The following is a 72089-nucleotide window of genomic DNA, read 5'->3' on the forward strand; positions in this document are numbered from 1 at the left end:
TAGAAATTCTAAAAATATTCGAAAAGTTGTTCCTTGACTGCCTAAAATGAGAAAAACCCCATACAAATGGTCCAATTTTTAAACAGCCATAACTCCTATAATAGTGAATATATTTCAATGAAACTTTCTTCTGAAGTAGAGCTCATTTGTACCTTCAAAAAAGTATTACTCAACTTTTCTGTAGGGCGTCAAATAAAATTACTAAAAATTAAAATGTGCTTTTTAAGAGAAATCGACAGGGAGTAAAATTTGTCGGCGATAAGATTTTTAATTAATTCTGAAAAAATTTTTTTCGGTTGCGGGGGTCAATTACAATCATTTTTGGTCTTTATACATACTTCTGAAATCCTACCCACTTTCGAGAAAAAAATTCGAGAAGGTGTGAAATTTATCGACAAAATTAAAATTTTTCAAATCGTTTTAGATAAATTATTTTCGGTTGCAAGAGTCGATTGCAATCATTTTTAGTCATTACACATACTCACGAAATCCTAACCACTTTCGAGAAAAAAATTCCTTACCGAAAATATAATTTTAGGCCAGAAATTCTCCCCACAAATTTCATGCGAATTTTTAAAACACCATAACTTCTGATCGGATTGGACGATTTTAATGTTTCAAAAAGCAATCGACGCGTATTTTAGTGACGAATATATAGAAATTCTAAAAATATTGGAAAAGTTGCTCCCTGACCCCGTAAAATTAGAAAACCCCCATAAAAATGGTCCAATTTTCAAACAGCCATAACTCTCACAATAGTGAATATATTTCAATGAAACTTTTTTCTGAAGTAGAACTCATAGGTTTCTACTAAAAAGTATTACACAACTTTTCTGTAGGGCGTCAAATAAAATTACTAAAAATTAAAATGTGCTTTTTAAGAGAAATCGACAGGGAGTAAAATTTGTCGGCGATAAGATTTTTAATTAATTCTGAAAAAATTATTTTCGGTTGCGGGGGTCAATTACAATCATTTTTGGTCTTTATACATACTTCCGAAATCCTACCCACTTTCGAGAAAAAAATTCGAGAAGGTGTGAAATTTTTCGACAAAATTAAAATTTTTCAAATCGTTTTAGAAAAATTATTTTCGGTTGCAAGAGTCGATTGCAATCATTTTTAGTCATTACACATACTCACGAAATCCTAACCACTTTCGAGAAAAAAATTCCTTTCCGAAAATATAATTTTAGGCCAGAAATTCTCCCCACAAATTTCATGCGAATTTTTAAAACACCATAACTTCTGATCGGATTGGACGATTTTAATGTTTCAAAAAGCAATCGACGCGTATTTTAGTGACGAATATATAGAAATTCTAAAAATATTGGAAAAGTTGCTCCCTGACCCCGTAAAATTAGAAAACCCCCATAAAAATGGTCCAATTTTCAAACAGCCATAACTCTCACAATAGTGAATATATTTCAATGAAACTTTTTTCTGAAGTAGAACTCATAGGTATCTACTAACAAGTATTAGACAACTTTTCTGTAGGCCGTCAAATAAAATTACTAAAAATTAAAATGTAATTTCTAAGAGAAATCGACCGTTAGTAGGTGCCTATATTTTAGGACGAAATTGAAAAATTTCGAATCGTTCTAAAAAAATTATTTTTAGTTGCAGGGGTCAATTATAAACATTTTTTATGAACACACATACCCCCGAATTCCTGCGCGTTTTTGAGAAAAAAATTCCTAATCAAAAATATAATTTATGGCTCCAGAAATGTTGCTCGAAAAAATGCGAATCTTTAAAATGTCATAACTTTGGAACGGATTGGCGGATTTTAAAGTTTGAAAAAGCAAACGACGCGTATTTTAATGAAGAATATGTAGAAATTTTAAAAACTTTGGAAAACCTCGTCCTTAACCCCGTAAACTGAAAAAAAAAACCATAAAAGTGGTCCAATTTTCTAACGACCATAGCTCCTACAATAGTGAATATATTTCAATGAAACTTTTTTCTGAAGTAGAACTCATAGGTATCTACTAACAAGTATTAGACAACTTTTCTGTAGGGCGTCAAATAAAATTACTAAAAATTAAAATACTTTTGTCCCAGCGATTTCTGACCGTCGTGTGAATGTCAATTCATATTAAGTTACTAAATGATGTTATTGCCTTTATTTCTTTACTCATTTGTTGTTACAAGTGTTATGTATGATACACAGTAACATATGTTTGAATATAATTAACAATATAGAAAATATTGTTGTTTTTACTTCTATATTCCAAGTGTACGAATACTTTAGCCCCCCACTGTATATCGTGGCCCGTACTATACCTTCTCTCTTGCGGATCGAGATGTCGGAACTTTAGCCCCCTGAGAGGCTCGTCGGACGAATTGCGTTAATAGATTGTAGATCTCTCCGCAAATATGGCGGGCAGGAAAGTAGCAACTCTTACCGAGGAGGTCCGTGGTGGATGTCCAGAAAATGACCGTCGGGTCCGGCGTTTCTCATTGTAGCACACGCGAGTCGATCTCTGGGAGGACGGGAGAACGGGAAAGACGGCCACGGCGAGGAGACGACGGCGAGGAGCAGCAGCGGTAGCACGAAGCAGACATCGAAAGGGGCTCGAATGGTCGTCGACAGGCCTGCTTGGTATTCCGTTCCCGTCCGGAGGCATAATTGGCCGCCAACTGGCGACGCTCCTCCGGGTATCGCGAAGACAAGAAATTATTCTTTAATTAATTGTCAGCGCTCAATGTGGCCGCATGCGTAGGATCGGTCGGCCTCGTACATAAATTTCATCTATATGGGAGCGCCGACTGAGCGCGTGTAACAGGCCTCTCGCATAGAAACCGCCCGGAGAAACACCGCGAGAGGAATAAAGAGAACCCGGGTAGAGGTTTCGATCGCCCGGAGGTAGCAAATACCTGGCGCCTGTTTGTAAACCCTTTAACGGTAAATCGTCCATCGCCAAGGGTCTCTTTTACTCTGCTCTTGTCTACGGGTTTCTATAATGCTCGCGTAGGCGATCCGCGGGTAACAAGGAGTTCCGTATAAAGGGGGGAAAGTCGGTTCACCCACCGGGCCAGGATCGCGGTTTGTGGCCTGTAGTCACGCCATCGTCTGCAAACTCTCGTAGGTGTCTCTGAAATCGACGATATCGACGTCCTACTCGTATCTTCGTTGCGACTTCCGGTACGTTCTAATAACCGGTGTATCGCAGCTACGAACAATTAGGCTACCGAGACGAACGACAGTTACGAGCGACGCGAGGGATTCAAAGAAGGCGGCGAAGCTCTTTGATCGGACGTGCCACTGGAACGGATCTCCGACCTTCTCGTTTTAGCCCAACAAGGTGGCTGGGGCTCCTCCGGCTACCTCGTTCTTGCAGATAGGGAAGGTGGACCCAGCGCAAGCACACGAGAATCCGACGCATTGGCGTCGACCATCCTCCTCGATTCGTAGAAATAACGCGGACCTCGTAATTAGGGAGTTTTATTTCGTAGAAGATATCCGTTCCGCGCTCACGGGGATATTATTCGGGACAGGTGCGCGTAGACAGGCCCCGAATTCACGAGTAGGTACTGCGTTCCGTGTCCGTGGGTCTCGGGGTACGTGTATATTTTATAATTAGTCGGTGGGGCACGGCGTTCGATAAATCAGCGCGCCGCCCGGGCTTAAGACTTAATTAAAAATTTAGTCAAAAACCAATTAGCGGCTACGCCGGATTAACATATTTCTAATTATCTGCCGGACACTTTCGGCCGCCCTATACCGTTGCCTCGACTACTTGGCATGCACGAGGGGGCCGGCACCTCTCCTCGCCGATGACTTTGCGATACATTTCGTTGCGCCCAAACGGAATTCCCCGGTTTTCTTTTTTCCCGCCGCTCCCTGGGACATAATACTCGCTCAGAGAGGCGAACGCCGTCCACCGATCGAACGGATTATTGTTTTCCAATCTTCTTTTTTACGTTTTGGTACGATCGATCGTAACGACGATCTCTCGTCGACGATCCGGGTTCGATGACTTCGGACTTACCTTTAAACGGGTTTATTGGGTACACCTTGCAGGGAAAACGACCTTTTCTCACGAATTTCTCCTTCGAAAACCCCTTATACAGGGTGTTTGGCTACCCCTGGGAAAAATTATAATGGGAGATTCTAGAGGCCACAATAAGACGATGATCAAGAATACCGATTTGTTGATTGAGGCTTCGTTAAAGAGTTATTAACAGTTAAATTCAAAATATTCAAATTGTTCGGGGAAAATTATTTTTGGTTGTGGGAGTCAATTACAATCGTTTTTGGTGAATACACATACCTCCGAAATCCTATCCACTTTCGAGAAAAAAATTCGAGAAGGTGCTTAAATTTTTCGATAAAATTAAAAAATTTCAAATCATTGTGAAAAAATTGTTTTCAGTTACAGGGGGCAATAAAAATCATTTTTTATGAATACACATATCCGCGAATTTTTGTGCGTTTTCGAGAAAACAATTCCTAATCGAAAATGTAATTTATGGCCCCAGAAATGCGAATCTTTAAAATTTCATAACTTTGGAACGGATTGGACGATTTTAATGTTTCAAAATTCAAATAACGCGTATTTTAGTGCAGAATATGTAGAAATTCTAACAATATTCGAAAAGTTGCTCCGTGACCCCGTAAACTGAGAAAAATCCCATAAAAGTGGTCCAATTTTCAAACGACCATAACTCCTACAATAGTGAATATATTTCAATGAAACTTCTTTTTGAACTAGAGCTCGTGGGTACCTAGAAAAAAGTATTAAACAAAATTTCCGTACAACGTCAAACATATTTATTAAAAATGAAAATCTAGTTTTGAAGAAAATCGACAGAAGGTAGGTGTCTAATTTTTTCCGCAAAAATAGAAAATTTCAAATTGTTCTGGAAAAATTATTTTTAGTTGCAGGGGTCGATTACAATCATTTTTGGTCATTACACATACCACCGAAATCCTGCGCGTTTTCGAGAAAAAAATTCCTAATCGAAAATGTAATTTATGGCCCCAGAAATGTTGCTTGCAAAAATGCGAATCTTTAAAATATCATAACTTTGGAACGGATTGGACGATTTTAATGTTTCAAAATTCAAACAACGCGTATTTTAGTGCAGAATATGTAGAAATTCTAACAATATTCGAAAAGTTGCTCCGTGACCCCGTAAACTGAGAAAAACCCCCTAAAAGTGGTCCAATTTTCAAACGACCATAACTCCTGCAATAGTGAATATATTTCAATGAAACTTCTTTTTGAACTAGAGCTCGTGGGTACCTACAAAAAAGTATTAAACAAAATTTCCATACAGCATCAAACAAATTTATTAAAAATGAAAAACTAGTTTTGAAAAAATTCAAGGGGAAGGTGCTGAAATTTTTCGACGAAAGAAAAAGGATTTCAAATTGTTCTAGAAAAATTATTTTCGTTTGCGGGGTTCAATTACAATCATTTTTGGTCATTACACATACCACCGAAATCCTGCGCGTTTTCGAGAAAAAAATTCCTAATCGAAAATGTAATTTATGGCCCCAGAAATGTTGATTGCAAAAATGCGAATCTTTAAAATGTCATAACTTTGGAACGGATGGGCGGATTTTAAAGTTCAAAAACGCAAACGACGCGTATTTTAATGAAGAATATGTAGAAATTCTAAAAACTTTGGAAAAGTTCGTTCTTAACCCCGTAAACTAAGAAAAACCCCATAAAAGTGGTCCAATTTTCAAATGACCATAACTCCTGCAATAGTGAATATATTTCAGTGAAACTTTTTTCTGAACTAGAGCTCGTAGGTACCTACAATAAAGTATTAAACAAAATTTCCGTACAGCGTCAAACAAATTTATTAAAAATGAAAAACTAGTTTTGAAAAAATTCAACAGGGGGAAGGTGCTGAAATTTTTCGACGAAAGAAAAAGAATTTCAAATTGTTCTAGAAAAATTATTTTCGTTTGCGGGGTTCAATTACAATCATTTTTGGTCATTACACATACCACCGAAATCCTGCGCGTTTTCGAGAAAAAAATTCCTAATCGAAAATGTAATTTATGGCCCCAGAAATGTTGCTCGCAAAAATGCGAATCTTTAAAATGTCATAACTTTGGAACGGATTGGACGATTTTAATGTTTCAAAATTCAAACAACGCGTATTTTAGTGCAGAATATGTAGAAATTCTAACAATATTCGAAAAGTTGCTCCGTGACCCTGTAAACTGAGAAAAACCCCATAAAAGTGGTCCAATTTTCAAACGACCATAACTCCTGCAATAGTGAATATATTTCAGTGAATCTTCTTTTTGAACTAGAGCTTGTGGGTACCTAGAAAAAAGTATTAAACAAAATTTCCATACAGCATCAAACAAATTTATTAAAAATGAAAAACTAGTTTTGAAAAAATTCAACAGGGGGAAGGTGCTGAAATTTTTCGACGAAAGAAAAAGGATTTCAAATTGTTCTAGAAAAATTATTTTCGTTTGTGGGGTTCAATTACAATTATTTTTGGTCATTACACATACCACCGAAATCCTGCGCGTTTTCGAGAAAAAAATTCCTAATCGAAAATGTAATTTATGGCCCCAGAAATGTTGCTCGCAAAAATGCGAATCTTTAAAATGTCATAACTTTGGAACGGATGGGCGGATTTTAAAGTTCAAAAACGCAAACGACGCGTATTTTAATGAAGAATATGTAGAAATTCTAAAAACTTTGGAAAAGTTCGTTCTTAACCCCGTAAACTAAGAAAAACCCCATAAAAGTGGTCCAATTTTCAAATGACCATAACTCCTGCAATAGTGAATATATTTCAGTGAAACTTTTTTCTGAACTAGAGCTCGTAGGTACCTACAATAAAGTATTAAACAAAATTTCCGTACAGCGTCAAACAAATTTATTAAAAATGAAAAACTAGTTTTGAAAAAATTCAACAGGGGGAAGGTGCTGAAATTTTTCGACGAAAGAAAAAGAATTTCAAATTGTTCTAGAAAAATTATTTTCGTTTGCAGGGTTCAATTACAATCATTTTTGGTCATTACACATACCACCGAAATCCTGCGCGTTTTCGAGAAAAAAATTCCTAATCGAAAATGTAATTTATGGCCCCAGAAATGTTGCTCGCAAAAATGCGAATCTTTAAAATGTCATAACTTTGAAACGGATTGAGGGATTTTAATGTTTAAAAAAGCAAATGACGCGTATTTTAATGAAGAATATGTAGAAATTCTAAAAACTTTGGAAAAGTTCGTTCTTAACCCCGTAAACTAAGAAAAACCCCATAAAAGTGGTTCAATTTTCAAACGACCATAACTCCTGCAATAGTGAATATATTTCAGTGAAACTTTTTTCTGAACTAGAGCTCGTAGGTACCTACAAAAAAGTATTAAACAAAATTTCCATACAGCGTGAAACAAATTTATTAAAAATGTAAATTTAGTTTTGAAGAAAATCGACAGAAGGTAGGTGTCTAATTTTTTCCGCAAAAATAGAAAATTTCAAATTGTTCTGGAAAAATTATTTTTAGTTGCAGGTGTTGATTACAATCATTTTTGGTCAATAGACATACCCCCGAAATCTTACTCAGTTTCGAGAAAAAAATTCCTTACTGAAAATGTAATGTGAGGCCAGAAATGTTTTTCTGAAATTTCATACGAATCTTTAAAATGCTATAACTCTTGAACGGATTGACGAATTTTAACGTTTAAAAAAGCAAACGACGCGTATTTTACTGTAGAATATGTAGAAATTCTAAAAAATTTGGAAATGGTTGTCCTAAACCCCGTAAACTGAGTAAAACCCCATAAAAGTGGTCCAATTTTCAAACGACCATAACTCCTAGCATAGTGAATCGATTTCATTGAAACTTTTTTCTAAATTAGAGCTCATAGGTACCTACTAAAAGGTATTAGACAACGTTTCTATAGGGCGTCAAACAAAATTACTAAAAATGAAAAACGAATTTTTAAGAGAAATCGACAAAGGGTAGGGTGTGAAATTTTTCGAGAAAATTAAAAAATTTCAAATCATTATAAAAAAATTATTTTTAGCTATATGGGTAAATTATAATCATTTTTGGTCATTAGACATAATCCCGAAATTCTAACCATTTTGGAGAAAAAAAATTGCGTAAATGGACAAATTTTTCGACAAAATTAAAAAATTTCACATCATTATAAAAAAATTATTGTTAGCTATAGGGGTAAATTATAATCATTTTGGGTCATTAGACATACCCTCGAAATCCTACCCATTTTCTAGAAAAAAATTCGAGAAGGTGTGAAAAATTTTTCGATGGAATTCAAAAATTTCAAATCGTTCTGGAAAAATTATTTTCGTTTGCTGAGGTCAATTACAATAATTTTTGTCATTACACATACCCCCGAAATTCTATGCAGTTTCGAGAAAAAAATTCGAGAAGGTGCCTAAATTTTTCGACAAAATTAAAAAATTTCAAATCGTTCTGGAAAAATTATTTTCGTTTGCTGGGGTCAATTACAATAATTTTTGGTGAATAGACCTACCCCCGAAATCCTACCCATTTTCTAGAAAAAAATTCAGTACGCGCGGAAATTCAAACGTTAATAACTTTTTAACGAAGCCTCAATCAACAAATTAGTATTCTTGATTTTCGTCTTATTTTGGCCTCTAGAATCCTCCATTTTCCCAGTTTTTCCCAAAGTTGGCCGAACACCCTGTATTCTCGTACCTTCGTAGCTGTTTAAAAAAAAAAAAATCATACGGAGATCCTCCCTGGATGGAATAACGTGTACAATCGGTCGTAAATACTGAAATCACTTTTATTTTGCTATGGTATACTTCCATGGATAAATTATATCATGTTACATTTATACAGGGTCGCTTAGGTACATCCGGGACCTCGTCGCGTTTCCAGCATTAGCTTCACTCTCGTGGCGGTACCACCGTTTCCCTCGATCGATCGCGGGCACACATAAGTACAGAATTTACATTTCTCTTCACCCGGGGCACACGCACACTTATATACAGATTCCTTTGACTTTCATATTCGTACACTTAAAATAAGACTGTCCGACATAGCTGTTGCCCGGAGACGCGCGGATTTCCGGCAATCGAATCAAAGGCGAAACTTCGAGCGGCGAACGAACGACTTCGACGCAGAATTCTGGCCGTCGTGCAGCGGATAATCCTCGCTCGTCGATTTTCCCGAAGATAAACGCGCCGAAGGGACGCGTTAATTAAGATGCCACGATTCGATCCTATCGTGGTTTAATTTTTTTATTCGTCTCCCGTCGATCGTCGCGGATCAGATATTTCCCCGCGCGGAAATCGAACGTCCTGTACACGCGTATATACATAGGTACATTTACGATCTACTCGCGTTAAGGCGTCTATTTACAATATGTACATCGGTTTCGCCGGTTTCCCTTGAGATCAACGCCTTGAAATGCCTTCTAAATGCTGTCGCGTTTCGTCGCGGACAAATAAAGAGACTCTTTCAGTCATCGTCGTACAGCGGAGAAGTTTCTGTCCGTTCTGGGATCCCAGACGACGATGGTTCCGAGTGCACAGTGCGTCGTTCGACGATCCTTTTCTACGATTAAATCAGCACGATAATCTGCGACACTGGGGGGAATTTAATCGTGAAATGTTAACGATTCGATAGGAAGTAATTTTTTCGACGGATCGCGACACACTGTGCGACCATTCCGTAGTTTCGAGTCTTAGATCCTACTGTTCATTGACACTTGGTTGAACTTTCTTTTCACTGTCCATGCGGTGAGCCTCGAAGCCATCATCGTCGTCTCGCCTCGAATGGAAAATGGCTCCAAGAAGTCGTCTTTGGTCGGTTGTCCAACATCCGGTGGATTATTGTTTGGATCCGAATTGGACATAGGGATCACAACGACGCGTTTGTCCGGGCTGAAGAGATAGGCTAGCCAGGATGCGAGCGACTCGAGCTCGCGCGGCTCGAGTCTGCCTTATTAAGGCCTGTGTCCAGGGGGCCCCATGAACATGGCTGCCGCGGTGTGCCTAGCCATGGCCGCCGCGATGAAGGGAGGCACTCCAGGTGTTCCAGGGGGCCCCACTCCGGAGAACATGAGGCCCGAGCCGAAACTCGGGTGCAACAGCGGCCTCGCGGACAACCTGAGCTTCTCGATTTCCGCCTCCTGCAACCGCTTCGCCTTCGCCCTCCTGTTCTGGAACCAGATTTTCACCTGAAACACGACAAACGGGACCGTTTCTTTAGATCTTTCCAAAGAATCTTAACGAGGTATTGCTGCCTAGACTCTCAATTTCACGGCCCTTTTTGTGATTTTTTTTCTTTAATGATAGATAGGCTGTTTTGTATCGAGACTTTGTTGATGTATTTATTCATCTTATAAGCATGTACGATATTTTTTTCGTGGAAAAATATTAAAAATTGTGGAAATTATAACTTCTTATTTAGTGGCTCAAGTATCTTCATAGAGAAGGTTTCGAAGGTTTCGAATTTCTATTTTTTAATCGTTCCCTTGTCTCTAGCGTATTAAAGAAAATAGTAAAACTCAATATTTTTTTAAATCTCTAGTTTCAGCTATAGATGGCGTGTCTGCTGAATATTCTCTCCAAATTTGAAGTCAATCGGTTTGCTAGATCTTGATCTATCATATAAGCCAGTTTAAATGCGTTTTTTTAAACAAAAAGCTATAACTCTCGCAATTTTTAATAGTTTTTGATGGAAAAAATACTGAACATACCTATAAGACGAATGAATATTTCTGCAAAATGTCAGTACAAAACAACCTACCTGTCGTTAAAAAAAAAATTACAAAGAAAGGCCAAAGAAATGACAGTCTAGATAGCAATACTCCCTTAAACGCGTTTTTCTCGAAACGCAAAATTCGATCTTCATGAAACTTGGCACAAATATTCTATGAATAATTGGCCACAGAATGCCGAGTCCCGATTTTTTATTTTTTTATTTAAAACACTGATATTAACAATTGTTCATAAAAAAAAATCCTTTTCTTCAAAACTTTGCCATTTTTGCAATTTTGCAAATTTTAATAAAAGAAGACCGTCATGCTGAGCGTTCTTCCATACACTAAAGAATCGATTTTAATTTTTTGGGTTTCGGATCATTTTTGAAACCTTGTCGGCGTATTTACAAAATGCCATTTTCAAGCCGTCATTTTACCGTTCTTATTAACAATTATAGTTCAAAAAAAATACTCATGCTACATTGTAATATTATTAAATGATACCTCAAATTTTGAATCAATTTATGCATTACATTTTTCACAAAAAATTCTTGAAAAACAGGCCTTTTTCAGTTTCCCTCCTTAAATGCGGTTTTCACGAAACACAAAATTTCAACGCCGTGCAACGAAGCTCAAAAACTAATGTTTTTAAACTCGATCTTCATGAAACTTGGCACAAATATTCTATAAATAATTGGCCTCAGCTTGACGAGCCTCTATTTTTTATTTTTTTATTTAAAACACTGATATTAATAATTGTTCTTTTCTTCAAGACTTCGCCATTTTTGCAATTTTGCAAATTTTAATAAAATGAGCGTTCTTCCATAAACTAAACAATCGATTTTAATTTTTTGGTTTCGGACGATTGTTGAAACCTGTACGGCGCATTTACAAAATGCCATTTTCAAGCCGTCATTTTACCGTTCTTATTAACAATTATAGTTCAAAAAAAATACTCATGCTACATTGTAATATTATTAAATGATACCTCAAATTTTGAATCAATTTATGCATTACATTTTTCACAAAAAATTCTTGAAAAACAGGCCTTTTTCAGGTTCCCTCCTTAAATGCGGTTTTCTCGAAACGCAAAATTTCGCACGCCGTGCAACAAAGCTCAAAAACTAATCACTCGATTTTCATGAAACTTGGCACAAATATTCTATAAATAATTGGCCTCAGCATGACGAGCCCCGATTTTTCATTTTTTTATTCAAAACACTGATATTAACAATTGTTCTTTTCTTCAAGACTTCGCCATTTTTGCAATTTTGCAAATTTTAATAAAATGAGCATTCTTCATTAAACTAAACAATCGATTTTAATTTTTTGGGTTTCAGATCATTTTTGAAACCTGTACGCTGCACGGTGCATTTACAAAATGTCATTTTCGAGCCGCCATTGTACCGTTCTTATTAACAATTACAGTTCAAAAAAAAAATACTCATGTTACGTTATAATATTAATAATTGATAGCTGTAATTTTAAATCAATTTATGCATTACATTTTTAAGAAAAAATTCTTGAAAAACAGGCCATTTACAGGTTCCTCCCTTAAACCCGTTTTTCTTGAAACGCAAAATTTCGCATGCCGTGCAACAGAGCTCAAAAACTAATCACTCGATCTTCATGAAACTTGGCACAAATATTCTATGAATAATTGGCCACAGAATGACGAGCCCCGATTTTTCATTTTTTTATTCAAAACACTGATATTAACAATCTAAATTCGTAATAACAATTCTTTTCTTCGAGACTTCGTCATTTTTGCAATTTTGCAAATTTTAATAAAATGAGCATTCTTTCATAAACTAAACAATCGATTTTAATTTTTTGGGTTTCAGATCATTTTTGAAACCTGTACGCTGCACGGTGCATTTACAAAATGTCATTTTCGAGCCGCCATTGTGCCGTTCTTATTAACAATTACTTATTAAAAAAAATACTCATGTTACATTGTAATATTAATAATTGATAGCTCAAATTTTAAATCAATTTATGCATTACATTTTTCACAAAAAATTCTTGAAAAACAGGCCTTTTTCAGGTTCCCCCCTTAAACGCGTTTTTCTCGAAACGCAAAATTTCCTACGCTGTGCAACGTAGCTCAAAAACTAATTACTCGATTTTCATGAAACTTGGCACAAATATTCTATAAATAATTGGCCTCAGCTTGACGAGCCCCTATTTTTTATTTTTTTATTGAAAAAGCTGATATTAACAATCTAAATTCGTAATAACAATTCTTTTCTTCAAGACTTCGCCATTTTTGCAATTTTGCAAATTTTAATAAAATGAGCGTTCTTCCATAAACTAAACAATCGATTTTAATTTTTTGGGTTTCAGATCATTTTTGAAACCTGTACGCTGCACGGTGCATTTTTAAAATGTCATTTTCGAGCCACCATTGTACCGTTCTTATTAACAATTACAGTTCAAAAAAAAATACTCATGTTACATTATAATATTATTAAATGATACCTCAAATTTTAAATCAATTTATGCATTACATTTTTAAGAAAAAATTCTTGAAAAACAGGCCATTTTCAGGTTCCCCCCTTAAACCCGTTTTTCTTGAAACGCAAAATTTCGCATGCCGTGCAACGTAGCTCAAAAACTAATTACTCGATTTTCATGAAACTTGGCACAAATATTCTATGAATAATTGGCCACAGAATGACGAGCCCCGATTTTTCATTTTTTTATTCAAAACACTGATATTATCAATCTAAATTCGCAATAACAATTCTTTTCTTCAAGACTTCGCCATTTTTGGAATTTTGCAAATTCTAATAAAATGAGCGTTCTTCCATAAACTAAACAATCGATTTTAATTTTTTGGGTTTCAGATCATTTTTGAAACCTGTACGCTGCACGGTGCATTTACAAAATGTCATTTTCGAGCCACCATTGTACCGTTCTTATTAACAATTACAGTTCAAAATATACTCATGCTATATTATAATATTAATAATTGATAGCTCAAATTTTAAATCAATTTATGCATTACATTTTTAAGAAAAAAATTCTTGAAAAACAGGCCATTTACATGACTATCTTTGGTGGATTTCGCAACAATCCCATTGGGTGTTTAGACAAGGCTAAATAGGCTCGCGATAGGATCGCGCTTCTCAAACGCGAGGCATTGTCACGCTCTTGATCCCGAATCGACTTTCGCCGGATATCGTCACGGCGATCAGCATCGATGGAATCATTCGCGCGGATCGGAGCAGAAAACCGTCGTGCATCGTCGGCGACGGGGGGCCATCGATACGGGCAGCGTAATTAAATAATTACGCTATCGATCAGCCGTACGTAAACGGTCTAACGAGGGACGCGCGCGATCGGCGAACAGCGAGCGGAGAAAATGGCCGGTTACGGTGGGGGCAGCCGACGGGGCTATTTAGCGCGTAATTAGCCGCCTCAAATTGGTGAAAGCAACGATCCAACCGAGCCAGGAATCCGACGTCGATCGCGGAAAAATCGCTTCTGTATGCGTTACGCGTCTCGAATTTTGCTCAGCCGCGGGCAAACGGTTTCTCGCCCGGTAATTGCGTTTGCTCACTGGCCGATTTTCTGTTTGAACAGACGCGGCGATTTCCCCTTTGGAAATCGCGCGATTAATCGGCGCCTCTATGCTGGGATTTCCTGGCTAATTGCTTTTATTAATATTGATCGTCGAAAGCAAAAGCACCGAGTCTCGTAAGAGTGCTCTGCAATTATAATAGATTACATAATACGATTTACTTTCTACGTTTCACGATCAATTTTGCAAGATGCATCGCGTGTAATAACAATTCTCTTTCCGCCTTTATTCCCCCCCCCGTTTGTATACATTTGGAAAACGAGATTTGAGCGTGGATTAATACGGAATTAATTTGCTTCAAGTTCTCTGTTGCTTGTACATAGATTGTTCCCGTCGATCGTCGAAGCGTTACTATCGACAGACGTACACCGTGTACTGACATCTATTTGCCTATTGCTATCATTATCATCCTCGGTAGCGTTATTTTTATCGCGCGTAATGCCCGCTGATTACGCGGCTGCCCGTGGAATTAGCATTAAGCACCCCGTAGCACGCGTAACGAGTTCAAGGAGCCGTAATCTGATCGCTAAAATCGGCAGCAACGTACGCGGGAGTGAGGGCAAATAAAAATGTAGATGGTAAAAAACGATATAAATCGCCGGCTTCTTAATAAATCAGACGCATTGTCGGGCGCGTATGTAACGCGGACGGGAGGATACTCGTCGCTTAGAAAGTAGAAATCTCCCTTCGCGTGACAATGAGCGATCAAATTGTTGCTGGTTCTCTCGGAGGAAAGACGCTACGCGGTATTCCGTGCTGGCTTTTTCTACGCTTCCTGTTTTTCACGGTCGCAAAACTAACGCGTTACACAGCTCGCGCACAATTTTCCACACGCGCGCGAATTAAAATCTCTTATACCCCAACGAATACCCCTTTAAACAATTTTCGATCTCTGTTTGCTTAAATTTTTAGCGAACTTTAGGGAAGAAGATATTTAACTCTTTGCACTGCAAACATTATACGTACCATAGCTAGATCGGAGTGTCATTTAGAATGATAGAAATTTAATTTAGAAAATATACAGGGTGTTCACTTGTACGAAATACCAATTTGTTGATGGAGGCGTCGTTAAAAAATCGAATTTTTTTATAGAAAGTGAGTAGGATTACGAGGGTATGTTTAATGATCAAAAATTATTGTAATTGACTCTGGAAATCGACAATAATTTTTGCAGAACGATTTGAAATTTTTTTTTTCGTTGAAAAATTTAATACCTCGAATTTTTTTCTAGAAAGTGGATAGGATTTCGAGGGTATGTCTAATGACTAAAAATTATTGTAATTGACTCTGGAAACAGAAAATAATTTTTTCAGAACGATTTGAAATTTTTTTTTTTCACTGAAAAGTTTTGACACCTGTCGATTTTTCTTAAAAATTCGTTTTTTATTTTTAATAAATTTGTTTGGCGCTGTATGGAAAAGTTGTTTAGTACTTTTTTGTAGGCACCTATGAGCTCTACTTCAGAAAAAAGTTTCATTGAAATATATTGAGTATTGTAGAAGTTATGGCTATTTGAAAATTGGACCACTTTTATGGAGTTTTTCGTATTTTACGGAGTCAAGGATCAACTTTTTCAATATTTTTAGAATTTCTACATATTCTTCACTAAAATACGCGTTGATTGCTTTTTTAAACTTTAAAATCCCCCAATCCGTTCAGAAGTTATGACATTTTAAAGATTTGCATGAAATTTCGGGGGTGCATTTCTGGTCTCACATTTAGATTTTCGGTCAGGAATTTTTTTCTCGAAAATGCTTAGGATTTCGAGGTTATGTATAATGACCAAGAATGATCGTAATTGCCCTCTGTAACTAAATATAATTTTTTTAGTATGATTTGAAATTTTTTAGTTTTGTCGAAATATTTGTCCCCTACTCGAATTTTTTTCTGGAATGTGGGTAGGATTTCGAGGGTATGTCTAATGACTAAAAATTATTGTAATTGACTCTGGAAACCGAAAATAATTTTTTCAGAACGATTTACAATTTTTCTTTTTCATCGAAAAATTTGACCCATACTGAAATTTTTTTCTCGAATGTGGGTAGGATTTTGGGATTATGTCTATTCACCAAAAATGATTGTAATTGACCCCCGTAATTAGAAATAATTTTTTCAGAATGATTTGAAATTTTTTATTTTCGCGGAAAAATTTAGGCACTTACCCCCTGTCGATTTTTCTTCGAAACTAGTTTTTTATTTTTAATAAATTTGTTTGACGCTGTACGAAAATTTTGTTTAATACTTTTTTGTAGGTACCCATGAGCTCTAGTTCAGAGAAAAATTTCAATGAAATCCATTCACTATGATAGGAGTTATAGTCGTTTGAAAATTGGACCACTTTTATGGGTTTTTTTTTCAGTTTACGGGGTTAAGGACGAGGTTTTTCAAAGTTTTTGGAATATCTACATATTCTATAGTAAAATACGCGTTGATTGCTTTTTTAAACGTTAAAATTCGTCAATCCGTTCAAGAGTTATAGCATTTTAAAGATTCGTATGAAATTTCAGAAAAACATTTCTGGCCTCACATTAGATTTTCGGTAAACAATTTTTTTCTCGAAAATGCATAAGATTTCGAGGGTATGTATAATGACCAAAAATGATCGTAATTGACCCCTGTAATTAAATATAATTTTTAATTCAGGTCCGCAACCAAAAATAATTTTTCCAGAACGATTTGAAATTTTTGAATTTAATAACTTTCTAACACAGCCTCCATCAACAAATTGGTATTCTTGATTTTCGTCTTATTTTGGCCACTAGAAACCCCCATTAAAATTTTTCCCAGGGGTGGCCTCACACCCTGTATAAATAAAGTTTAAATTACAGGTATTCACGTACATGTTCGTGGAAAGAAGAATACTTGTTTATTTTTAGAAATCACATCGGAAAATTCAAGTTGGTTCATATCGATAAATATTCTCAGAGTGCAAAGGGTTGAAAAGTTTCGATTTTGGAGTATCTCGAGTAGAATAAGGGGAGTTTTCTGATTAGAACCAACATAACTTTATTTACACAACCTGAACTAACATTCAATTTGAGAACAATAACTTTTTAATGAACCTCGACATATAAACAAAATTTAAATTATAGGTATTCATGTACATGTTATTTTTAGAAATCACATCGGAAAATTTAATTTGGTTCATATCGATAAATAGTCTCAGAGTGCAAAGGGTTGAAATGTTTCGATCTTGGAGTATCTCGAGTAGAATAAGGGGAGTTTTCTGATTAGAACCAACATAACTTTATTTACACAATCTGAACTAACATTCAATTTGAGAACAAAAACTTTTCAATGAATCTCGACATATAAATAAAATTTAAATTATAGGTATTCATGTACATGTTTTTGGAAAGAAGAATAGTTGTTCATTTTTAGAAATCACATCGGAAAATTTAATTTGCTTCATATCAATAAATAGTTTCAGAGTGCAAAGGGTTGAAAATTTCGATCATGGAGTATCTCTGGTAGAATAAGGGGAATTTTCTGATTAGAACCAACATAACTTTACTTACACAACCTGAACTAACATTCAATTTGAGAACAATAACTTTTTAATGAATCTCGACATATAAACAAAATTTAAATTATAGGTATTCACGTTCATGTTTGTTATTTTTAGAAATCACATCGGAAAATTTAATTTGCTTCATATCGATAAATATTCTCCCAGTGCAAAGGGTTGAAAAGCTTCGATCTTGGAGTATCTCTGTTAGAATAAGGAGTGTTTTGTGATTAGAACCAACATAACTTTATTTACACAACCTGAACTAACATTCAACTTGGAAACAAATACTTTTTAATGAATCTCGAAATATAAATAAAATTTAAATTATAAGTATTCACGTCCATGTTTGTAGAAAGAAGAATAGTTGTTCATTTTTAGAAATCACATCGGAAAATTTAATTTGCTTCATATCGATAAATAGTCTCCCAGTGCAAAGGGGTTGAAAAGTTTCGATCTTGGAGTATCTCTGTTAGAATAAGGGGTGTTTTCTCGATGGATTGTCGATCGATGTTGGAGGTATTGCAAGGTATTTCCAGGAACGGCCCCCGGCGTGAATATCGGAGCCTAAATCGCGACATAGCTCTTGGTCGCGAGTGAATAATGAAAGGAACGCGGAGCGTGGCGGGACCAGGGTGTTTCGGGCTGGCAACGAGGACACGGGGAGATGGCTGGACGATCGTAGCTTATCTAAGCAAATGAATACGACGAAGCTTCATTTCGCCTGATGCATTGTAATGAATGCGCAAAGTGTATCTGGACACGCTAACTGCACGATAATAGCCGCATCGCGACGGTCATTTCGGCTATTACACGTGTCAGGTTAGAACGTATGTCCAGCCACGTCGTGTCCCTAACGTTCCGTTACTTTTATTGCCGCGAAACGCCCCGAGTTCGATAAATTTTTTTTATCGTCCGCGCGTTAAGCAGCCGGCAATGAACGGTACCCGTGAGAATATCTCGTTTACGCTATTAATTAAATTAGCGTCTCGCTATAAACGGCTCCGCCAGCGCGCACCAAGTAGATCCAGAATTTCAAGATCGGACACGCTCGACAGTTTATCGGTACACGTTTTTAATCGTGCACAACGAACGAATATTTAAAATAATCTTCGGAACTATTTACATATTTGTCGGGACGTTTTAGAACAATAAATAGCTACCTACGACCACGCGAGGCTCGATCCGATTGCGCGGCCATGGAATAACAGATCGCCGTGACGCCAGTCGCTCGTTAGAATCGCTGCTTTACATACTTGTGACGCATTTTAGCCGAGCATTCTCGACGGGATGTTTTTCAATAAATTAGTCTAATTTCGAATCGTTCTTCCGGTAAGCTCACGACCGGTTCGACATGCGATCGCTATCGGTAGGCCGCGCGTTTCTATCCAATTTAATCGATTCTAAATTCCGTTCGTTCGTCTTCTGCGCTTCTCGAATGGAGTTGTCGATAGAATAATTCGAGGTGGAATTGCGTTTCCGAGGAGTTTGGAGGCATTTCCTGGCGATAGCCAATTGAACGATCGTTTCGAACGATATAAAAATTTAGTACAACATTGTATCGTTCGATCATGTTAGGGCGCGTAATTAGCAGTTGCAACGCCAGAGGCAGACTAACAAGGAACTTCGATTTTGATGAAACTTCGTGCACTTATGAAGCAGCCAAAAATAATCGACGCGTATTTTTTTTTAGCTGTGGTAGCTCGAGTTTAAGGGGTGAAACCACCCCTTGAGGTTTTGGCTCGAAACGGATATCTCGAAAACGGAAAGACGTACGAAAAAATTGTTAATGGGCCAGGTTAATGGGTTCTTATGTACAATAATATGGGGGTTGAAAAATTTAACGAAATACAATTTGTTTATGAGAAGAAAAAATTTATTATCTTTATTTTTCATTTTATTGAAATTTTCATAATGACAAAAAATTACGAGCATTTTATTCCAAATCCATTGGTATGTAATATTTTAAAATTGCCTCTTATAGTTTTGCTGATTTTTATGATTTATATCTTGCACGTACATCTATTATGGAAGTAGTCATTCTAACTTTTATTTTAATGAAGCACTGTGGCCTTGTACTAAATTATACAGTAACATGTAACAAGTTTCTTAACAGTAATGAGAAGATTAATTGTTTTTATTACCCATTTTCGAGAAAAAAATTCGAGTAGGTACTGAAATTTTTAGATGAAATTAAAAAATTTTGAATCATACTAAAAAAATTATATGTAGTTACAGGGGTCAATTATAATTATTTTTGGTCATTAGACATACCCCCGAAATCCTACGCATTTTCGAGAAAAAAATTGTTAACCAAAATCTAATGTGAGACCAGAAATACTTCCCTGAAATTTTATGCATATCTTTAAAACGTCATAACTTCTGAATGGATTGAAGGATTTTAATGTCTAAAAAAGCAATCAACGCGTATTTTAGTGTAGAATAAGTAGAAATTCTAAAAATATTCGAAAACTTGTTCCTTGACCCCCTAAAATGAGAAAAACCCCATACAAATGGTCCAATTTTTAAACAGCCATAACTCCTCTAATAGTGAATATATCTGATTAAAACATTTTTCTGAAGTAGAGATCATAGGTACCTACAAAAAAGTATTAGACAATTTTTCTGTAGGGTGTCAAACAAAATGATCAAAAATTAAAAATGAATATTTAAGAAAAATCGACAGGAGGTAGGTGTCTAAATTTTTCAGCAAAAAAAAAAATTTCAAATCCCTATTAAAAAATTATTTTCGGTTGAGAGGATTAATTACAATCATTTTTAGTGAATACACACATCCTCGAAATCCTAACCATTTTTGAGAAAATAATTCCATATCGAAAATATAATTTCAGGTCAGAAATTTCGCAAGCGTATCTTTAAAATGTCATAACTTTTGAACGGATTAGCCGATTTTAATGTTTCAAAATCCAAACAACGCGTATTTTGGTGTAAAATATGTAGAAATTCTAAAATATTTGGGAAAGCTCGTTCTTAACTACGTAAATTGAGAAAAACCCCATAAAAGTGATTCAATTTTCAAACGACCATAACTCCTAGCATAGTGAATGGATTACATTGAAATTTTGGGTGGAACTAGAGTTCATAGATATCTACAAAAAAGTATTAGACAACTTTTCTGTAGGATGTCAAGCGAAATTATTAAAAATCAAAAACGAATTTTTAAGGAAAATCAACAGGGGGTAGGTGCCTAAATTTTTCAGCGAAAAAAAATATTTCAAATCGTTCTAGAAAAATTATTTTCGGTTGCGGGGGTCAATTACGATAATTTTTGGTGAATAGACATACCCTCAAATTCCTACCAACTTTGGAGAAAAAAATTCGAGAAAGTGTGAAACTTTTCGACAAAATTAAAAAATTTCTAATCATTATAAAAAAATTATTTTTAGCTATAGGGGTAAATTATAATCATTTTTGATCTTTAGACATAACCCCGAATTCCTAACCATTTCGGAGCAAAAAATTCGAGAATGTGTGAAACTTTTCGACGAAATTAAAAAATTTCAAATCATTATAAAAAAATTATTTTTAGCTATAGGGGTAAATTATAATCATTTTTGGTCATTAGACATAACCCCGAATTCCTAACCATTTTGAAGAAAAAAATTCGAGAAAGTGTGAAACTTTTCGACAAAATTAAAAAATTTCAAATCGTTCTGGAAAAATTATTTTTAGCTATAGGGGTAAATTATAATAATTTTTGGTCATTAGACATACCCTCGAATTCCTATCCACTTTGGCGAAAAAAATTCGAGAAAGTGTGAAATTTTCCAAGAAAATTAACAAATTTCAAATCGTTCTGAAAAAATTATTTTCGGTTTAAAATTTGAAATTTAAGTTAAAAATTACATTGCACAATTTAGTGCAATCCTACAGTGCTTCATTAAAATCAAAGTTAGAACTAGAAAATCATCAAAATCTGCAAAAGAGGCAATTTTAAAATATTCATACCAATGAATTTAAAATAAAATGCTCGTCATTTTCTGTCATTATGAAAATTTCAACAAAATGAAAAATTAAGTTAATAAATTTTTTCTTCTCATAAACAAATTGTATTTCGTTAAATTTTTCAACCCCCATATTATTGTACATAAGAACCCATTAACTTCGCCCATAAACAATTTTTTCGTACATCTTTCCGTTTTCGAGATAACCGTTTCGAGCCAAAACCTCAAGGGGTGGTTTCACCCCTTAAACTCGAGCTACCACAGCTAAAAAAAATACGCGTCGATTATTTTTGGCTGCTTCATAAGTGCACGAAGTTTCATCAAAATCGAAGTTCCTTGTTAGTCTGCCTCTGGCGTTGCAACTGCTAATTACACGCCCTAACATGATCGAACGATACAATGTTGTACTAAATTTTTATATCGTTCGAAACGATCGTTCAATTGGCTATCGCCAGGAAATGCCTCCAAACTCCTCGGAAACGCAATTCCACCTCGAATTATTCTATCGACAACTCCATTCGAGAAGCGCAGAAGACGAACGAACGGAATTTAGAATCGATTAAATTGGATAGAAACGCGCGGCCTACCGATAGCGATCGCATGTCGAACCGGTCGTGAGCTTACCGGAAGAACGATTCGAAATTAGACTAATTTATTGAAAAACAACTGTCGAGAATGCTCGGCTAAAACGCGTCACAGGTATGTAAAGCAGCGATTCTAACGAGCGACTGGCGTCACGGCGATCTTTTTGGCTGCTTCATAAGTGTACGAAGTTTCGTGAAAATCGAAGCCGTACCGTTCGCGAACGTTCCATGCAAGAATAGCAAAAATTGGAGGTTCCTTGGTGAAATATCTATAGAAGGCTCGCGTGAAGGGATCTTTTTAGCGGTTGTTCGTCGTTCGTTAAGTGGAGCTTAATGGCCGCTCGTGGCGAGTCTCACCTGCGTTTCCGTGAGGTGGAGGGAGGAGGAGAACTCGGCTCTTTCGGCGATGGTCAGGTACTGCTTTTCGCGAAACTTTTTCTCGAGAGAGAGCAGCTGTTGCGTGGTGAACGGTGTCCTCGGTTTGCGGTTCGGCTTGTGCTTCCTGAGGGTGCACCTGACCGGTCCTGGTCCAGGTCCCGGCAGTCTCAGATCGCCTGAAATCGGTTAGAATAATTCTAGATCAATCACTGGACACGTCTCGAATTCCTCGTTTGTTCGAACGATCGGCTTCTGGGATGGGGGATTTATAGGCAGGGAAGCGTAACGTTTGGCTAATTGTCGAAACACCGAAATAACATGAGCACGAGTGTCGGTTGGCAGCGCGAGGTCGTCAATTCCGCGGCGTGTGTTTGACAGCAACAATGTAACCGTATCGTTGGAACACGTCGCGCGAGAAAATATGTTCGCGATCGGCCGAAAAGCCTTTGGTACACGGCTAACCGAGCGTACAAGCGGAATAATTAACGCAGTCGATTACTATACGAAGGTGAATTAAGATATCGTTTCGTCGGCCCGCAGAATATTTTCCCCTCGCGGTCATAACTCGCATAATTATTGCACCGACCGTTGGCGGCTGATAAATCATCAATGTCGTTGCAGCTGCAGGTAGAAAGAGACGGGAAGAGAGAAATAGAGAGAGAGAGGAGAGACCTTTTCTTGTCGCACGGGATCCGATAAAAGTATTTACAGATTTCTTTCGGTGTACGCGTCGAATCGTTGGTCGATTTTTTCCTTTTTATTATCGTTAATTATGCCTGAAACACCGATGGAAATAAAGCGTCCACCGAATATCCGATACGAGCTTCGTAATATTAATCATGTTTGCGCAGATTTGTTCGAATGGCGCAAAATTATCGGCTCGTTATTTCCGTGCATGCATTGCATAATGATTATCTGCGAACCCGCGATAATGTCCAGCACCGAGCGTTAATTAATGCGGCGGATCGATCGAAAACCCACCCCTCTCCCTCGAATTTCCAACAGACTTTTCAACGACGATCAAAATTCGCTCCGATAGTCACCTGTTTCGCATCGTTCGACGATCAGGGGTCTCGTGTGTTACAATTTCTAATTAAGGGAGTATTGCTGCCTAGGCTGTTATATTTTCGGCCTTTTTTTGTGATTTTTTTTTAACGACATTTTGTACTGACATTTTGCAGATACAGGATGTTTGGACAAACGGGGGAAATATTGTAATGGGAGATTCTAGAGGCCAAAATAAGATGAAAATTAAGAATACTAATTTGTTGATAGAGGCTTCGTTAAAAAGTTATTAAGAATTAAATTAAAAAATTTCACGCGAATCTTTAGAACGTCATAACTTCTGAACGGATGGGACGATTTTAATGTTTAAAAAAGCAAACAACGCGTATTTTAGTGTAGAATAAGTAGAAATTCTAAAAATATTCGAAAACTTGTTCCTTAACCCCCTAAAATGAGAAAAACCCCATAAAAGTGGTCCAATTTTCAAACAGCCATAACTCCTACAATTGTGAATATATTTCAGTGAAACTTTTTTCTGAAGTAGAGCTCATGGGTACCTACAGAAAAGTATTAGGCAACTTTTCTGTACAGCACCAACCAAATTTATTAAACATGAAAAACGAATTTCTAAGAAAAATCTACAGGGGTTAGGTGTCTATATTTTTTGGCAAAATTAAAAAATTTCAAATCGTTCCGGAAAAATTTTTTTCAATTGCGGGGGTCAATTACAATCATTTTTGGTGAAGAGACATACCTTCAAAATCCTACGCGTTTTCGAGAAAAAAATTCCTTACCGAAAATCTAATCTAATGATGCCACGAAATTTTATGTGAATCTTTAAAATGGCGTAACTTCTGAACGGATGGGACGATTTTAATGTTTAAAAAAGCAAACAACGCGTAATTTTAGTGTAGAATAAGTAGAAATTCTAAAAATTTTCGAAAACTTGTTTCTTGACCCCCTAAAATGAGAAAAACCCCGTAAAAATGGGCCAATTTTCAAACAGCCATAACTCCTACAATAGTGAATATATTTTAGTGAAACTTTTTTCTGAAGTAGAACTCATGGGTACCTACGGAAAAGTATTAGACAACATTTCTGTAGGGCCTCAATCAAAATTACTAAAAATGAAAAAGTAATTTTTAAGGAAAATCGACCGGGGGTAGGTGTCTATATTTTTTGGCAAAATTAAAAAATTTCAAATCGTTCTAAAAAAATTATTTTTAACTAAGGGAGTTAATTAGAATCATTTTTGGTGAAGAGACATACCTTCGAAATCCTACGCGTTTTCGAGAAAAAAATTCCTTACCGAAAATCTAATCTAATGATGCCACGAAATTTTATGTGAATCTTTAAAATGGCGTAACTTCTGAACGGATTGGACGATTTTAATGTTTAAAAAAGCAAACAACGCGTATTTTAGTGTAGAATAAGTAGAAATTCTAAAAATATTCGAAAACTTGTTCCTTGACCCCCTAAAATGAGAAAAACCCCATAAAAATGGGCCAATTTTCAAACAGCCATAACTTCTACAATTGTGAATATATTTCAATGAAACTTTTTTCTGAAGTAGAGCTCCTGGGTATCTACAGAAAAGTATTAAACAACTTTTCTGTAGGGCGTCAAACAAAAGTACTAAAAATGAAAAAGTAATTTTTAAGAGAAATCGACAGGGGTAGGGTGCCTAAATTTTTTGACGAAAAAAAAAATTTTTAATTAATTCTAAAAAAATTATTTTCTATTGCGAGGGTCAATTACAAGCATTTTTAGTCACCAGAGATATCATCGAATCCCTACTCAGTTTTGAGAAAAAAATTCGAGAAAGTGTGAAATTTTTCGACAAAATTAAAAAATTTCAAATCGTTTTGGAAAAATTATTTTCGGTTGTGGGGGTCAATTACAATTATTTTTGGTCATTACACATATCCCCGAAATCCTACGCACTTTCGAGAAAAAAATTCGAGAAAGTGTGAAATTTTTCGACGGAAAAAAAAAATTTCAAATCATTCTGGAAAAATTATTTTCGGTTGCGAGGGTCAATTACAATCATTTTTTGTGAATAGACATACCCGAGAAATCCTACCCATTTTCGAGAAAAAAATTCGAGAAGGTGTAAAATTTTTCGACAAAATTAAAAAATTTCAAATCGTTCTAAAAAAATTATTTTCGGTTGCAAGGGTTAATTACAATCATTTTTGGTCATTACACATTCCCCCGTAATCCTGTGCATTTTCGAGAAAAAAATTCAGAAGGTGCGAAACTTTAAACGTTAATAACTTTTTAACAAAGCCTCTATTAACAAATTGGTATTCTTGATTTTCGTCTTATTTTGGCCTGTAAAATCCTTCATTAAAATTTTTATTTGTCTTATAGGTATGTACAGTATTTTTTTCATCAAAAAATATTAAAAATTTTTGTTTAAAAAAACGCATTTAAACTAGCTTACATGATATTTCAAGATCTAGCAGACCGATTGACTTCAAATTTGGAGAGAATATTCAGCAGACACGCCTTCTATAGCTGGAACTAGAGCTTTAAAAAAATATTGAGTTTTACTATTTTTTTTGATACGCCAAAAGAACGATTAACAAATAGAAATTCGAAACTTGAAGCGTCGCCATTTCTTTATTAATCAGAATTTTGACTTCTCCCTAATTCCTGCTATAACTACAACCTCCCTTATGAAGATACTTTAACCCCCTCTGTTTCAAATTATCTGGAATCCTGAAAGCCATTGGAGCATCTTTTCCAAAAGAGCCACTAAATAAGAAGTTATAATTCCCACGATTTTTAATATTTTTCCATGAAAAAAATACTGTACGTGCTTATAAGATGAATAAATACATCTACAAAGTCTCAGTACAAAACAGCCTACCTATCATTAGAAAAAAAATCACAAAAAGGGCCGTGAAATTGACAGTCTAGGCAGCAATACCTCCTTAAGGGTGCTATTCTTGCAAGGGGAGGATCGCAAAAATTTCGCGTTGCCACCGTTCACACGAATTACTCGTAAGCGTTGTTAATTCCCAATTTATACAGTTCGCGTATCGACGTCGAAGGAGCGTTCTCGTTCCGGCGACAAGCAGTGAAAAATAAATTGTCCGTTTGATTCGCGACGATAATTATCGCGTCGATGCTCGGTGATTGATTCGTACGCCCGCAATTAGCCGTGCTCCGACCACGTCAGAACCAACAGCCTTTTGTTTGGAATCAGTCAAACGTTAATTGTGCGTGACTCTTGAAAATTACACTTCAATCGACGCGAGAGGGTCTTTTCTACCACAAAGACGGGGGGCACCTGTTGTTTTAATATCTCTCCCAAGTGAATTACGATCATTTATTTATTTACAATCTATTCTTTATGATCGTGGCGATTACAAACAGCGGTAAACAAACGAACGTACGCCTTGAGAAATAATTAGGACCTGCCTCCATTCTGCGAGAAAACTTGAGTTACCGCCTGTACTCGTTTAGCGTAATTTATTCGGAAGAAAGGAATGGGAAACGGCGTTAAAAAATCTTGTACAGATCGCATCTACTCGGTAGTCAGCCCCCCCACGGATTGTAAAATATAATTGTAGCTATAAAATAAGATTAGTCGCGTTACGCGTGGGTCGACGATTTCGAGCATCACACAGGGAGATTTATAAATTGGCAAAACGCTTTGTGAGCTAATTTCAAACGAGAGAAATAAGTACAGGGTGGGGCAGTAACTATTAGCACCTCAGATATCTTGGAAACTATAAATTTCACAGAAATGTTTGCTAAAGTAAATTGTACAGTACGAAGGGCGCTATTGGGTGGCGATAATAGTTTTTTTGCAGGTGGAGGTACTTCGGACATTTGAAGGTCACATGCATTTTTTTAAATGGATCGGTATGTTTTTGCTTCCGTATCACGATAGAGGATCTTAAAACGAGTTCAACGACCTATTACACAAGGTCATCGAAGGTCATAGAAAGTAGAGAAAGGCGATAATACTTACGGTTTTGGTAGTAAATGAAACATGTTTATAGTAGGTGTTCGAAATGATGACCATCACTGTCAATGCACCGTTGGATTCTTTTTACGATTTATTGACTTGCAAGTCTTACAGCGTCAGAACTTATTGATGCACAGGCTGCAATAATTCGCTGTTGCATATCGTCAGATGTAGTTGGTACTTCTTTGTACACTTTCTTTTTCAGTGTTCCCCACAGAAAGAAATCTAAAGGTGTTATGTCTGGTGAACGAGCTGGCCACGATATTGGACCGCCGCGTCCAATCCAACGATTTCGAAATTTTTCATCGAGTTCCCTTCGCGCATTCGATGAATAATGTGCTGGGCAACCATCATGTTGATACCACATGGTTTGTCGTGTAAATAAAGGTAACTCTTCTAGAAAAAGACCCAATGTATCCTTAATAAAATTAGCATAGACGTTGCCATTCAAATTTCCATTGATAAAATAAGGTCCAATAATTTGATCACCTATGATACCGCACCATACATTCACAGACCATTGTTTTTGATGTTCAACCTGTCGTAGTCAATGTCGATTTTCCGCTGCCCATAAATGCATGTTATGCAAATTAACATTCCCGTGATTTGTGAATGTTGCTTCATCAGTAAATAAGACGGTATTAAAAAAAAGCTCATTGTTTTGAATCTGACGTATAGCCCATCGACAAAATTCAACGCGATTCATGAAGTCGTTCCCATGCAATTCTTGGTGAAGACTAACGTGATACGGATGAAATTTGTGACGGTGCAAAATGCGAAGTACGCTCCTCCTATTAATGCCAGATTCGCGTTCAATTTGTCGCGAACTGATATGAGAATTTCTAGACACACTAGCGAGCACACCGATTTCCATTTCTTCGTTAATTACTCGTTTCTGGCGTTCACTTTTACGAACATTTAAACTACCGGTTTGCCTAAGTTTATCATACACATTTTTAAATATTTGACGCGAAGGCTGAGACCGATGTGGATATCGTTCAGCATACAAGTTTTTCGCCCTTGCAGGATTTTGTTGGCATTCGCCATAAATAAGAAGCATATCAACCTGCTCTTCAAACGGATACATCGTGCCGGATTGACCGATTTATCGATACTAATCTTATGATGTTTATCTTACTCTGCAAACTATTAAAGTGTCCTTCAAGCAGTGTTTATTCTCAGTGAAGTAAACGGTAAGCATTACGCATTCCTCTACTGTTGACAATACGTATGTTTCATTTACTACCAAAACCGTAAGTATTATCGCCTTTCTCTACTTTCTATGACCTTCGATGACCTTGTGTAATAGGTCGTTGAACTCGTTTTAAGATCTTCTATCGTGATACGGAAGCAAAAACATACCGATCCATTTAAAAAAAATGGATGTGACCTTCAAATGTCCGAAGTACCTCCACCTGCGAAAAAACTATTATCGCCACCCAATAGCGCCCTTCGTACTGTACAATTTACTTTAGCAAATATTTCTGTGAAATTTATAGTTTCCAAGATATCTGAGGTGCTAATAGTTACTGCCCCACCCTGTACTTATTTCTCTCGTTTGAAATTAGCTCACAAAGCGTTTTGCCAATTTATAAATCTCCCTGTGTCTTCACCAAGAATTGCATGGGAACGACTTCATGAATCGCGTTGAATTTTGTCGATGGGCTATACGTCAGATTCAAAACAATGAGCTTTCTTTTAATACCGTCTTATTTACCGATGAAGCAACATTCACAAATCATGGGAATGTTAATTTGCATAACATGCATTTATGGGCAGCGGAAAATCCACATTGGCTGCGACAGGTTGAACGTCAAAAACAATGGTCTGTGAATGTATGGTGCGGTATCATAGGTGATCAAATTATTGGACCTTATTTTATCAATGGAAATTTGAATGGCAACGTCTATGCTAATTTTATTAAGGATACATTGGGTCTCTTTCTAGAAGAGTTACCTTTATTTACACGACAAACCATGTGGTATCAACATGATGGTTGCCCAGCACATTATTCATCGATTGCGCGAAGGGAACTCGATGAAAAATTTCGAAATCGTTGGATTGGACGCGGCGGTCCAATATCGTGGCCAGCTCGTTCACCAGACATAACACCTTTAGATTTCTTTCTATGGGGAACACTGAAAAAGAAAGTGTACAAAGAAGTACCAACTACATCTGACGATATGCAACAGCGAATTATTGCAGCCTGTGCATCAATAAGTTCTGACGCTGTAAGACTTGCAAGTCAATCAATCGTAAAAAGAATCCAACGGTGCATTGACAGTGATGGTCATCATTTCGAACACCTACTATAAACATGTTTCATTTACTACCAAAACCGTAAGTATTATCGCCTTTCTCTACTTTCTATGACCTTCGATGACCTTGTGTAATAGGACGTTGAACTCGTTTTAAGATCCTCTATCGTGATACGGAAGCAAAAACATACCGATCCATTTAAAAAAATGGATGTGACCTTCAAATGTCCGAAGTACCTCCACCTGCGAAAAAACTATTATCGCCACCCAATACCGCCCTTCGTACTGTGCAATTTACTTTAGCAAACATTTCTGTGAAACTTATAGTTTCCAAGATATCTGAGGTGCTAATAGTTACTGCCCCACTCTTACTCTTTAAAGTAATCTCAACGCTGAGATCCAGCAGAATTCGAAAATCGAGCGTGGAGGATCGGTTGGAAAGTCGATCGATGAAATTTTACGACGCAGTTTTCGGTGGTTCGTAATTGGCGTTTCCGCGAAGAGAAAAGGGGGTCGTCGTACGGATCGAGAATCGGTAGAGTACTCGCGGAGGATCTCGCGCCGGGCAAAAAACGTATCGGGGCCAGGGGGAGAAGTCGAAAGGATGACGATTTCGCGGCAATCGCGGGGCAACGTCGAATTCCGTGCGCTAATTAACGATCGGCCGGGGGGGGGGGACAAAAAAGGGAACGGGCCGGCGGCATTGTCGAGACATCGGTATTACGTCTTCCATTCTGGTCGCCGCGCGGCTGTTCCCCCCGTTTAGCTGGCAACGAGCCGGCTAGTCGGCTAGTCCGCTCACATAACCGATCAATATGTTCCTCTTAGACGCTAATTAATTTCTGCTAATTAAACGCTCGGTGGGATCCCCGAGGAAATATATCTTGCGCGGTTTACTTTCCGACGAGCGCGTGGACAAAGCACCTGCGGTACCCGCCGGACACGGAACTTTTGCTCTCTTTCGTATTCAGTCGATCGAAGCATTGTTCGAGGTGAGCCGACGGGGATACACGGAAGTCCCAGCAGAGGATAAGTGGGTGCACGGTATGCTCGCGGAGTCTGGATATGGACTATCGCGGCGGTTTGAGTACTTTAAATGGCGTTCCTCGAGCAGATACCACCGCTCGACGTTACACTGGAATTTTAGTATATAGTTTGTACGAGGATAAGTGGCTATTTAACACTCCGCCTGCCCCTACAAGGAACCCTAATGAAATGGCAATTTCGAGAATTCGATGGGACGTATATTATTAGTCGTGGTCTCAGTGAAGTAAAATCGAAGTGTCGAGCGTGGGTTTGCAGATGTCGCTGTTTTTATAATCATTTTTGATCATTAGACATAATCTTGAAATCCTGACCATTTTAGAGAAAAAAAAATTGAGTAAGTGGACAAATTTTACGACGAAATTAAAAAATTTCAAATCCCTATTAAAAAATTATTTTCGGTTGAGGGGATTAATTACAATCATTTTTAGTGAATACACACATCCTCGAAGTCCTAACCATTTTTCAGAAAAAAATTCCTTACCGAAAATATAATTTCAACCCAGAAATGTCACAAGCGTATCTTTAAAATGTCATAACTTTTGAACTGATTAGCCGATTTTAATGTTTCAAAATCCAAACAACGCGTATTTTGGTGTAAAATATGTAGAAATTCTAAAAAATATGGAAAAGTTCGTCCTTAATCACGTAAACTGAGAAAAACCCCATAAAAGTGATCCAATTTTCAAACGACCATAACTCCTAGCATAATGAACGGATTTCATTGAAACTTTTTTCTGATGTAGAGATCATAGATACCTACAAAAAAGTATTAGACAACTTTTCTGTGGGTTGTCAAACAAAATTACTAAAAATGAAAAATGAATATTTAAGAAAAATCGAAAGGGGGGTGGCTAAATTTTCCAGCGAAATTGAAAAGTTTCAAATCACTGTGGAAAAATTATTTTTAGCTATAGGGATAAATTATAATCATTTTTGATCATTAGACATAATCCTGAATTCCTGACCATTTTAGAGAAAAAAAATTGAGTAAGTGGACAAATTTTACGACGAAATTAAAAAATTTCAAATCCCTATTAAAAAATTATTTTCGGTTGAGGGGATTAATTACAATCATTTTTAGTGAATACACACATCCTCGAAGTCCTAACCATTTTTCAGAAAAAAATTCCTTACCGAAAATATAATTTCAACCCAGAAATGTCACAAGCGTATCTTTAAAATGTCATAACTTTTGAACTGATTAGCCGATTTTAATGTTTCAAAATCCAAACAACGCGTATTTTGGTGTAAAATATGTAGAAATTCTAAAAAATTTGGAAAAGCTCGTCCTTAATCACGTAAACTGAGAAAAACCCCATAAAAGTGATCCAATTTTCAAACGACCATAACTCCTAGCATAATGAACGGATTTCATTGAAACTTTTTTCTGAAGTAGAGATCATAGATACCTATAAAAAAGTATTAGACAACTTTTCTGTGGGTTGTCAAACAAAATTACTAAAAATGAAAAATGAATATTTAAGAAAAATCGAAAGGGGGGTGCCTAAATTTTCCAGCGAAATTGAAAAGTTTCAAATCACTCTGGAAAAATTATTTTTAGCTATAGGGATAAATTATAATCATTTTTGATCATTAGACATAATCCTGAAATCCTGACCATTTTAGAGAAAAAAAATTGAGTAAGTGGACAAATTTTACGACGAAATTAAAAGATTTCAAATCCCTATTAAAAAATTATTTTCGGTTGAGGGGATTAGTTACAATCATTTTTAGTGAATACACACATCCTCGAAGTCCTAACCATTTTTCAGAAAAAAATTCCTTACCGAAAATATAATTTCAACCCAGAAATGTCACAAGCGTATCTTTAAAATGTCATAACTTTTGAACTGATTAGCCGATTTTAATGTTTCAAAATCCAAACAACGCGTATTTTGGTGTAAAATATGTAGAAATTCTAAAAAATTTGGAAAAGTTCGTCCTTAATCACGTAAACTGAGAAAAACCCCATAAAAGTGATCCAATTTTTAAACGACCATAACTCCTAGCATAATGAACGGATTTCATTGAAACTTTTTTCTGAAGTAGAGATCATAGGTGCCTACAAAAACGTATTAGACAACTTTTCTGTGGGTTGTCAAACAAGATTACTAAAAATGAAAAACGAATTTTAAAGAAAAATCGACAGGGGGTAGGTGCTTAAATTTTTCGAAGAAAAAAAAAGATTTCAAATCGTTCTGGAAAAATTATTTTCAGTTGTGGGGATCAATTACGATAATTTTTGGTGAATAGACATACCCTCAAATTGCTACCCACTTTGGAGAAAAAAATTCGAGAAAGTGTGAAACTTTTCGACAAAATTAAAAAATTTCAAATCATTATAAAAAAATTATTTTTAGCTATAGTAGTAAATTATAATCATTTTTGGTCTTTTGACATAACCTCGAAATCCTAACCATTTTGAAGAAAAAAATTCGAGAAAGTGTGAAATTTTTCGACAAAATTAAAAAATTTCAAATCATTATAAAAAAATTATTTTTAGCTATAGTAGTAAATTATAATCATTTTCGGTCTTTTGACATAACCTCGAAATCCTAACCATTTTGAAGAAAAAAATTCGAGATAGTGTGAAATTTTTCGACGAAATTAAAAAATTTCAAATTGTTCTGAAAAAATTATTTTTAGCTATAGTGGTAAATTATAATCATTTTGGGTCATTAGACATACCCTCAAATTCCTACCCACTTTCAAGAAAAAAATTCGAGAAAGTGCCTAAACTTTTCGACAAAATTAAAAAATTTCAAATCATTATAAAAAAATTATTTTTAGCTATAGGGGTAAATTATAATCATTTTTGATCTTTAGACATAACCCCGAATTCCTAACCATTTTGAAGAAAAAAATTTGAGAAAGTGTGAAATTTTTCGACGAAATTAAAAAATTTCAAATTGTTCTGAAAAAATTATTTTTAGCTATAGGGGTAAATTATAATTATTTTTGGTCTTTAGACATAACCCCGAGATCTTAGTCGTGGTCTCAGTGAAGTAAAATCGAAGTGTCGAGCGTGGGTTTGCAGATGTCGCTGTTTTTTCCCGGCCCCCTTTCGGCGATAATTTCTATGAGGTCGCGTAAAAATGGTCGTTATTAATTGCTGATTTGTCGCAATTCATTTGTATCGCGAGATACCAAGTGTGTCTGCCCGGGGAAAAGCGTAATGAATTCCCGATGAAGTTGCTCCGCGGGGGCAATAAATTCCTCGCCGAGTAAAATAGTCGCTGATGAAACGGGTTTCGTCTTTTGCTCTCGCGCTATCGCGCTGACAATTCGCGTATCGCGGTCAGTCGCGTATCTTACTAATGACCCGCCCCGGTTCAATATGTTTCTTACGTACGCCAATTAATTCCTGCTAATTAAATGTTCGCATGATTTACGATCGATATGTATACACGCGTATGTATATACGTTCCCCGGGCGGATTCTGCCGCGCTCCGATGATTGACCGACCCGATCGACGTCGGGGGACAAAGATATTCCGCACTTTGTGCTTCGTTTTACGACGGGGATGAACGCGCCGTACGGCTTCATTAAAATGTTTCGACGCTTATTAAGTCGTGACTCGTTACTCGAGCAATTTCGAATTTCCGCACTTTCTACAATTAATTAACCGCCATTACGATTTATATTTCTCGGGATTCCGCGTGCTCCAGCACGGGGGACTATCCTCCAGTTTGTTATTCGATCTTCCATTATAACGCGTCAATTTTTTATTTACAAATAGTGAACACATTGTTTCTCTCGTGAACATTGAAAGATTTACCCCTGTTAGATAGTCATAATACGTCGAATTTCATATTTTATTTTTAAGTAGTCGAGCACCAGGACTATTGTGTTTATTATTCGATTTTCTATTATAACGTGTCAATTTTTAATTTACAAATAGTGAACACATTGTTTCTCTCGTGAACATTGAAAGATTTACTTCTGTTAGATAATCATAATACGTCGAATTTCATATTTTATTTTTAAGTAGTCGAGCACCAGGACTATTGTGTTTATTATTCGATTTTCTATTATAACGTGTCAATTTTTAATTTACAAATAGTGAACACATTGTTTCTCTCGTGAACATTGAAAGATTTACTTCTGTTAGATGATCATAATACGTCGTATTTCATATTTTATTTTAAACATAAGTAGTCGAGCATCAGGACTATTGTGTTTATTATTCGATCGATCTTTCACTATAATGTGGCAATTTTTAACCTACAAATAGTGAACACATTGTTTCTCTCGTGAACATTGAAAGATTTACCCCTGTTAGATAATCATAATACGTCGAATTTCATATTGTTTTTCACATATAAGTACTGGAGCACCAGGACTATTGTGTTTATTATTCGATCGATCTTTCACTATAATGTGGCAATTTTTAACCTACAAATAGTGAACACATTGTTTCTCTCGTGAACATTGAAAGATTTACCCCTGTTAGATAATCATAATACGTCGAATTTCATATTTTATTTTAAACATAAGTACTCAAGCACCAGGACTATTGCGTTTATTATTCGATCTTCCATTAGAACGTGTCAATTTTTAATTTACAAATAGTGAACACATTGTCTCTCTCATGAACACTGGAAGATGCAGAATTTACGCCTGCTAGACTTATGATTATAACACGTCGAGTTTCATATTGTATTTTATAGATAAGTAATCGACCATCAGGACTATCCCGTTTATTATTCGATTGATCTTTCACTATAATATGGCAATTTTTAACCTAAAAATAGTGAACAGTTTATCTCACTTATGAACATTAAAAAATGCAGAATTTACCCCTGCTAGACAATCATAACACGTCAAATTTCATATTGTATTTCACACATAAGTATTCGAGCACCAGAACTATCGCGTTTATTATTCGATCTTCCACTATAACGTGTCAATTTTCAACCTACAAATATCAAACACCTTGTCTCTCTGATGAACATTGAAAGATGCAGAATTTACCCGTTAGACAATCATAACACGTCGAATTTCATATTACACATAAGTACTCGAGCACCAGGCCTATCACATTTATTATTCGATCTTTCACTATAACGAGTCAATTTTTAACCTAAAAATATCGAACACATTGCCCGTCTCATGAACACTGCTCGAAAGATGCACGATTTACTCCTGTTAAACAATCAAAACACATCAAATTTCATACTGTATTTCACGTATAAATGCTCGAGTCGATGAATGTGTGATCAGCTGACCAGTCAGTCCTCCGCCATGTTTACTTTCGGTGGCTTCGAGTCTCGAGCCCTTTCCTTGTCTTCTTTTTCGCGCACTGGATTAAGAAAGTTTATAAGACCTGAAGCTAGCGTTAGTGTCGTCGAGGAGGACGATAAATGGGTTTCATTGTGATTCGAAAGGGGAAAGATCGCTGCGAAATACGCGACAACAAACGCGTCCCCACGGATCACCGACTCGGTCGATCGATACGTTCCTCTAACTCGCTAATTAATTTCTGGTAATTACCGTGCGCTCCTAGACGCACGATTATTGCTGCGCTCGGCTAACGAGGCCGTATTAGGCGCTCGATCGCATTGTTCGGCCTCTTTGTCGAATATCCCGGGCGTCGTTTCGCCGAGAACCCGCCAGTTTCGACTGCCTCAGCGCGCTAATTAACGCGTTAATAACTGTCTCTGTACCCCGGGTAACGTTTCGCGATAATTAACGCGAAAATTCGAGCCGGAACGGTTACCGATTAATTATACTTCTTAAATACGTTGCATCGAACGATCCTCCCGGTTAATAATAAACGCGGTTTCACGAAGAAACTTGTTTCACGGCGATTAACGCGTCGAGGGGTGGATTTTCGTCCCCCGGAAAAACCGCGCTCGAGCGACGGTCGTTCCGAACACCCCGTGGACGATAATTACGCTGGTCGGGGAATGATGAATCGCTGGAAATATTTTGCGGAACGTCATTGGACGGGCGTCGTTAATTCATTGCTGGTCGCGGAGGCCGGCAGATAAATGCGTGCAGGCCGACGGTGGCGCTCGAGCGTTATAAATGACGTCCGTATTCATAATTTTCGAAAGCCACCGCCCAGCGGCGGGCCACCGGATTATCTATCGGCTGGACGAGCCTCGTATCAACCCTCCCCACCCCTCCGATAACTCCACACCACGCGACTAATGGGCTTTTCACTCTAATTTTTCGCCTCGTCACAGGACTTTTTGGTGACGATGCACCGCGCTGGTACCAGCGACAATATTTTATCTCGCGTGATAATAAGGCTTGGATACCTATTGTAAACCAAATGGCCTTGTAGAGACAGAGTAGAACTCATCTAAATATCAAGTGCTGTCATTAAATTGGTGCACCGGTTCGTTTAACTGTTAGAAGTATGAATAGATCCTGTCGAAATGGATCCAAAGGCATGCTAGGTCAATGACGCACCCGTAATCACGCCAAATAATAACGTTTACATGCTCATGTGAAAGCAAAAGGACAGCTTTGCAGGGACACAGAGTAGAACTCATCTAAATATCAAGTGCTGTCATTAAATTGGTGCACCGGTTCGTTCAACTGTTAGAAGTATGAATACATCCTGTCGAAATGGATCCAAAGGTATGCTAGGTCAATGATGCCTTCGTAATCAGAGTTGAGGTAAAAGTATGCACAATCACGCCAAATAATTAAGTTTACATGCTCATGTGAAAGCAAAAGGACAGTAGCAGAGACACAGAGTAGAACTCATCTAAATATCAAGTGTTGCCGTCGCCATTAAATTGGTACCGTCCAAATGCACCAGTATCCTTCGCAGAAGTACTAAAATCGTCGACTCTCGAAGAATATTTCAACGAACGAAGGAACTCTACGCATAAATTTGCAAATTTATATAAATATCAAGTGCTGTCATTAAATTGGTACCGCCCAAATGCATCAGTATTCTTCGTCTAACTATTAAAAGTACGAATACATCCTGTCGAAACGGGTCCAAAGGCATGTCAGGTCAATGATGCCTTCGTAATCAGAGTTGAGGCAAAAGTACGCACAATCACGCCAAATAATTAAGTTTACATGCTCATGTGAAAGCAAAAGGACAGTAGCAGAGACACAGAGTGGAACTCATCTAAATATCAAGTGCTGTCGCCGCCATTAAATTGGTACCTTCCAAATGCACCAGTATCCTTCGCAGAAGTACTAAAATCGTCGACTCTCGAAGAATATTTCAACGAACGTAGGAACTCAACGCATAAATTTGCAAATTTATATAAATATCAAGTGCTGTCGTTAAATTGGCACCGTCCAAATGCACCAGTTTCTTCGTCTAACAATTAAAAGTACGAATACATCCTGTCGAAACGGGTCCAAAGACATGTTAGGTCAATGATGCACTCGTAATCAGAGTTGAGGCAAAAGTACGCACAATCACGCCAAATAATTAAGTTTACATGCTCATGTGAAAGCAAAAGGACAGTAGCAGAGACACAGAGTGGAACTCAACTAAATATCAAGTGCTGTCGCCGCCATTAAATTGGTACCGTCCAAATGCACCAGTATCCTTCGCAGAAGTACTAAAATCGTCGACTCTCGAAGAAATTTTCAACGAACGTAGGAACTCTACGCATGAATTTGCAAATTTATATAAATATCAAGTGCTGTCGTTAAATTGGTACCGTTCAAATGCACCAGTATTCTTCGTCTAATGTCAATGACGCCTCCGTAATCAGAGTTGAGGTAAAAATACACGCAGAATCACGCCAAATAATGAAGTTTACATGCTCATGTCAAACCAAATGGACATCAGCCTTGTAGAGACATATTGTAGAACTCAACTAAGTATCAAGTGCTGTCATTAAATTGGTACCATCCAAATCCATATGCTTCCCCTAACAGTTAGAAATACTAAAATCGTCGACTCACGAAGAAAATTTCAACGAACTCAGCGCATAAATTTGCAAATTGCATCGATTGCCTCTCTGTTACGCGAGAACGTGGATCCAAAGAACAGCAGCAGAGACACAGAGTAGAACTCATCTAAATATCAAGTGCTGCCGCCGCCATTAAATTGGTACCGTCCAAATGCACCAGTATCCTTCGCAGAAGTACTAAAATCGTCGACTCTCGAAGAATATTTCAACGAACGTAGGAACTCCACGCATGAATTTGCAAATTTATATAAATATCAAGTGCTGTCATTAAATTGGTACCGTCCAAATGCACCAGTGTTCTTCGTCTAATGTCAATGATGCCTCCGTAATCAGAGTTGAAGTAAAAATACACGCAGAATTACGCCAAATAATAGCGTTTACATATCATGTGGAAGCAAAAGAACAGCAGCAGAGACACAAAGATCTAAATATCAAGTGCTGTCGCCGCCATTAAATTGGTACCGTCCAAATGCAGTATTCTTCGTCTAACTATTAGAAATACGAATACATCCTGTCGAAATGGATTCAAAGGCATGCTAGGTCAATGATGCACGCCTCCGTAATCAAAGTTGAGGTAAAAGTACGCACAATCACGCCAAATAATAGCGTTTACATGCTCATGTCAAACCAAATGGCCATCAGCCTTGTAGAGACATATTATAGAACTCAACTAAACATCAAGTGCTGTCATTAAATTGGTACCATCCAAATGCACCAGTATGCTTCCCCTAACAGTTAGAAATACTAAAATCGTCAACTCTCGATGAAAATTTCAACGAACTCTGCGCATAAATTTGCAAATTGCATCGATTTGCATTTATATAAATATCAAGTGCTGTCATTAAATTGGTACCATCCAAATGCACCAGTATTCTTCGCCTAACAATTAGAAGTACTACATCGTCGACTCTCGAAGAAAATTTCAACGAACTTTCCTCATAAATTTGCAAATTGCATCGATTGCCAATTTCTCTGTTACGCGAGAGCGCGGATCCAAAGGACAGCACCAAAGACACAAAACTCATCTAAACATCAAGTGCCGCCATTAAATTGGTACCGTCCAAATGCACCAGTATGCTTCCCCTAACAGTTAGAAATACTAAAATCGTCAACTCTCGATGAAAATTTCAACGAACTCAGCGCATAAATTTGCAAATTGCATCGATTTGCATTTATATAAATATCAAGTGCTGTCATTAAATTGGTACCATCCAAATGCACCAGTATTCTTCGCCTAACAATTAAAAGTACTACATCGTCGACTCTCGAAGAAAATTTCAACGAACTTTCCTCATAAATTTGCAAAATGCATCGATTGCCAATTTCTCTGTTACGCGAGAACGTGGATCCAAAGAACAGCACCAAAGACACAGAACTCATCTAAACATCAAGTGCCGTCATTAAATTGGTACCCTTCAAATGCACCAGTATGCTTCGCCTAACAATTAGAAATACTAAAATCGTCGACTCTCGAAGAAAATTTCAACGAACTCTCCGCATAAATTTGCAAATTGCATCGATTGCCAATTTCTCTGTTACGCGAGAGCGCGGATCCAAAGGACAGCACCAAAGACACAGAACTCATCTAAACATCAAGTGCCGCCATTAAATTGGTACCCTCCAAATGCCCCAGTATTCTTCGCCTAACAGTTAGAAGTACTACATCGTCGACTCTCGAAGAAAATTTCAACGAACTCAGCGCATAAATTTGCAAATTGCATCGATTTGCATTTATATAAATATCAAGTGCTGTCATTAAATTGGTACCATCCAAATGCACCAGTATTCTTCGCCTAACAATTAGAAGTACTACATCGTCGACTCTCGAAGAAAATTTCAACGAACTTTCCTCATAAATTTGCAAATTGCATCGATTGCCAATTTCTCTGTTACGCGAGAACGTGGATCCAAAGAACAGCACCAAAGACACAGAACTCATCTAAACATCAAGTGCCGCCATTAAATTGGTACCCTCCAAATGCACCAGTATTCTTCACCTAACAATTAGAAATACTAAAATCGTCGACTCTCGAAGAAAATTTCAACGAACTTTCCTCATAAATTTGCAAAATGCATCGATTGCCAATTTCTCTGTTACGCGAGAGCGCGGATCCAAAGAACAGCACCAAAGACACAGAACTCATCTAAACATCAAGTGCCGCCATTAAATTGGTACCCTCCAAATGCACTAGTATTCTTCGCCTAACAGTTAGAAGTACTACATCGTCGACTCTCGAAGAAAATTTCAACGAACTCAGCGCATAAATTTGCAAATTGCATCGATTGCCTCCCTTTTACGCAAGAACGCGAACCTTGCATGTACTTTGGAACAAATGCGATCTTGTCACCCGGGGGCCGCTGTAGAAAAACCAGCTCGTCTCGCAGGGCCGTCTAATCAAGGAAGAAACGTGGTCCGCGGGAAGAAAATCGAGGGTCGAGAGACGCGGGTAATTGGTCTCGCGCACCGTGGGCGAAAAAGAGAGAGAGAGAGGACAAAGGCGGAGGGTGGGGGGGACGGAGTCGAGCGGTTTGTCGTTATCATCGGCAAAAACGTCGAGTGGATGACGCTGGTCAGGAAGCTGGGTGTGCCAGGGCGAACCTAACAAGGGCAGTTTTTACCCCGGCTTGAATGCATTATGGATGCTCGGAGTTATGTATGACTCTATCATGCTCGGAGCTCGTGTACCGAGTCTTCCCCGTACGCTCCACCCTTTTCACCTCTCCCGTGCTCGCTGGAAACACCGAGAGAAGTTTCTATCCGGCTCGTTCGCTCCTTCCTCGAGTTTTCTACGCGTCGCGGACCGCTCCCGTAATGGCCTTAGAGATTTCTTTCTTGGAAACGGCGCGAGTTTCTCATTACGCGGCGCTCGTAATTTCACCCGCTAAAACCTCGAGCGCTTCGTTGCCGCCGTTTCGTTCGAGTTCGGTTCGGCGAGATCTTCGATTCTTTTCGGTAGTAATCGGGGGGTAGAATCGTCGAAAGCCGATTGAATCGTCGGCGGGAAACTCATTGTTCCCGCCGGAAGACGTAAACGTTCGCTTAGGGGCCGGGGTAAAAATTTTAATTGGACCCCAAGGTACACGTGTCACGGGAAAGAGACGAAAGAGGTATCTTATATACGCGGCTGGTACAAACCGGCCGCCGTTAAGGTAAAATCGTCAATTAAGTCTAACAGGCGTGTACGTTAGTCCGTGGGCACGAGGTGGGGCACCGGGGTGGTGCGTTTCTGCGGTTAGATCGATTCGCGAAGCGAAACCGGTAGTCGGCACGTTTAATTGACCGATTATTTCGCGCCAGTGACGCGCTCAATGTCCTATCTCGACGGGGAACAAAAGTAATTCTCGTCAATCTCTGGCCGATTCGAGCCTCTTCGATTGTCTATTTTTTCCCCCAGAGCAGCGCCGTGTCGTTAGGCGTAATTGATCGAATATGAGATCCTCGAACGATCTTGCAACACAGTTTCTCCTCCGTTTAGCGTCCCGGCACTCGGTCTCGGTCGACAGGCCACGATGCTTGTTTTTCCATCGCGATCGGAATAAGAGTTTTATTAACGAGCGATAAAAATCGCCGTTTAGCCAGGAAACGCGGAATCGCGTGCCCTAATAGCCTAGATACGCGTCGTCAGGTGATCGAGAGTTTATCGGTTCGATCGTGGCTCTTCTCGAGAGTTCCGTTCGACGTTTGTAGAACGAGATGCACGGCTTTTAATTCGAGGCATCGGATCGGAGGGGAATGGAGTCAGAGCTTTTCCTGGGCAAACAACTTCCGAGTCCGGCGGAGCGGATTCGGAATACTTTAGCGCGTAATTCCGATAATAACCGGCTTCTCGCGTGACCGGCGACACTAATATCGAGCGTTATGGGGCCTGCGTGCCGCGAATGTCGTGCGGAGCTGCGCCAGAAGTCGGCGTAGTCCTCCTAATCATCAACATTGTAACCCGACTGCCGGGAAATCCTCGCCGATAGGCGAAAAGGAAACGAGAATAACGATTCACGGAGGCAAGTTAGTTACGCCGACCCGTAAATCGACTTGATAAGTAGTGTACCCAACGCTCGGCTAATATTCCCGCGAGCTAATATCGCGATGGCTTTGATGCCGGGAGAATAATGGGCGGCGCGGGTGTGCCGCTCGAATCGATGCTCCTTTCTTAGCTTCAGATTTCGAACCGGTTACCATTTTCTAGTTTCTTAATCTACAACGACCATCCGCTGTTTAGCAAGCTTCAACCCCTTGACGATTCCATTCCAAATAATTTCTCGCGTATATCGTTTTATTTACATTTGTTCGTACAACGAATGCACCTCGTCATTGCGAAACTTGCAAGACTCGTCTTTGTATGCCAGGAGGTTAGGGTGCAATTAGGATCGAGAGATTTTTCACTTGAATTCTAGGCACTAGCCTCTAATATACTCTTCAATTTCATTTAAATTTCTTCTTTCAAGGAATGGCTGGAATAGAGTTGATGACGAGTGAGTAGTGAAAGTTAGTAACGAGTGAGACTCGTATGTCAGGGACTTAAGGAGCAATCGAGATCGTGCGTGCAATTAGGATTGAGAGATTTTTCACTTGAATTCTGGGCTCTAGCCTCCAATATACTCTTCAATTTCATTTAAATTTCATTTAAATTTGTTCTTCCAAGGAATGACCACAATAGATTCGATGACGATTGAGTAGTCTCATGATTGTGAAACTTAGTAACGTGTGAAACTCGTATATCAGGGGTTTAAGGAGCAATCGAGATCGTACAATTAGGATCCAGAGATTTTTCCCTCGAATTCTAGACTTTAGCCTCTAATATACTCTTCAATTTCATTTAAATTTCTTCTTTCAAGGAATGGTCACAATAGATTTGACGACGAGTGAGTAGCCTCATGATTGTGAAACTTAGTAACGAGTGAGACTCGTATGTCAGGGGTTTAAGGAGCAATTAGGATCCAGAGATTTTTCACTTGAATTCTAGGCTCTAGCCTCCAATATACTCTTCAATTTCATTTAAATTTCTTCTTCCAAGGAATAGATTTGATGACAAGTGAGTAGCTTCATGATTGTGAAACTTAGTAACGAGTGAGACTCATATGTAAGGGACTTAAGGAGCAATCGAGATCGTGCAATTACGATCGAGAGATTTTTCACTTGAATTCTAAGCTCTAACATCTAATATACTCTTCAATTTCATTTAAATTTCTTCTTTCAAGGAATGGCTAGAATAGATTTGACGACAAGTGAGTAGTGAAACTTAGTAACGAGTGAGACTCGTATGCCAGGGTTTTAAGGAGCAATCAAGATCGTGCAATTAGGATCGAGAGATTTTTCCCTCGAATTCTAGGCTCTAGCCCGTAATATACTCTTCAATTTCATTTAAATTTCTTCTTGCAAGGAATAGATTGGATGACGAGTGAGAAGCCTCATGATTGTGAAACTTAGTAACGAGTGAGACTCATATGTCAGGGACTGAAGGAGCAATCGAGATCGTGCGTGCAATTAGGATCGAGAGATTTTTCACTTGAATTCTAGCCTCTAGCCTCCAATATACTCTACAATTTCATTTAAATTTCATTTAAATTTGTTCTTCCAAGGAATGACCACAATAGATTCGATGACGATTGAGTAGTCTCATGATTGTGAAACTTAGTAACGAGTGAGACTCGTATGCCAGGGTTTTAAGGCGCAATCAATATCGTGCAATTAGGATCGATAGATTCTTCACTTGAATTCTAGGCTCTAGCCTCCAATATACTCTTCAATTTCATTTAAATTTCCCAATAGATTTGACGACGATTGAGTAGCCTCATGATTGTGAAACTTAGTAACGAGTGAGACTCGTATGTCAAGGGTTTAAAGAGCCATTGACATCGTGTGTGCAATTAGAATTGATAGATTTTTCACTTGAATTCTAGCCTCTAGCCTCCAATATACTCTTCAATTTCATTTAAATTTCATTTAAATTTGTTCTTCCAAGGAATGACCACAATAGTTTCGATGACAATTGAGTAGCCTCATGATTGTGAAACTTAGTAACGAGTGAGACTCATATGTCAGGGGTTTAAAGAGCAATCGAGATCGTGCAATTAGGATCGAGAGATTTTTCCCTCGAATTCTGGGCTCTAGCCCCCAATATACTCTTCAATTTCATTTAAATTTCATTTAAATTTCACAATAGATTTGACGACGAGTGAGTAGCCTCATGATTGTGAAACTTAGTAACGAGTGAGACTCGTATGTCGGGGGTTTGAGAAGCAATCAAGATCGTGTGTGCAATTAGAATCGAGAGATTTTTCACTTGAATTCTAAGCTCTAGCCCCCAATATACTCTTCAATTTCATTCAAATTTCATTTAAATTTCACAATAGATTTGACGACGATTGAGTAGCCTCATGATTGTGAAACTTAGTAACGAGTGAGACTCGTATGTCAAGGGTTTAAAGATCCATTGACATCGCGTGTGCAATTAGGATCGAGAGATTTCTCACTTGAATTCCAAACTCTAGCCTCCAATATACTCTTCAATTTCATTTAAATTTCACAATAGATTTGTCGACGAGTGAGTAGCCTCATGATTGTGAAACTTAGTAACGAGTGAGACTCGTATATCAGGGGTTTAAGGAGCAATTGAGATCGTGCGTGCAATTAGGATCGATAGATATTTCCCTCGAATTCTAGGTTCTAACCTCCAATATACTCTTCAATTTCATTTAAATTTCACAATAGATTTGACGACGAGTGAGTAGCCGCATGATTGTGAAACTTAGTAACGAGTGAGACTTGTATATCAGGGGTTTAAGGAGCAATTGAGATCGTGCGTGCAATTAGGATCGATAGATATTTCCCTCGAATTCTAGGTTCTAACCTCCAATATACTCTTCAATTTCATTTAAATTTCATTTAAATTTCTTTTTCCAAGGGATGACCACAATAGATTCGATTAACGATTGAGTAGCCTCATGATTGTGAAACTTAGTAACGAGTGAGACTCGTATGTCAGGGGTTTAAGGAGCAATCGAGATCGTGCAATTAGGATCGAGAGATTTTTCCCTCGAATTCTAGACTCTAGTCCCCAATATACTCTTCAATTTCATTTAAATTTCTTCTTCCAAGGAATGGCTAGAATAGATTTGACGACGAGTGAGTAGTGAAACTTAGTAACGAGTGAGACTGGTATGTCAGGGACTTAAGGAGCAATCGAGATCGTATGTGCAATTAGGATCGATAGATTTTTCCCTCGAATTCTAGAGTCTATTAAGATAAGTAAATCTAGTTTAATTAGAGTCATTTAAATTTCATTTAAATTTTTTTTTCCAAGGGATGATCACAATAGATTTGAAGACGACTGAGTAGCCTCAAGATCGTGAAACTTAGTAACGAGTGATACTCCGTATGTCAGGAGTTTAAGGAGCAATGGACATCGTGCGTGCAATTAGGATCGATAGATTTTTCCCTGGAATTCCATGCTCGAAAGTAGCACCAAACAAGCCAGAATGACGTATGGGGGGATAAAGATCGTTGCTTACCGTTTGGACTAGTGGGTCCTCCGTGCGGCGTGTAGAGATGCCCGTGAGGATTGTGGGGGTGCGGGGGTGGGGGTAACCACGCGAACCCCGCGAGAGAATGCGGAAATCCCGCGGGATTCCATCCGGGAGCACCGGGTGCCCCGGTGAGGTAAGGGGGACCCTGGGAGGGCCTTTGTACCCCGGGATGAATCGGCTGAGGCACTACGGGACTGGACTTCTCCTCCTTCTCTTGGCTACTGTCCAGGTCTCTCTCTAGCTCGCAGTCCGAGTCCATCACGTTCAGATCCTCCGAGTGGCCCACGCTTCTGATCTCTTGATCCTCGAGGTCCAGATGATCGGTCCTGTCGCCCTCGAGCGAACGATTCGCCTCGGAGTCGCTTCTATCGTCCATGATCTCCCGTCTGCTGACCGGCGACACGGATCGCGGGTTCCCGATCCTGTCGATCCTCTCGTCCTCCTCTTGGCCGCGTTCCCTCTGGATCATAGACTCGGCGATCCTGTTGCTCGGCGAGCTGCTCGACAACCGTCGATCGTCCCGATCCCTCTGCGCCTCCTGGTCCATCCTGATGGGGGACGAGGATTTGTCGTGGCTGGTCGTCCTCGAGAAGTCCTTCACCGTGAGGATCTCCTGCCGGCCAGCCGACGGGTGATCCTGGTCCAGTCTGCTCGAAGGGTGATGATGATGATTGGCGAACGCCAGCCCGTGGGGGCTCAGCCTAGCCAGCAGCTCTCTGCTCTGCAGTCTCTGCTGCTCCATCAGCAACTGGTACCTGGCCTCCATGTCCAGGCTCTTCTCCGACTCTGTTCTGTCCTCTGTTTCACGTCTGGCGAACGCGCCGCCGGTCACGGCTGTCTTCTTCATGTCGCTCAGCAGGGAGTCCACGCTGAAGCTGATCTTGCCGCTTCGCGGTTTCAGATTCGACGATGCTGACGTTGGGGTTGCCATGTCGACGTCCTCGCAGAGCCTGTCGTTCCCGGTGCCCTGGCCTGTCACCACGCCCTCGTTGCTGCTCATGCCTTTCCACTTTTTACCCAATGCTCGACGAGTCCAGCGTACCGGGGTAGCAATCGAGTACGTATGTACAAAGCAAGACTTCACCGGGAGGGGGGTATTCACTTCATAATGTACACTATGTCGCTGTGTCTACGCCACTTCCTAATACCGTAACGCGGTCATCGTTCTCTGCTTTTGCATCGGGGAACCGTCATCGCGGGTCTTGGGTCTGTTCACGGACTGCCATCCCGGTTGATTCCGGGGCCCGTTATTCTCGGAATCCGCCGCATCGCCGCGGACTGACCGAGCCGGCACGAGCGGATCCCCCCATTAAAGTCAAAGCAGTCTCTTTACGAGATCAACATGACGGTCCCACGGCTACTTCTGGTCTCTCGTGTCAGGCACTCAACATTATTCTGATCCCGATAGTCACTCGAGCTGTATACCCTGTCGTTCCTAGATACCCGGTTAAGTGTAACGCGCCGATCGCGTTCTCCCTTCGGACGTCCGGCTCCGGACCCGATCTCTGTTCATTTACGAAGCTCGGCGCACCGTCAGCGAGACAAAGGGCGAGTCGGAACGATCGAAGGAGGCGGTTGTTCGGAAATCCGTGGATTATCGGGGAGAAGAGGGTAATCGAAGCTCGCACTGTCACAAGCGCGTCACAACCGACGGATACGCGGGGGGTGTATCGTAATCTGCGTAATCTGCCGCGTGGTGGCCACTACTGCCGCGGAAACGACACTGATTACCAGCTCGGCTGCGGAGAGGCCTGCCGAGGCGTTCTCTCTCTTCTCGGTGGCGGCCGGCGTCGCGGTGCTCGCCGCCGGTGATCGCGCGCCGCCCCCGCGGAACCCGTGGAACCGGTACCGTGTCGTGTCCTCGGCCAATGCGGACCACTCCAGTCACACCACAAACCTAACCCGGACCCCTCGAAAGTGGGCGTGCACCGTCGAACCGGACGCCGCCAATGGGAACCGTCCTACGCGTTTGAATTCTCTCTCCCTCCATTCCGGGAACGCGAAGCGTTTTCGAGCGTCCCGTCGCCGTCAGATGGCGTTGCGGGCTTCGAGCGACGGCGCCTCGAGGACGGTGCGCGCGCGTGGGGATGAAACGGAGGGTGGGGGAAGGTCGGTTCGAAGGGGCTGAAGCGGAACGGCGAAGCGGGGAACGGGGACGATGAGGCAACTGCTCGGGGAACGTGACGACTCCTAATTGTCTAATTCCCGGGCGCGATGCGCGAATTGATTGGCAATCCTCGCGGCGGATGTGTGTGTGCGCGCCCGCGCGCAGGCCCGCAGGATTCCCCGCCGACAGAGGTTTGACGGGATAATGACGTTGTTGCCGGCGACCGCCGACAGCAGCTTTTTCCTGGAAAAAGTTACGCGATTCCGCGCACCGCGCCGTCGGGGATGCCGGAGGGTAAATGATTGATGGAAATTGGACGCTTGATTGGCGGGTTTTCGACGCGCTCGGGTGTTGGATTTCAGACCGGATCCTCTCTAACGGTAGTCTGGCTATGGTACAGGCTGATTCTACTGAAGAATCATGGACGTTACCTAATTTTTGCCAAAGGCACCGAGGTATCGAACCGTCGAATCCTCGCGATGTTGCCGTACGAAGGACGAACAATATTTTAGGATTAAACTAATCCGATTGGCAGGGAAAGTGTCCCGTGGGAAAACTTGGAGCAGGGAAGAGGTGCAGATTTCCCAGTCAAGCCGATTAACCTAAATCTCGTTACACCTACACGAAAACTAAGGAAAGGTTCTACCGAGCAGCTTCCTTCCAATTTTCATCCCTCGACAGCGGTCGTGGAAGACATCTTTTCTACCGGGGCGAGGAGGGAGGAGCCTAGCCGCATTCCCAAAACCGTTTGCACATTAGCGGGGAATAAACGACACCGAAATACAGCGCGGATGCGCGATCGCCATAATAGGAGCGCCGAGTAGTCTATTAAGCGTCCTCAAAACCAGTTAGTGAGTCGGCAATCCAGTTTAGGTACAAAATGGCTGTCGTTTAGCGAGGATTAATGGTCTCGGGAGTGCCCCGGGGCAGCATAATGGGGCAGATGCGTCCCGGACGAGGGGGAACCGACTCCCCTCCCCTCTGTCCGCGTCTCCCCCTCGCCACCATTCGTCTCTCTCCCTTTTGCTCGTATCGCGGCGACATCCACCCCGCTACCGTACCCTCCCTTACTCCACCCCTCGAGCTAACCTCATTATATACACCTATCTGGCTACGGGGTCCATTATGCCCTTTTTGCGCTTTCCTACGAGCATCGGGATAAATACACGAGTTTCCACGCGTCCCTGTGTGCGTGCAGACTAGGCGAACGTGTGGAGTACTCGAGGGGAGCAGAGGCTCTCGTATTTGGGCCTGGAAGCGCCGTTTAGTTTGGCGTTTCATGGTCCAGCGACTCCCCTAGCTCCACCGACCTTCCTCGGCGCAAACTAGCCGTTTTCGAATCAAGATGCTATTTTCTCTAACAGAAATCGAGACGTTCACCCTCTAATCCCTCTACGAGCGTGCGAACTCCGTTGTTTCACGTTTTCACCGAATCAGCGATGCACTTTTCGCGAACGAGTACCGGTGCAGGGAGATCCCTTGAACCGGGCGTCTCCCGGGGGGATCGCGTACCCCGAAATTCGCACCACGCCTACAGTTTAACGAAATAATGCCCGCCGTTTACACGGCACAATGGAATCTTAAATACCCGGCCTTTTGTCGGGCAGGTGACCAACTTGCACCGCCCAGTTTCGCATTTCGAAATCGCCACTCGCGATGTTTAAAATAACAAGACTCGGATCGAAGCTCTTTCGAACGAACGCACCTTGGACCGGGGAGCGCAAAGAGGATTTACGGGAATCCTAAAATAATCAAACACTGGTCCCGCTCATCCTGCAAACAGGATTAGGACGAGATGCGCAGAGGGTCGTCCCGAAATTCTACCTGTCCCGTGGAAACTTGACTTTACGACTTCGGTGTTCCCACCCTCCCCGTCACAATCGTCGAAATTTGTTTCCCTAAGCAACGGCTGTTTGTGCTCGCGCGAGATTCCTCCCTTATCTGCCCGCGAGGCGACTGCTTCTTCGAACTGTTTGGGAATTTTGGGGATGCAAATGAGCAACGCTCAGCTAACTTTCGGCAAACACATTTATTCAGCGCGAGGCTTTGTTACAGATAAAAGACACACGGTTCTGAAAAAGGTAAGTCGGATTGTCTCTAGGTGGCGCAAGAAACAAATGGCGCTTTATTTCCAACAGAAAGCAACCTCAAGAGAAAATCAATCTAATCTGAGTTCCTTCCAGGCGCTGGACACGGAAATTCAAATAGGAATCTGGCGGAAGGGGGGATGATAAATTTCAATTTGCCCGAATCTCTCGCGGAGTCGATCGTAAAACGATCGTAGCTCCCGCGAATCAAATTTACCCTCTATGAAGTGGCCGACGAGAGAAAGAGAAAAAGGAACCGTCACGCGTACTTGGGCAGCGCGTCCCGTATAAAAGGGGATGATTTGTAACCGATCATTGTTCGAGGAACGGGCCAATGACGAGGCGTCTCGAGGCCGGTCCAGTAACAGTCGAGGAGGACAGAGGGTGTCGAGCAACCCTCGTCCCCCGTTGGAACCAGATGCGTCCCGCTGGCTAACGCACCGCGACGGCCTCCCCATTATGTTTGTTTATTTATTATTAATAGGAAATTCATAACAATCGCATAATAGGGTCCCGCGTATAATGGTCCGGGCTGGTTCACGCTCGAGCTGTCCCAGGGACTTTTAAGGGATAATGCCGCCGCGCCTCTTACGAAATGTCGGCCATTGGTCGTCTTTCGGCGTTATTTTCGCGCGGTTCCGCAGGAAATTAATCGGCCCCGTCGTCGTCGTTTCTCTTCCGCGCTTGACGCCGACGGGGTACATAAATAACCGGCGTTCCCTGGCCCCGAGGATTCCTCCCCTTTCGGCGGGGGCTGAATTCGAGATAAAACGCGCGTCCTGGCGTTCCCACTGTCCGCGTGAATCAAAATCGAGCCCGATAAAGACAGTCGATCACTGGACGTCCGCGCCACCCTCTCCCTCCCTCCCCCCCCGGGCTGTGCGTCCGAATTGAAAAGCACGGTTCCATCCGCCTCGAAAGGATCGACGAAAACGAGCAAAACGGGACGCGAACGGAAAAGCAAACCGAAAAAGAGAACGTGCCGGAAAAATGGCCAGTATCGAAAAATAACGCTCGAGACGAGGACCCCGAGCGCGATTTTGCGCGTTTCGTCCCGCTCCATCGAACGACCAGCCCCCCCTCCCCGCCCCTCCACCCGTTCACTCTTCCATCGTCGCGTTGATGTGAACTCAAGGGTGCAAATTCCCGCTCGTTCGAAATTCAGGACAGGAAATTAGACGGGCGTCTCCCTCCCATAGAAATACCCGCGAAGCGTGAGAGATACGAGGGAGGTATACCGAACAACCCCGTTGCACCCTGTACTCCGGTATCGTCCTAACAGCCCTCCTTTACAACCCCTACCCATCGGTTTCGTCTTCAATCCGCCGCGAACGCGTGCATCCTTTCAATGTCGCCGGATAACTCGACGTAATAAGAGCACTTCGACGACGACGTTTTTAACACAAAACTCACCACCACCAGTGGTTCTGACCGGTTCAATGATTTGTATATTTTTCTGTAAGCATCTGGACAAAATTTGGTATCGAATTCTGGTTAGCAAAGGTGAAAGGAGAGTCTTGGAACAGTCTAACAACGCGTATTAAAAATAGTTAAACTTTAGACGCGTGCAGTTTTGAAACTGTTAGAGTTTTATCCGTAATTGAACCACCATTGGCAGTGGCAAAGCCTCCCTTTTAAAGTGGCTTTTGGTTTTTGTCGATCTTACTTTCCGTTTTGGAGATATCGCAATTTATGTGAAGGGGTGATTTTTCACGCACGCGCGAGTTCATTGACCGCGCGATGTAAACAATGAAACGTAAACAAACCATATCTTCGAAACTAATGAAGCTATCGACTTGTACAAACGCTCATTTTAAAGAGCTTTTTATCCCCTATTCTATGAGTATAACAACTACTATAATTTATGCTCTCTTCTGTGTTTATTTTCACATTTACTGCAAATCCTATTGATTATTCAGGGTTCAAATTTCGGGGTTATGTCTATTCACCAAAAATGATTTTAATTGACTACCGCAACAGAAAATAATTTTTTCAAAATGATTTCAAACTTTTTTTTTCGCCGAAAAATTTAGACACTTATCGATTTTTCTTAATTCGTTTTGCATTTTTAATAAGTTTGTTTGACGCTGTACAGAAAAGTTGTTTAATACTTTTTTGTAAGTGCCTATGAGGTCTACTTTAGAAAAAAGTTTCATTGAAATATATTCACTATTGTAGGAGTTATGGCTGTTTGAAAATTGAACCATTTTTATGGGGGTTTTCTCAGTATATTGGGTCAAAGAATAACTTTTCGAATATTTTTGCGATTTCTACATATTCTTGACCAAAATACGCGTAATTTGCATTTTGAAACATTAAAATCGTCCAATCCGTTCAGAAGTTATGACGTTTTAATGAAACATGAAATTTTAGAGTCACATTTCTGGCCTGAAATTATATTTTCGGTAAGGAATTTTTTTCTCGAAAATGCGCAAGATTTCGGGGGTATGCCTATTCACCAAAAATGATTGTAATTGAACCCCGCAACCGACAACAATAATTTTTCCAAAACGATTTGAAATTTTTTTTTCCGTCGAAAAATTTCAGCATCTATCCGATTTTTTTTCTCGAAAATGGATAGGATTTCGGGGATATGATTCTTCATCAAAAATGGTTGTAATTGATCTCTACAGCCAAAAATATTTTTTTTAGAATGATTTGAAAAATTTTTTTTCTTCCAAAAGATTTCTACACCTACCCGATTTTTTTTCTCAAAAATGCGTAGGATTTCGTAGATACAACTCTTCACCAAAAATGATTGTAATTGACCCTTAAAGACAAAAATATTTTTTTTAGAACGATTTGAAAAATTTTTTTTCTCCCAAAAAATTTCTACACCTACCCGATTTTTTTTCTCGAAAATGCGTAGGATTTTGGGGGTATGTGTAATGACCAAAAATGATTGCAATCAACTCTTGCAACCGAAAATAATTTTTCTAAAACGATTTGAAAAATTTTTTTTCTTCCAAAAAATTTCTACACCTACCCGATTTTTTTTCTCGAAAATGCGTAGGATTTCGAGGGTATGTGTAATGACCAAAAATGATTGTAATTAACCCCCGCAATCGAAAATAATTTTTCCAGAACGAGTTGAAGTTTTTGAATTTGATTGTTAATAACTTTTTAACGGAACCTCCATTAACAAATTGGTATTCTTGATTTTCGTCTTATTTTGGCCTCTAGAATCCACCATTAAAATTTTTCCCAGGGGTGGTCGAACACCCTGTATTTTACATTTCGTCTTCTTTTTCGGATTTCGAACTGTCTTCGAAATATTTAACGACTTTTTATACGTCCTGAGATTACTTCGACAGTATATTGATATTTTGTAATGAATTTCGATTCATTAACTTGTTCAACTGTTAATGGTTTCCGGGTTTCCACTACAAAGTATCGAAAGTCACGATCCGCAAGGAAAATATCACCCGGTTCGAAGTACCTTAATCGACAGTATCGAAGCGTCTTAAAAACGATTAATAAGAATCATTAATTGAAACTAATAAATCTTACTAATAAATTAATGGACGCATAAAAAGTCGTTTTAAGTATTTTGATGGAAGCATCCAAAACACAACGTTACCTACCTTATTCCACGACTTCAAAATAGCTTCTGCCATTTTAAATGCAACATTTACATCGCTATCTACATGCGCCCTTGATCATTCAATCACAAATAGAATTTTCCAATATTCGAACAGAATTAAGAATTTATCACAACTGATTCAAGCAGAAAATATGAACACAAAGCGAGCACAATTCCAACGTGTGGAAGTCACAGAATTAGAGTTTTTCCCCAGATTAACTTACAAAGATCTATGCTTATACGCATGCGCAACATACCAAATGAACCAAGCACCTGGTTATTACGCAGACCATATAAACGACAGCGGAGACTTTGCATTTCAAGTTGCAGTACCATCGTGTAATATTGATTTTCAAAAATACCACATTGATGTGGAACCAACTAACGCCATTTTACTTAACGTTTGAAATCGTCAAAAATGATTATAATTGACCCCCGCAACCGAATATAATTTTTCCAGAACGATTTGAAATTTTTTCATTTCGCCGATAAATTTTAGCATCTACTCGAATTTTGTTCTCAAAAGTGGGTAGGACTGGATTATTTATGAAATAAAATTCGTTCTCAAGGGCGTTTCATCCCTGCCCGGAGGACTCACTCTCTAATTCCAAATCCTCGGTGACAAGTTTTGACAGGGCGGTCCGGTTCATCCGATCTCGGGATTAGGTCAAGAACTCTGCAGGTTGCCACGATTCCCTCTGTTTGGTCTCTCGAGTCACCGTCGTTTCGTCGCCTTTTCCTCCATTCCCGACAGTTTGCAGACCCAGCAGGTAGATTCGAGGGCGACTTACCGCCTTAAGCCGCGTTCGTGATCGCTGTTTTACACGCGAACGTTCTTCCCCTCGTACCTCTAATCCAATTTGCAGAATCCGCCGACCGTTACTTTGTTTTGAAACCACGAGTAACGGTATCGTGGGCGGTGTCAGGGATTCGCAAATCCTCGTCTCCGCGCCACAATGCGAAAAACAGTTTCAGAGGTCCCCCGATGGCCACGTTTCTTATTCCCGAAACCGATAAACGGGGGCACTCGAGGAGATTGAAAGGGGGCGTTATGCCATCAAAGGCTCGTTAGAAAATCACAGCTGGTCGATCCGTGGAACGGCTTCATTCGGTCTGCCATCGATCCCCGTTGATCTTCGACCCCCGCGTCGCGCGTTCCACGAAAATATTACTGAAATTTCAGGAAACGGGGGGGTTCCATTTTCAATGGAAGATCGAATCGTGTAATCGTTTAGTATCGTTCGAGGATTCGTGGAAGGCAACGGACGATACGTGCACGCGTAATTTTCTATTACGTAGTGTAATTAATAGCGGCGCGCTTTGTACGAGGAACGGATAATTGCCCGGCGACACGGCAGCTCGCATGAAAATGCGTAATAAAATTATCTTAAGTAGTCGGGGGAGAATTTAACCACTGTGACGCGACGGTCGTGTGTTTCCATGAATATCGCGATGGGCCTCCGACTGGCAATAAAAATGCAATTTATCCGGCAACGTGCAATTTCCTTCGTCGTAAAGCTGGCTCCTTTGGCCCGTGATTTCTAATCTAATTCCTCGCCGCGAAATACGCTTCGACGGTGTTTTTGCCGGATCGAATTTCGAAGGGTTGGATCTTCTAAACGTCACAGTTTCCGGGATTAATGGATTTATTATATTATACAGGGTGTTCGGCTAACCCTGGGAAACATTTTAATGGGAGATTCTAGAGGCCAAAATAAGACGAAAATCAAGAATACCAATTTGTTGACGGGGGCTTCGTTAAAAAGTTATTAACGCTTAAAGTTGCGGCTGTAGAACGACAATTTGTCTATCTATTTGAATTTTTTTCTCGAAAATGCATAGGATTTCGAGACTATGTGTATTCACCAAAAATAGTTGTATTTGACCTTAGAATCTAGAAATAATTTTTTTAGAATGATTTGAAATTTTTTTTTTCCGTCGAAAAATTTGGGCAACTTTCCGAATTTTTTTCTCGAAAATGCGTAGGATTTCGGGGGCATGTCTAATCACCAAAAATGATTGCAATTGACCCCCGCAGACGAAAATAATTTTTCCAAAACGATTTGAAATTTTTTAATTTCGCCGAAAAATTTAGGCACCTTCCTGAATTTTTTTCTCGAAAATGCATAGGATTTCGGGGCTATGTGTATTCACCAAAAATAGTTGTATTTGACCTTAGAATCTAGAAATAATTTTTTTAGAATGATTTGAAATTTTTTTTTTCCGTCAAAAATTTGGGCAACTTTCCGAATTTTTTTCTCGAAAATGCGTAGGATTTCGGGGGCATGTCTATTCACCAAAAATGATTGCAATTGACCCCCGCAGACGAAAATAATTTTTCCAAAACGATTTGAAATTTTTTAATTTTGCCGAAAAATTTAGGCAACTTTCTGAATTTTTTTCTCGAAAGTGGGTAGGATTTCGCGACTATGTGTATTCACCAAAAATAGTTGTATTTGACCTTAGAATCTAGAAATAATTTTTTTAGAATGACTTGAAATTTTTTTTTTCGTCGAAAAATTTAGGCACCTTCCTGAATTTTTTTCTCGAAATGCATAGGATTTCGGGGCTATGTGTATTCACCAAGAATAGTTGTATTTGACCTTAGAATCTAGAAATAATTTTTTTAGAATGACTTGAAATTTTTTTTTTCCGTCGAAAATTTGGGCAACTTTCTGAATTTTTTTCTCGAAAATGCGTAGGATTTCGGGGGCATGTCTATTCACCAAAAATGATTGCAATTGACCCCCGCAGACGAAAATAATTTTTCCAAAACGATTTGAAATTTTTGAATTTTGCCGAAAAATTTAGGCAACTTTCTGAATTTTTTTCTCGAAAATGCATAGGATTTCGGGGCTATGTGTATTCACCAAAAATAGTTGTATTTGACCTTAGAATCTAGAAATAATTTTTTTAGAATGATTTGAAATTTTTTTTTTCCGTCGAAAAATTTGAGCAACTTTCTGAATTTTTTTCTCGAAAATGCGTAGGATTTCGGGGGCATGTATATTCACCAAAAATGATTGCAATTGGCCCCCGCAGACGAAAATAATTTTTCCAAAACGATTTGAAATTTTTTAATTTCGCCGAAAAATTTAGGCACCTTCTCGAATTTTTTTCTCGAAAATGCATAGGATTTCGCGACTATGTGTATTCACCAAAAATAGTTGTATTTGACCTTAGAATCTAGAAATAATTTTTTTAGAATGACTTGAAATTTTTTTTTTCGTCGAAAAATTTGGGCAACTTTCTGAATTTTTTTCTCGAAAATGCGTAGGATTTCGGGGGCATGTCTATTCACCAAAAATGATTGCAATTGACCCCCGCAGACGAAAATAATTTTTCCAAAACGATTTGAAATTTTTTAATTTCGCCGAAAAATTTACACATTCCTGAATTTTTTTCTCAAAAATGCATAGGATTTCGGGGCTATGTGTATTCACCAAAAATAGTTGTATTTGACCTTAGAATCTAGAAATAATTTTTTTAGAATGACTTGAAATTTTTTTTTCCGTCGAAAAATTTGGGCAACTTTTTGAATTTTTATCTCGAAAATGCGTAGGATTTCGGGGGCATGTCTATTCACCAAAAATGATTGCAATTGACCCCCGCAGACGAAAATAATTTTTCCAAAACGATTTGAAATTTTTTAATTTCGCCGAAAAATTTACGCACCTTCCTGAATTTTTTTCTCGAAAATGCGTAGGATTTCGGGGCTTCGTGTATTCACAAAAAATAGTTGTATTTGACCTTAGAATCTAGAAATAATTTTTTTAGAATGAATTGAAATTTTTTTTTTCGTCGAAAAATTTAGGCACCCTTGTCGATTTTTCTTAAAAATTCCTTTTTTACTTTTATTAATTTTGTTTGATGCCTTACAGAAAAGTTGTCTAATACTTTTTTGTAGGTACCCATGAGTTCTACTTCAGAAAAAAGTTTCATTGAAATATATTCACAATTGTCGGAGTTATGGCTGTTTGAAAATTGGACCATTTTTACGGGGTTTTTCTCATTTTGCGGGGTCAAGAACCAACTTTTCGAATATTTTTACGATTCCTACATATTCTCTAGCAAAATACGCGTCGTTTGCTTTTTTAAACATTAAAATCGTCCAATCTGTTCAGAAGTTATGACGTTTTAAATATTCGTATGAAAATTCGAGTAGAGATTTCTGGCCAGAAATTATATTTTCGGTAAGGAATTTTTTTCTCGAAACTGATTAGGATTTCGAGGTTATGTCTGTTGACCAAAAATGCTTGCAATTGACTCCTGCAACTAAAAATAATTTTTCCAAAACGATTTGAAATTTTTTAATTTCGCCGAAAAATTTAGGCAACTTCTCGAATTTTTTTCTCGAAAGTGGGTAGGATTTCGGGGGTATGTCTATTCACCAAAAATGATCATAATTATCCCCCGCAACCGTAAATAATTTTTCCAGCACGATTTGACATTTTTGAATTTAATTGTTAATAACTATTTAACGAAGCCTCCACCAACAAATTGGTATTCTTGATTTTCCTCCTATTTTGGCCTCTAGAATCTCCCATAGTTATTTTAAATCCCTCCCTTATACACAAACTGGAGAAGACTGGATAATAACTAATAAAACAATATTAATTTTAATGTAAAAATTATTTAACAAAGAATCAAAGTTGAATATTTTTTTGATTTTATAACATAAAAGTTAGTTTTCCTATGGACTTGTGCTTTCTTAAGAATTGAAAACGTCATTTCATTGATTTTGAAAGTGGCGTCACTCCAATCATAGCCATCAAAAACATATAATTTCTTAAATAATGTTAACTATGCTAATTGGTTGATAAATTTGACACTCTTAGAAACCCAGAAACATTTGTTACCCATATTTTTAAATTCAATCCAACGCAAATCCTTCGATATCTCTATTCGAACATAAATGGACTTACGCCACTTTCGAAATAAACGGCACAAATATTTCATAACCCACGAAATCGAAATCGTGACGCGACAATACACTCGTAAATAAAAAATCGATCGCCCCCGGGGCGCGTTGAAAATTATTTATAGACGGAGTTTATCGCGGAAGGAAAGAGCTCTCGAAATTCCGAAATTTCGCTTATCTTGCAAAACCTTTGTTTGTTCCGTGCTCGACGCCCGCCAAAAATCAGCCAACGAATGGCGGATTGCACCAATGAAATTCTATTCCTCGGGGGGGGCCGACAAAGCCCGATTTCTTCTCGCGTTAATTAGGGGCGCCTCGAGTAAACGGATATCGGTGTCGAATGTGGAACAATGACACCGATGACTAATTACCGGTCCGGGTTCCATGCAAATTGGCCGCGGATAGGGGGGAAAAGGGGAACCGGTCAGCTCGAAAATTCGAGCGCGGGGCAGAAAAAAATCCGGCCCTACTGGGCGTAAAGGATGACTCGAAGATAAAAAGAAATTCGCGCCGGTCGTTCGGGTCGGAAACGCGGCTGCGCCACGCCCTTGGCGACGGAATTCTACCGTCTGCGGAACCCGAAATACATCCCCCGGTCCTGACCTCCTGGAAGAGAAATTTCCAACTCGAGGACGAGCTGGAAAGCCTGGAAAACGATCGAGAACGTTTCCACGAGTCTCTCTGTGAACGTTCGGTTTGAAATCGTTATCGTGTGCCGACGGAACGTCTCGAGAAGAGTCTCGATCGAAAACCTCATAAAAATGATCCAATTTTCAAACAGCCATAACTTCTATAATAGTGAATACATTTGAATGAAACTTTTTTCTGAAGTAGAGCCCATAGGTACCTATAAAAAAGTATTAAGCAACATTTCCGTACAGCGTCAAACAAATTTATTAAAAATGAAAAACGAATTTTTAAGAAAAATCGACTGAGGGTGGGTGCCCAAATTTTTCGACGAAATTAAAATATTTGAAATCGTTCTGAAAAAAATATTGTTATCTTTGGGGCTCAATTACAATCATTTTTGGTCATTAAACATACCATCGAAATCTTAACCATTTTTGAGAAAAAAATTCTTTAACGAAAATATAATTTCAGGTCAAAATGCTTCCCGTTTTCATGCTTTAAAACACCATAACTTCTGAACGGATTGGACGATTTTAATATTCAAAAAGCCAAACGCCGCGTATTTTAGTGAAAAATATGTAGAAATTCTAAAAATATTCGAAAAATTGTCTCTTGAGTCCGTAATGTTAAAAAAACCTCATAAAAATGATCCAATTTTCGAACAGCCATAACTCCTATAATAGTGAAGATATTTCAATGAAACTTTTTTCTGAAGTAGAGCCCATAGATACCTACAAAAAAGTATTAAACAACTCTTCTATAGGACGTCAGTCGAAATTATTAAAAATCAAAAACGTATTTTTAAGAAAAATCGACAAGGGGTACGTGCCTAAATTTTCCAGCGAAAAAAAAAATTTCAAATCGTTCTAAAAAAAATATTTTCTGTTGCAAGAGTCGATTACAATCATTTTTAGTCATTAAACATACCATCGAAATCTTAACCATTTTTGAGAAAAAAATTCTTTAACGAAAATATGATTTCAGGTCAAAATGCTTCCCGTTTCCATGCTTTAAAACACCATAACTTCTGAACGGATTGGACGATTTTAATATTCAAAAAGCCAAACGCCGCGTATTTTAGTGAAAAATATGTAGAAATTCTAAAAATATTCGAAAAATTGTCTCTTGAGTCCGTAATGTTAAAAAAACCTCATAAAAATGATCCAATTTTCGAACAGCCATAACTCCTATAATAGTGAATATATTTCAATGAAACTTTTTTCTGAAGTAGAGCCCATAGATACCTACAAAAAAGTATTAAACAACTCTTCTATAGGACGTCAGTCGAAATTATTAAAAATCAAAAACGTATTTTTATGAAAAATCGACAAGGGGTACGTGCCTAAATTTTCCAGCGAAAAAAAAAATTTCAAATCGTTCTAAAAAAAATATTTTCTGTTGCAAGAGTCGATTACAATCATTTTTGGTCATTAAACATACCATCGAAATCTTAACCATTTTTGAGAAAAAAATTCCTTAACGAAAATATAATTTCAGGTCAAAATGCTTCCCGTTTTCATGCTTTAAAACACCATAACTTCTGAACGGATTGGACGATTTTAATGTTCAAAAAGCCAAACGCCGCGTATTTTAGTGAAGAATATGTAGAAATTCTAAAAATATTCGAAAAGTTGTCTCTTGAGTCCGTAATGTTAAAAAAACCTCATAAAAATGATCCAATTTTCAAACAGCCATAACTCCTATAATAGTGAATATATTTCAATGAAACTTTTTCTGAAGTAGAGCCCATAGGTACCTATAAAAAAGTATTAAGCAACGTTTCCGTACAGCGTCAAACAAATTTATTAAAAATGAAAAACGAATTTTTAAGAAAAATCGACTGAGGGTGGGTGCCTAAATTTTTCGACGAAATTAAAATATTTGAAATCGTTCTGAAAAAAATATTGTTATCTTTGGGGCTCAATTACAATCATTTTTGGTCATTAGACACACCATCGAAATCTTAACCATTTTTGAGAAAAAAATTCCTTAACGAAAATATAATTTCAGGTCAAAATGCTTCCCGTTTTCATGCTTTAAAACACCATAACTTCTGAACGGATTGGACGATTTTAATATTCAAAAAGCCAAACGCCGCGTATTTTAGTGAAAAATATGTAGAAATTCTAAAAATATTCGAAAAATTGTCTCTTGAGTCCGTAATGTTAAAAAAACCTCATAAAAATGATCCAATTTTCGAACAGCCATAACTCCTATAATAGTGAAGATATTTCAATGAAACTTTTTTCTGAAGTAGAGCCCATAGATACCTACAAAAAAGTATTAAACAACTCTTCTATAGGACGTCAGTCGAAATTATTAAAAATCAAAAACGTATTTTTAAGAAAAATCGACAAGGGGTACGTGCCTAAATTTTCCAGCGAAAAAAAAAATTTCAAATCGTTCTAAAAAAAATATTCTCTGTTGCAAGAGTCGATTACAATCATTTTTGGTCATTAAACATACCCGCGAAATCCTACGCATTTTCCGATGTGCCGACGGAACGTCTCGAGAAGAGTCTCGATCGAGACGCACTTACAATGTAAATTATCCAATTACTCCACTTAGCACTTCGATTAAATTGGATCCGTACGATTGACAGCTTGCAACGAGCTCGCATACATTTAACCCGCTATCCATTTCCACGTTCCCTCCCCCCTCCCGTTCTGCTGTCCGTGAATGCGTTCATTGTATCGAATTTAAAGTGTTGGTAAATAGACACGATTACGGGCGTATCGCGTGCGCTCAACCGCGACGCCGCGATGCACGCTGACCGCCGGTCAAAGTTCGAGACTCTTTCTTAATTACAGCTGCCTAGATACGGATATGAATTTATTGGGCTCCTACCGTGGAACGTCTCGACGCGGTGAAATTTTTATTTCATTTACGAGCAACGCGAGATCGTCGAAACCGAATCCGTTTCGATCTCATTAAGGATGGTTATCCGGGGCCCGTATAGGGGAGGGTCGACCCTGTAATTTCTAAGCGTTACACTTTTAATCAGCTCTTCACGGAACAGTGCTCAAGCGTGTCGGTGCACAATGGACGATGGTCCGTGCAAACTGTCGAGAAGGGTGCTGGGTGTATTGTTCGTTGATTTAAGGATGCACGACCGTTGACAGCTTCCCCATCTGTGATTCGGATAAAATTGACGCCGATTAAGGATCCATTGAACGTCCATCCCGGAATCGGCTGTAAATGCCCGGTAATGGACCTTGGCGACGAGTTTACAGTGAATTAGCCGTCTCGGGATGTTTAACTTTCCTTCGAACGGCGGTAAACTCCTTTCCGAGATCGACTGTTGGACCGGTAATGGCTAGTTTCGTTTATGGAATCGTCCAGCCGCGATACTCCTCGCCATTGGGGCTCTTCGAACGGTGGGTTTTTAATTTAATTGTATTACTTTTTCGTACCGGCTTGTCCGCAGTTTTTGCGTCGAAGCTCGTTACTCGGACAGTAAACTCTCGAGGAGACAATGTTCCTTACATCGACGAACGCTACGTGATTTTGGAATAGCAAAAAGCTGTGAAATTAAGCCCTTGTATTTTAGGTTTGTGAGTGGTCTCGTTTTTTTTGTATAGTGGTGCCAAATTGATGTTATTAAAGGTCTTCAGGCTTCCTCGTTGCGATAGTAAATGGATCGCTTTTGAAAAATCTCATCCAACATATTTTAAACCAATTTACTCGTTCACCGTCAGTATTTTTTAGTCTTCAAAAAGTCGCGTTTCCGTCTTTCCGTGGACAGGCGCTGTTCTGTGTTTATAACAAATTCATTGCACATTGATAATTCAACTGCTACTTTAATAACACTATGCAACAAAATAAAGAAGCTGGGATCTCATAGAATTTTATTGCATAATATTTTCCATATTCATATGAAACTCTCACAATGGGACTTACGCCATTTTCAAAATAAACTCTTTCCTCGCTTCATTAACCAGCAATTTCTTGTGTTACAAGTTTTTAAATATATATTAGTAACAAGTTGCTACAGACTGAAACGATAATATAAAAATGTAACTATTAAACTCGATTTTTTTGGGAACTGGACTTACTAGAAAAAAATTCGAGAAGATGTGAAATTTTTTGACGGAAAAAAAAAATTTCAAATCGTTTCGGAAAAATTATTTTTAGTTGTATGGGTCAATTGCAAGCATTTTTGGTCAACAGACATACCCCCGAAATCCTACTCAGTTCCGAGAAAAAAATTCCTTAGCGAAGACATAACCTCTGGCCAGAGAAATGTCTGCCTGAATTTTCATGCGAATCTTTAAATTGGCATAACTTCTGAACGGATTGGACGATTTTAATGTTTAAAAAAGCAAACTACGCGTATTTTGGCGGAGAATATATAGAAATTCTAAAAATATTCGAAAAGTTGTCTCTTGACTCCGTAATGTTAGAAAAACCCCATAAAAATGGTCCAATCTTTCAAACAGCCATAACTCCTACAATTGTGAATATATTTCAATGAAACTTTTTTCTGAAGTAGAGCTCATGGGTACCTACAGAAAAGTATTAGACAATTTTTCTATAGGGCGTCAAACAATATTAATAAAAAAGAAAAACGAATTTTTAAGGAAAATCGACTGGGGGTAGGTGCCTATATATTTTGGCAAAATTAAAAAATTTCAAATCGTTCTAAAAAAATTATTTTTAACTAAGGGAGTTAATTAGAATCATTGTTGGTGAATAGACATACCCCAGAAATCCTACCCTCTTTCGAGAAAAAAATTCGTGAAGCAGGACAAATTTTTCGACAAAAAAAAAAAATTTTAAATCGTTCCGGAAAAATTTTTTTCAATTGCGGGGGTCAATTACAATCATTTTTGGTGAAGAGACATACCTTCGAAATCCCACGCGTTTTCGAGAAAAAAATTCCTTACCGAAAATCTAATCTAATGATGCCACGAAATTTTATGCGAATCTTTAAAATGGCATAACTTCTGAACGGATTGGACGATTTTAATGTTTAAAAAAGCAAACTACGCGTATTTTTGCGGAGAATATATAGAAATTCTAAAAATATTCGAAAAGTTGTCTCTTGACTCCGTAATGTTAGAAAAACCCCATAAAAATGGTCCAATCTTTCAAACAGCCATAACTCCGACAATTGTGAATATATTTCAATGAAACCTTTTTGTGAAGTAGAGCTCATGGGCACCGACAGAAAAGTATTAGACAACTTTTCTATAGGGCGTCAAACAATATTACTAAAAAAGAAAAACGAATTTTTAAGGAAAATCGACTGGGGGTAGGTGCCTAAATTTTTTGACAAAATTAAAAAATTTCAAATCGTTCTAAAAAAATTATTTTTAACTAAGGGAGTTAATTAGAATCATTTTTGGTAAAGAGACATACCTTCGAAATCCTACGCGTTTTCGAGAAAAAAATTCCTTACCGAAAATCTAATCTAATGATGCCACGAAATTTTATGCGAATCTTTAAAATGGCATAACTTCTGAACGGATTGGACGATTTTAATGTTTAAAAAAGCAAACTACGCGTATTTTGGCGGAGAATATATAGAAATTCTAAAAATATTCGAAAAGTTGTCTTTTGACTCCGTAATGTTAGAAAAACCCCATAAAAATGATCCAATCTTTCAAACAGCCATAACTCCGACAATTGTGAATATATTTCAATGAAACTTTTTTCTGAAGTAGAGCTCATGGGTACCTACAGAAAAGTATTAGACAATTTTTCTATAGGGGGTCAAACAATATTAATAAAAAAGAAAAACGAATTTTTAAGGAAAATCGACTGGGGGTAGGTGCCTATATATTTTGGCAAAATTAAAAAATTTCAAATCGTTCTAAAAAAATTATTTTTAACTAAGGGAGTTAATTAGAATCATTGTTGGTGAATAGACATACCCCAGAAATCCTACCCTCTTTCGAGAAAAAAATTCGTGAAGCAGGACAAATTTTTCGACAAAAAAAAAAAATTTTAAATCGTTCCGGAAAAATTTTTTTCAATTGCGGGGGTCAATTACAATCATTTTTGGTGAAGAGACATACCTTCGAAATCCCACGCGTTTTCGAGAAAAAAATTCCTTACCGAAAATCTAATCTAATGATGCCACGAAATTTTATGCGAATCTTTAAAATGGCATAACTTCTGAACGGATTGGACGATTTTAATGTTTAAAAAAGCAAACTACGCGTATTTTTGCGGAGAATATATAGAAATTCTAAAAATATTCGAAAAGTTGTCTCTTGACTCCGTAATGTTAGAAAAACCCCATAAAAATGGTCCAATCTTTCAAACAGCCATAACTCCGACAATTGTGAATATATTTCAATGAAACCTTTTTGTGAAGTAGAGCTCATGGGTACCTACAGAAAAGTATTAGACAACTTTTCTGTAGAACGTCAAACAAAATTACTAGGAATCAAAATCTAATTTTTAAGAAAAATCGACGGGGGGTAGGTGCCTAAATTTTTTGACAAAATTAAAAAATTCCAAATCGTTCTAAAAAAATTATTTTTAACTAAGGGAGTTAATTAGAATCATTTTTGGTAAAGAGACATACCCTCGAATTCCTAGCCACTTTCGAGAAAAAAATTCGTGAAGCAGGATAAATTTTTTGACGAAATTAAAAAATTTCAAATCGTTCTGGGAAAATTATATTTGGATGCGGGGGTCAATTATAATCAGTTTTGGTGAAGAGACATACCTTCGAAATCCTACTCAGATCCGAGAAAAAAATTCCTTACCGAAAATCCAAATTAGTGCAAACATTCCCAGACTTCACATAGTTAACCTATATTTTTTAATTGTCAGATCCGCTAACATTCAATTTTCTCGAAACAAAAGTAAATGGACTTGCACCACTTTCAAAATAAACAAGTTGCTTCAGAATGAAACGATTATATAAAAATTGAACTATTAAACTCGATATTTTTGGGAACTGGACTTACACCACTTTCAAAATAATTTTTTCATCGCTGCATTAAGCAAATTTTCGTGTCAAAAAATCTTAATGATTTCAAATATATTAGTAACAAGTTGCTTCAGAATGAAACGATCACAAAAATGTAACTATTAAACTCGATTTTTTTGGGAACTGGACTTACGCCACTTTCAAAATAAGCTTTTTCATCGCTCCATTAACCAGCAAATTTTTGTGTTACAAGATTTTAAATATATATTAGTAACAAGTTGCTTCAGAATGAAACGATCATGTAAAAATGTAACTATTAAACTCGATTTTTTTGGGAACTGGACTTACGTCATTTTCAAAACAAACGGCTCGCCAAACCTGAGTAAAATATAACTGTCGATTTTTTATTCGAACGTTAAGTTTATTTCCTAGCCAAATGAGTAAATTCCCGAGAAGGCGTAATGGCGTTCGGAAGCGATCGACGTCGTGGAGGGATCTCGCGTTTATGCGTTCCGCGAGAAAAAAAGAGAATCCGCGCGAACCTCATTGAAATTCCCTTATCCGACTGAAATAAAAGAGCGTCTCGCGGTGTTATCGCGATCTGAACTATGCCACGTACAATTAGTTGAAAACAAGATAACCGACTGGCGAACGATGTCGGGAGGGGAACCGAGACGACCATAAACGTGCGTCCGACTACGACACGCGTGTCTCGAACCAACACTATCGCGCACCTGCGCGTACGTGAAACCCGCGTTCACGAAAACCGTGTACTCACTGGAGTGCCCCTTTGGTGAAATTCATTTCTCGCTGGCTGGCAGACGTAATTAATTCCCGGCTCGTCAACGCTGGCAATTAAAATTATACGTTAACGATTCGCAAAAACTTGTTTTGTTGCGGATGGACGGCGGTACGGCTTATCTGGGAGGCCTAATTATAGCCTCCGCCGTTCTGACACACGGCGTGAAACAAATGGAGGAAGATGAAAAAGACTCGATGCTCTTTCCACCCTCCACCCCTCTTCTGTTCCGTTCCTCCCACCTTTTTTGCCTCAGCGCCGTTTCTTGCTCGTCCTGTTGCGCGAAATCGTATCTCCCTCGTGGGTTTCCATTTTTGCGACCATTGTTACGCAATTGCTCGTAATATAATTAAATCGATCGAATTCTGGGCGAAAGTTGGTTTTTTAAAATTCTCGTCTGTTTACTTTCGCGCGATGGACTCTTATCGATACTTTTTTACGGTTAATTTGTAAATATTTCGTAATCTGTCTAACTACGCTATTAATACATATTTTGTGTTGACTCGTGCCTTATATATTTGACCATTGTTGCTATGGTGACCCAATTGTTTACGTGGCAAGTGTCAACAATGCAGCAGTACGAAACAGAAACCAGAAGAGTGAACGTTTATGGAAAATGTTCGATATTTTGCAGAGCTAGTGCATTTTTGTGTAGTCGAAAAGTAAGTTGATACTTGTAAATTTTCATTCTGTGGATAATAACCTTCTATTTAAGCGTTAACGTTATTTTAGAAAAACAGTAAAGTTGGAAAACATATTTCAGTTGTATTTGATAATAATAAAGACTTTCGAATCGTCTTGGAAAAATTATTTTTAATTGCAGGGGTCAATTGCAAGCATTTTTGGTCAACGGATATACCCCCGAAATCCTACTCAGTTTCGAGAAAAAAATTCATAACTGAAAATCTAATGTGAGGCCAGAAATGGTACCCCAAAATTTCATACGAATCTTTAAAAGGTCATAACTTCTGAATGGATTGGACGATTTTAATGTTTAAAAAAGCAAACTACGCGTATTTTGGTGGAGAATATGTAGAAATCGCAAAAATATTCGAAAAGTTGGTTCTTGACCCCGCAAAATGAGAAAAACCCCATAAAAATGGTCCAATTTTCAAACAGCCATAACTCCTATAATAGTGAATATATTTCAATGAAACTTTTTTCTAAAGTAGAGCTCATGGGTACCTACAGAAAAGTATTAGACAACTTTTCTGTAAGGTATCAAACAAAATTAATAAAAATAAAAAATGAATTTTTAAGAAAAATCGACACGAGGAAGGGGTGCCTAAATTTTTCGGCGAAAAAAAAATGTTGAATCGTTCTAAAAAAATTATTTCTAGGTTCTGTGGTCAAGTACAACTATTTTTGGTGAATACACATAGTCCCGAAATCCTACGCATTTTCGAGAAAAAAATTCAGAAACTTGCCCAAATTTTTCGACGGGAAAAAAAAATTTCAAATCATTCTAAAAAAATTATTTGTAGATTCTAAGGTCAAATACAACTATTTTTGGTGAATACACATGGCCCCGAAATCCTATGCATTTTCGAGAAAAAAATTCAGGAAGGTGGATAAATTTTTCGACGAGAAAGAAAATTTTTAATTAATTCTGAAAAAATTATCTTCGGTTGCAGGGGCGAATTACAATCATTTTTGGTGAATACATATACCTCCGAAATCCTACCCATTTTTTAGAAAAAAAATTCGAAAAGGTGTGAAATTTTTCGACGAAATTAAAATATTTGAAATCGTTCTGAAAAAAATATTGTTATCTTTGGGGCACAATTACAATCATTTTTGGTCATTAGACATACCATCGAAATCCTAACCATTTTTGAGAAAAAAATTCTTTAACGAAAACATGATTTCAGGTCAAAATGCTTCCCGTTTTCATGCTTTAAAACACCATAACTTCTGAACGGATTGGACGATTTTAATGTTCAAAAAGCCAAACGCTGCGTATTTTAGTGAAAAATATGTAGAAATTCTAAAAATATTCGAAAAGTTGTCTCTTGACTCCGTAATGTTAAAAAAACCTCATAAAAATGATCCAATTTTCGAACAGCCATAACTCCTATAATAGTGAATACATTTCAATGAAACTTTTTTCTGAAGTAGTGTCCATAGGTACCTATAAAAAAGTATTAAGCAAAATTTCCGTACAGCGTCAAACAAATTTATTAAAAATGAAAAACGAATTTTTAAGAAAAATCGACTGAGGGTGGGTGCCTAAATTTTCCGGCGAAAAAAAAAATTTCAAATCGTTCTAAAAAAAATATTTTCTGTTGCAAGAGTCGATTACAATAATTTTTGGTCATTAAACATACCCGCGAAATCCTACGCATTTTCGAGAAAAAAATTCCTTAACGAAAGTATAATTTCAGGTCAAAATGCTTGCCGTTTTCATGCTTTAAAACACCATAACTTCTGAACGGATTGGACGATTTTAATGTTCAAAAAGCCAAACGCCGCGTATTTTAGTGAAGAATATGTAGAAATTCTAAAAATATTCGAAAAATTGTCTCTTGAGTCCGTAATGTCAAGAAAACCTCATAAAAATGATCCAATTTTCGAACAGCCATAACTCCTATAATAGTGAATATATTTCAATGAAACTTTTTTCTGAAGTAGAGCCTATAGATACCTACAAAAAAGTATTAAACAACTCTTCTATAGGACGTCAGTCGAAATTATTAAAAATCAAAAACGTATTTTTAAGGAAAATCGACAAGGGGTACGTGCCTAAATTTTCCAGCGAAAAAAAAAATTTCAAATCGTTCTAAAAAAAATATTTTCTGTTGCAAAAGTCGATTACAATCATTTTTGGTCATTAAACATACCCGCGAAATCCTACGCATTTTCGAGAAAAAAATTCAGTATTGACGGAACTTTAAACGTTAATAACTTCTTAACGAAGCCACCATCAACAAATTGGTATTCTCGATTTTCGTCTTATTTTGGCCTCTATTTTGCCAGGGGTGGCCGAACACCCTCTACATTGTCAACTTAATTACCGTTTTATTAATTGTTTTGTATTAATACCATATGTGTATATATACAAAATCAAAAATACCTAATTTCTTATAAAGATAAAGTAAATAACCTTCAACAACTGCGGTTGTATCAGAAATTGCTTCTATTTTAATATCATCATACTTTTCTTCGTATATTTCCGATGAAATGCGTGTGTCGACATAAATACCGTCGCGAGTGTACGTCACTTTTCGAGATAATTAAAATACTCGCGACCATACGCTCGCTATCGTTTGGATTTCGGAAGGGTACCAGGGAAAACGAGGAAAACGCTCGAACGTTTCCGGCAAGACGGCCGTCGAACGTCACTAACGAACCCAGTTGTTTTCCGTTTGAGCAGCTGTTAATTGGCAGTGACTAATTACGAGGCGTTATCGTCGGAGTTATCGCTGTGCAACGCTTTTACCGAGCGTTCTTGTGATCTCGCCACGGCCTCCCTTGTCGCGAGGAACGATTACGTTTCCATTTGTTACGTACAAATTCCGAGCGGCTCGATTCCATTCGCTGCTCGGCGCTCTTCCGATTATCCGGCGTCCATTCACAAACGATTTACGTTTCCGAGCTCGTCGATCCCGCTGACCACGTCAGAAGCTCCTCGAAAGGCTGTTGTTCTTTCAACGATACTCGATACTAACGATGAAAATATTTCATACGCTCGGACAGCTCACGTACGATTAACAAGAAAACCGAAAACAACGTCTCTCGTCTCTGGCCTCCAAATATCAGGAAATAATATCGTTTAGATACTAACGATGAAAATATTAATACGAAAACAAATGTTCCCTCAGTCTCTAATACGTCATATTCTCAAGCGTGTAACTCGATTTCGAATCACCAATTAATTAAACAGTCTGGATAGTTCGCGTCTGCCGTTAGGCGAGTAATCATTTTTCGCAATTCGAGCGAGTTAAATTCAGCGCGCGATGCAATATGATGTTGTAAACACGATTATCGGCCGTTCTCGGAATTCACATTAAACGTTTCAATAACTCGTTGCGATAAAGTGGACTTCTGAAGCACCAGATATCTCGTACACTGGATTTCGACAGCTAGTCTTTCCATTCCAAAAAGAAAAATGCGTCAGAAGCTGTCGATTTAGCAGGGTTTGTCTTCCCATTGTGTCGCCATTTTCCCCCCCGGTTTGTACTTTTGTCCTTCGAGGATGCGTTCAGGTACCACAGGCAAGACAAAACGATTCCTGGACGCTTCATGGTCCAGGGCAATTTCGCGCGGTGACTTCTGAGACTTCTGTGAGCATGTCGAACATTTGCAGATGACGATCTAACGAACGGAAACAGGCTTCGATCCCTCTTGGACCGGCTGGCTCGAGAAAACGAGCTAAAAAGAATCCTCGAAGGGATCCTACGCTAATTATAGGTTCGCCGGTTCGTCCTCGATTGTTCGAACGTGTCAGTCCCTTGTTTGCGGGTTGTTAAAGGGCTCCTTTCCCTTTTTCCTCCAGAAACCGTAAATTCCCCAGCCATTTTCCGCGTCTACGATCGCTCCGGTTGCCTTCTAATAATACCTTTCGCGTTGATAATCAACGATCGTCGAATCTGCGCGAAACTGCCGGCAAACCAAAGTTATTTCGGATGGCCGCGGTTGACAATAAACGCGGTTACGT

At 38.6% G+C, this 72089-nt stretch overlaps 1 protein-coding gene across 2 annotated transcripts; it reads right to left on the reverse strand.

Moving 5' to 3' along the window:
• Positions 1–8602: 8602 nt before the first annotated feature.
• Positions 8603–48271, reverse strand: Msx (homeobox protein Msx). Of its 2 annotated transcripts, none has more exons than XM_076779274.1 (3): positions 46405–48271; positions 22685–22881; positions 8603–10136 (listed from the first exon to the last, which is right to left on the reverse strand). In XM_076779274.1, exons 1-3 carry the CDS (start codon positions 47417–47419, stop codon positions 9975–9977), a joined length of 1374 nt encoding a protein of 457 aa, XP_076635389.1. In that variant the 5' UTR covers positions 47420–48271; the 3' UTR covers positions 8603–9974. The 2 variants fall into 2 exon arrangements, with proteins under 2 accessions (XP_076635389.1, XP_076635388.1); XM_076779273.1 differs by having other exon boundaries at positions 8603–10159.
• Between the last annotated feature and the right edge of the window lie 23818 nt (positions 48272–72089).

This window comes from Colletes latitarsis, chromosome 12 (genome assembly GCF_051014445.1).
Source record: "Colletes latitarsis isolate SP2378_abdomen chromosome 12, iyColLati1, whole genome shotgun sequence".
Classification (NCBI taxonomy): domain Eukaryota; kingdom Metazoa; phylum Arthropoda; class Insecta; order Hymenoptera; family Colletidae; genus Colletes; species Colletes latitarsis.

What these genes read in the sequence shown, in the direction of transcription:
- Msx (XM_076779273.1), bottom strand. Translation starts at nt 47,419, where the DNA reads ATGAGCAGCAACGAGGGCGTGGTGACAGGCCAGGGCACCGGGAACGAC. An exon ending in AGGACCCACTAGTCCAAACG is followed by an intron (nt 22,882 to 46,404) that starts GTAAGCAACGAT and finishes AACCGATTTCAG; the next exon opens with GCGATCTGAGACTGCCGGGA. An exon ending in TCCACCTCACGGAAACGCAG is followed by an intron (nt 10,160 to 22,684) that starts GTGAGACTCGCC and finishes GTCGTGTTTCAG; the next exon opens with GTGAAAATCTGGTTCCAGAA.